Source organism: Malania oleifera, chromosome 6, assembly GCF_029873635.1.
Source record: "Malania oleifera isolate guangnan ecotype guangnan chromosome 6, ASM2987363v1, whole genome shotgun sequence".
NCBI classification, from domain to species: Eukaryota; Viridiplantae; Streptophyta; class Magnoliopsida; order Santalales; family Ximeniaceae; genus Malania; species Malania oleifera.
The window spans coordinates 103,423,136-103,495,224 of record NC_080422.1 but is presented as its reverse complement, the minus strand read 5'-3'; the positions used below and the strand labels follow the sequence as shown (position 1 = coordinate 103,495,224).

The window sequence follows — 72,089 nt, the reverse complement described above, 5'->3', positions numbered from 1 at the left end:
AAATCAAAGGGTTGTTGAGTGATTTCATATTATTCCCACTTAGCCAAAACTCTCATTGTTCATTATGTGTTTGATTTTGATTTGAGAGTCTACCAAAGTTTTCTCCCCATCTAACTCAATAAATCCATTGTGTGGGAAACTTTGTAGCTTGTGGGTCTTTGTAGTCACATTGCAAGACGCCTAAAGCTTAGATTTTTTGTGTGTGCAAAAATACTTTTTCTAAAACCCTAAATTGTGATTGAGATATTCTATACTTTGTTTCAAAGATAAGGTTGTTAATACATTCATTGCACTCGATTAGATATAGACATTGTATTGAGTGTAGATTGCACATATATATCACTGAGCTTATAGTTCTTATCATATTGATGTGCATTGATTATTGCTTGTGCTTAATGGTACAAAACTACTTGAGTTAGAAGCACTTTTATTTGTACGTAAAAGTTTGTATTTCAATATATGTTATATTCCATGCGTGGCCCGAGGGGCTGTTGATCTAGCCTGTAAGGATTGGTAGGGCCTTCTCTGCCCCGTAAGGAAAACGTGTAAAGGTTGAGGTTAGCCCTGGTAATTTGACCTAGTTGTAACCGGTGCTGCTCCACCCATTAAGTGATCATTAATGGAATCCTCGGACTTGCAAGTTAGAGGCAGGGACGTAGGCAGTATTGGCCGAACCCCGATAAGATATCATATGTGCACTGTTTACATTTCTGCAATTTATTTGTCGCATGTGTATGTTTTATTTATGATTACATAGAAAGACCCTAGGTTGTGTAATATTGCTACTAGATTGGTTGACCTAGGAAGAAAGTTTAAAATTCCAATTCACCCCCCTCTTAGGAATACACCAAAGCTAACAAGGTAGCATTCTCCCCTAAATCTCCACTGGGTAGTCTTTAATCACCTTACTGCACACCACAACTGACCCTACCAGTGTGACCACACCTAACTCGGCATCTAACAACTGAGTCTCTACCTCGTACAATTTAAAAAATCCCCGAGATACGAAAGAGTGCGTCGCACCTGAATCAAATAACACTACAACACTATTTGACAAAATGGAAATAGTACCTGTCACCACATCACCGGTGTTCTCCGCATCTCTTGGCGTAAGTGCGTACACCTGCGCCTGGGTGGTGCCCCTCTAGTGACCACCTCGGGGTGCCTGGTTACCTCCCTAATACTGATGCTGTGGAGGAGTGTGAGTCAACGTCGCGCGGCAGTCTCACACCATATGCCCCGCCCCACCACACCAGTAGCAGCCAACTGGTCCACCCCTGCACTTGCCTCAATGCCTCTGATGGCATCAGGGATAGGTAGGACATGGTGGATTCCCCTGATGGGCTCGATATCCCATCTCCTGTTGTTGGCTCGTGAAATTACCAGGCCTCCTCCATGAACTTTGGATGGTGCTGGTCTAAAATCCATAAGGCAAGGTCCTGTTTTTCTAGTTTACTGCTAGTCTCTTACCCTTCTGGATATTGGCCTAAACTACCACGGCCTTGTCAACCAACTTAGAAAAACTCTAAGTCAACAACACCACCACATGTGCACGTATCCCCTGCCTCAGACCCTTCTCAAACCTTCAAGCCTTCTTCGGCTCGTCCGAGATCCTGTATGGAGTGAAGCGGGATAGCTTCATAAATTTGGTCGCGTACTTCTATACGGTTAAGTGTCCCTGAGTCAGATTTAGGAACTCATCTGCTTTAGCCTCTTAGATAGCAATAGGGAAGTACCTGTCCAAGAAAACCTCCCTAAAACGGCTCTAGGTAATAGCTGCAAGTCTTGGCCACTGTTCCTCCACCAGTTTTTCTTATCTCCACCACCTTTTCACATCCCCCACTAATTTAAAAGTGGCATACCGCACCTTATGCTTCTCCATGCGCTCCAACACACCCAGCAGTTCCTCTATTTCCTGAACCCAATCTTCAGCAGCAACTGAGTTTGCTCCTCCTGCAAAAATCAGCAGATTCGTCTAGGTAAACTGCTAAAAAGTGCAGCCTCGACCAACCGGTGGTTGATCCTACTCTCTAGAGTCCTTTCGGGTTTCCTTCCTAGCCTGTCGCGCTATACTTTGTAGCATTGCCAAGGCATCAACATCATCCTCACTGGAAGTATCCACGTGATTATCCCCTCCAGCTATGATGTCCTTTCCCCTAGAATCCATCCTGAAGATAAGATAAAAACTGACTTAGAAATTCAACATTTATCATGGTTGATGCAAGTATGGAATGAAGAAATAATATAACATATGAATTTGTAGTTAAAAAGAATGATTTACACACTTCTGCTACAAAATCGTTGACGGTTTTTCTAGGGGCCCCAAAACCGTCAACGGAAAACCTGAATTACAGAGACCTCTTTTTGAAGAAAACCAGTGACGATTTTATATTCCTCCAGGAAACCGTTGACGGTTTACCCCCTGCAAACCATAATACTCTCTGTTGCTCATATAAACTTAGTCATATTAAAGTATCAGCCCCTAATCACAACACCGACACTACGCAGATACTCGACCGACCTAACGTTCTTGCTTAAATTTCCAAGTTCCAATCTCTCAACCCAAAAACAAAATCATTAATGGATTTACCATGGTTTTCCTCAAATCGTCATTCCAAGAAAAACACAGAAGACCATCAAAGGATCACCGTCTCTAAGCTTCCAGACCAAGACTCGCCTAATCTACCTATTCCTATCCTTAACTTATCTCGACCTACACTCTAGTAATTATCAACGGTCAAAGTCCATAGAACCTAGCAAACCTAGGTATCACGAGCTAAGCTTGTTTAGGGCTTTATGCTTGCCTGTGACCGCTTATCTCGTGTGCTTGGGATGGGTTTACATAATGTAAATACTAGTGTAGGGTTATTTTCTGCTAGTAGAGTCTTTGTAAACCAAATAAGGTAGTATGACTCCTCGGTCACTTTGATGTTTCTTAGTGCCAGGATGATAATTACATAAAAACCTCTTTAGGGGAGGGTGAGTATTCATCGGTCATTGTAAAACTCACTAGCAATTGTCAACGTGCTTAGCCTACTTGCCTCCCTTGCTAAGTACACCATGTCAACGGAGGATTTGTTAATGAATTACATTTGCTTCAATGTTTATTGCTTGGTTGCCACTGCTTTCATGAATTGATTATTGTTTCTACTGCTATCTAAATGAATGTTAATGAAAGTGCTTCATGGATGAATGTTGGTAAATGATAGGCTAGCTAGTTAAGCAAGAGTGCTTTAGCTAGCGCCGCACGGCCCTTCACAACGATGTGAAAATAGTCGACCCGTGACATTTGGTATCAGAGCCAAGTCGATGACACTTGGTGAGAGCCTAAGGTTGAGTTGAAACGTGTATTCGATTGCCTTCGTTGTTGGATTTGGAAAGCTTTGGTAAGTGACCATGGCACCAAGCAATGTTGAGAGGATCAACATGCTAGAAGCACAGGTTGAGGAAACAACCAACACTATGGCCGCGGAGGTGGCCCAAATGAGAGAACTTGTTGATGAAGTGATGGGATCACAAAAACGTCAAGCAGGTTTGATAGGCGACATGTTAGAGGACTTTCGCCACTCTATGGAAACTTTGCAAGCCCGGATGGTAGATTTGGATGCAAAGGTAAATGTGATGGTTCTTGCTATGGGGAACTCCAACACTTCGGGAGTTAGCAAGACCAAGGTTCCAAAACCCAGGACGTATGGGGGTGCTCGAGATGCCAAGGAGTTAGAGAACTTCTTGTTTGATGTGGAGTAGTACTTTCGCATTGTGAGGATGGCCTCAGAACAGGCAAAGGTGGATACTGCGACCATGTATTTGGTTGGTGATGCCAAACTTTGGTGGCGTACCAAGTACAGAGAAATTGAAAATGGAAGCTGTGTAATTGATAGTTGGGCAGACTTGAAGAGATAGCTCAAGGCCCAATTCTTTCCTGAGAACGTTGAGTATAATGCAAGGAGAAAATTGAGAGATCTCAAGCATACGGGGTCAATCAGCGAATATGTGAAACAATTTTCTGCTTTAATGTTGGATATTCGGGATATGTCGGAGAAGGACAAGTTGTTCTATTTTTATAGAGGGGATGAAACAGTGGGCACGAACTGAACTTCATAGGCAAAGGATTCAAGACTTGTCAACTACACAAGTAGCTGCAGAACACTTGACAGACTACGCTGGTGATGAGACCGCTTCGTCCAAATGGTTTGGCGAAGAGGGAAACAGTGGAAAGTCTTTCAAGAATGGCAAACCCAAGAGTGGGGGAGCCGACTCTAAATCATCAACCTCAAAGGAAGCTTCGTCGTCTCAAGGTTTCAACACACCCAATGGAAAGGGAAAAAGTAAACTTGAGTGTTTCTTGTGTCGAGGTCCTCATAGAGTTTTTAAGTGCCCTCACAAAGCATCACTTAATGCCTTACAGGCTTCCATTGTAGAACAGGCAGTGGAAGACGATGTGGAAAAGGATGATGCCTCGAGGGTGGGTTTAGTGCAGTTGGTGAACGCATTGGAAAAGCAGGCAAAAACACCGAAAGTTACACGAGCAAAAGGGTTAATGTTTGTAGACTTGAGGATAAATGGAAAGAATACTCGCGCTACGGTGGATACGGGAGCTACTCATAATTTTGTTTCGCAGTTGGAAGTAGGGAGACTCAACTTATCCTTAGAGAAGGATACAGGACGCATGAAAGCAGTTAACTTTGTAGCCCAAACTACTCTGGGAGTAGCCAAGCAAGTGGCTATAAAGCTTGGACAGTGGGAAGGTCATGCAAATTTCACAGCGGTGCCATTGGATGACTATGCAGTCATTCTAGGAATGGAGTTCCTAATAGGGACGAGGGAAGTGCTGATGCCTTCGGCTGGTTCCCTGTGTCTGATGGGAGATCACTCATGCATGGTGCAAGTCGTTGCAACGAAAGAAGACAATGGGAAGTCCCTTTTAGCCATACAACTCAATGAAGGATTGGGTCAGGGTGAGCAGACACGTCTAGCCACAGTGGTGGTAGACAAAGAAGTAGGCCAAGAGCTGGAGCCTACAACCATCCAAGCGGTGTTGGATGAGGATAAGGAGGTGTTTCCGGATAAGCTGCCTCACAATTTGCCTTCACGACCGACTGTGGAGCATGAGATCGAGTTGTTATCAGGAGTGAAACCACCTGCTAAAGGGCCATGTCGGATTGCACCTCGAGAGATAGTAGAGTTGGGGAAGCAACTTGATGAATTGGAAGCGGGATGTGTTCACCCTTCCAAGACACCATTGGGAGCATCGGTGTTGTTTCAGAGGAAACATGAAGAGCATCTACGGAAGGCGTTCGACAGGTTGAAGGGAAACAATCTGAATGTGAAGAAGGAGAATTTCTTTTTCGCTCGGCGGAGCAACAAATTCCTTGGTCAAGTGGTTGAATAAGGTTGTATCCGGAGGGGTATGGAGAAGGTAAGGATGATTCAAGAACAGAAGATCCCCACGACAGTGAAGGAGTTGCGTTCCTTTCTTGGCCTTACTAAATGCTGCAGGAAGTTCGTTGAAGGGTATTCGTGGAGAATGACTCTAATGACAGGACTACTGGGGAGGTATTATTGGCCGCACACGCGGGATGATGTGGTTGATTATACCAAAACTTGTCTCACTTGCCAACAAGACAAGGGGGAGCGGAAGAAGTATGGTACTTTCATGGCCACACCAAAGTACTGTTTGGCAGAGGAGACGACACAATTGTTCCTTGTGACTATTGTGGGATATTGGGGTTTTCCCCAAGTTATTATTTGTGACCAAGATTTAATGTTCACTGACAACTTTTTGACAGAGTTTTTCAGGATATTCAGGTCACATCTTGACATGTCTTCGTGTTATCACCAATAGATAGACGGACATAGGAAGAGATTCATAAAGTTTCTAGGTGAGTACTTGTGCCATTTTGTCAACGACAACCAGAAGAATGGCGTGTAACTACTTGATGTGGCTCCATTCTGTGGGAACGTCCAAAGGCACTCAACAACCAACAAGAGCCCTTTTGAGCTTGTTACAGGCCATCTGCCGCTGTTACCTCACACAATGGGCGAGCTGTACACACGAAAGAGTCCTAGGGCGTACATCTTCACCAGTGAAGGGAGACAGAATGCAGAGTTTGCCCAAGCCTATCTGGAGAAAGCTTTTGAGCAAAAGAAGAAGTGGGCAGATCAAGAGAGAAGATCGCATTTTCATGTCAACCGCCTCAGCCATTCAACGCCAACACCAACAACCTGAGCAGAAGTCAATCAAACAGTGCAGAGTTGAAGACAGTGCAACCTGACAGACATGATGTTGAAGAGATCCTTGCAGACAGAAAGTTCATATCCTCAAGGAAGAAGCAGCAGAAGTTCCTAGTGGAGTGGAAATGCCTTAATGACAAAGAAATCAGCTGGATTTCTGCGGAAGATTTGAAGCCATTCGTGGACAAAGTTGAAGTGTACCTATTGCCAAAAGTCTACGAGGACATCGACCGCATAAGTGGGGGAGAATGTCACGAGCTAAGCTTGTTCAGGGCATTATGCTTGCCTATGACCGCTTATCTCATGTGCTTGGGATGGGTATCCATCATGTAAATACTAGTGTAGGGTTATTTTCTGCTAGTAGAGTCTTTGTAAGCCAAATAAGGCAGTATGACTCCTCAGTCACTTTGATGTTTCCTAGTGCCAGGATGATAATTACATAAAAACCTATTTAGAAGAGGGTGAGTATTCATCATTCATTGTAAAACTCACTAGCAATTGTCAACGTGCTTAGCCTACTTGCCTCCCTTGCTAAGTACACCATGTCAACGAAGGATTTGTTAATGAATTACGTTTGCTTCAATGTTTACTGCTTGGTTGCCACGGCTTTCATGAATTGATTATTGTTTTCGTTGCTATCTGAATGAATGTTAATGAAAGTGCTTCGTGGATGAATGTTGGTAAACGATAGGCTGGCTAGTTAAGCAAGAGTGCTTTAGCTAGCGGCGCACGGCCCTTCACAACGATGTGCAAATAGTCGGCCCGTGACACCTAGGCTCTGATACCACCTATAACGCTCTGACCCACCACGTGGCCCGGGGTGCTATTTTAGTGATGTCCGAGTACCTAATACCATATTCATAATATAAATGCAGCGAAATAAATGATACATCCTCCAAATACATTACCAAAGTTCTAAACTACCTTATACACAAAAGTCTCCAAATATTCATATTACAATCCATAATATTATGCAAAACCAACTAAGTCCATACAACCATCATTCACATCCAGGGACTTCAAATATAACTTAATACATTAGAGTTCTTACAAACACTCACAAAAATTGAAAGTAGCTATCACCTCGCCCCGGAGCTTGCTAAGCCCGATCTCGAGATGGTCCTGAAAAATGATTTGTATATTGGGGTGAGACACTTATTAGTAAGGCATATTAAGTTAATACCAATGTGTGACCAACGTGAGTTTTAATGTATACAAAATATCATCAGATGTTAATTAACCACAGTTCTAAAATCATTCTCAAATCATACTCACACACGCACACAATTATTTATAAGTGAAAGTTCCTGAGAATAAGGGAGATTACACGCCTATACATGTAGCTCCCCTCTGCTCTAATACGTTATGCAACCTAGTATGGCTACAACTGATACTTATTAGGGTACTCGCCTTTCTTAGCTAGCCCTTAGGCAGAGAGTTTACTTCGCCATAAACATTCATGCATTTTAATTCATATACAAATACTCACACATTTTCAATTGAAAAATATGCATTTTCTTCCTCAGTATAAACCAGTTCAATAAATAATAACACTATCTACATAAATTAACATATATGCATAAAAGACACTCCCTAGGACTAAATATCATTTACTTCCCCCATGGTACGGGTTGTGCAGCCCGAAGACTGGACTTATGCCCTAGGGGATTAGCCCAAACACAGTCAAAGTAACCATCTGCAAGTACGTCTGCAAGCATCCACAACTAAGTTGTAGGTCTGCTAGCTTTACCACTTCCTGGTCCAGGTCCCTAGGAAAGGTACTTCATCCTTACGCAGGCTAAATGGCGGTGACCACCCTACACCTCTCAGTACAGTGTGGGCGCACCGATCCTAATATAAATACCTAGAAACGGTACCGTACTCATAATACAACTGGTCCTCAGGGTTCTCAAACCATATCATGCAATTTAAGTAATAAAAACTGTAGTATAAATCCCATTTCATTTACAACATGCCATTTAATAAAACCCAGGCCCTAGCCGTCAAACAAAACCTGGCTCACAGCCACTAAATAAAATTCGGCCCTTGGCCGTTAAATATAACATGGCCCCTAGTCATCAAGTAAAACCCAACCTGCAGCCGTTAAATAAAACCCAATATTTTGCAAAGGCAGTTCCAATATATTTCACAAACAATTTAGTATTTTCCACAACCATACCCAAATTCAGTTATACCATAACTTATATCGATTATTCACGTGCCACACAATTATTTGAATATAGCTATTTAAACAAGCAAGAAAACACAGTTTGAAGTTTATAAGATAAAACTCAGTTTTCCACCATTCGTTTTATCCAAAATACCATATCATATATCCTAAATTTATAAAGTCCATTTTGATTGATCGGTTTTCGAAATAACCTTTGAAATCAAGTGTATATATATATAAAGCAGTTTAATCGGTTCAAACTTAATAAAAATCTGACTTAATTTAATCTCCTTACCTGTTTCAATAAAATTATGCATGCAAGGATCCCAAAATTGTGCATGTAGCGCTCACACGAATCCTAAATTCATAAATCTTAATTTAATAAACTCAACCCCATGTAAAATACTATTTTAATATTTCCTAAACCCACAAATTCCAAATAAATGATTAAACTCCCAAAACATCAAATTTTCTTAATTCCGTAAATCTTACCCCAACCTTAGAGTGGTGTCTGGAATGTCCAGTTCAAAAATTTACTCCGCTAGACTTGTAAAAAAACGCTCTTAGATCATTGTGGTGGTTTCTGATCGTTAGTTTGACTAAAGAGTTGAGGAAAAACTAAGGAGAGTGAGAGTTTACCTTACACCAGGAGTGGTGCCTACGACGTCCTAATCACGAATCCACTCTGGTTAAAGTGTTGGTGGCCGAAATAGGAATCCAGTAGTATTTTCTGATTTTCGATTAGCTAAGTATCGGGGAAGAAATTGAGGAGTGAGAGTGATTGAGGAGATAGAAAGTAGAGAGAGAGAGAGAGAGAGAGAGAGAGAGAGAGAGAGAGAGAGAGAGAGAGAGAGAGAGAGAATTTCTTGAGAATTACGTTGAGGGGGCATACGCAGAGTGAAATTGGAAAGGTGATTTTGGGATTTCCAATTGGATTGAATCCTCAGGAACTTCCTTTGGATTCTTATATGTTTATAATATTAAATTATTTTATGTATATATATATATATATATATATATGATACTTTTATTTATTTAATTATTATTACTTTAATAATTAATCAATTAACTAATTAGCTAATTAATTAATTAATTTCTTTTTAATTAATTAATTTATTTATTTTTTACACTTCCATGCATATTGTTTTTGGGGACATTACAATCCAAGTTCACGAACCAATTTCTTTATGCACAATAACTCTTTACATGCCTCAATAGCTGCAATGAACTCAGCTTTTGTAGTGGACAAAGCAATACATTTCTACAACTTGGATTGCCTAGACACAACTCTCCCTGCAAAAGTAATCAAATAACCTGAAGTAGATTTCCTCGAATCCAAATCTCCAGCCATGTCTGAATCTGTATAGCTAACTAGAACAGGTTTTTCAAACCTAAAATAGAGTTTCAAATTAGCTGGACTATGAAGATACCTTATAATCAATTTCACAACATTCCAATGCTCTCTACCTGGATTAGAGAGAAATCTACTAACTACACCAACTGCATGAGCTAAAAATCTGGCCTTGTGCAAACATGACATACATTAAGCTACCAACTACAGATGCATATAGAACACTTTCCATGTCTCTCTTTTCTTCATCATTAGAAGGAGACTATTTACTACTTAACTTGAAATGTGTAGCAAGAGGAGTACTTACCACTTTGGCTTTCTCCATGTGAAACCGTTGAAGTACCTTCTCAATATACTTTTCCTGAGATAACCATAACTTCTTAACACTTCTTTCACGTGAGATTCTCATGCCAAGCATCCATTTTGCTGGTCCCAAGTCTTTCATGGCAAAAGACTTGCTCAACATGTACTTTAACCTGTCAATTCTAGAAGTATTGTGACCAATAATGAGCATGTCAATAACATAAAACAACAAAATAATGAAATCATCATTAAAGAATTTTTGAACAAATACACAATGTGTCACGCCCCGAACCTGCCAGGTGGGGCTCAGGGTGTGATGAGACCAATCACCGTCTCTGATACCATATTTAACATACACATGGCGAAAAATAAAGAATAACCTCAAATAAAATACCGGAGTACTATATACAACCCAAAAGAAAAATCCATCCACATATGTTACATAACCAGAGATTCTAAAACATAATTATACATATTTCAGTTTTTACAACCACTCACAAGTCACCAAAATTCTAACCCTGTCCTAGAGCTTTCTAAGCTCGATCACCTAAAAGACCTGTAAAGATCAATAATTCCTTAGGGTAAGACACATCTTAGTAAGGAAAAAATATATTATAGCAATGTGTGGCAGAAGAGTTTTAATACATATACAAAATAATCTCATCAATTAATCAACAACCACTGGCTAGGCACTTACACACTGCAATCACACAAACAAAACCAATATTTATAGTGAAAGTTCTCGAGGATAGGGAAGATTACACGCTCATACATGTACCTTCCCTCTGCTCTAATACCATTACAACTACCAGGGCACTCACCTTACTCAGTAAGCCCTTGGGGTTATACTTATAAGCAAAGTCTCCGAGAATAGGGAAATTTACACGCCCATACATGTAACTTCCCTTTGCTTTGGTATCAGACTATAACTACCAGGGCACTCACCTTTCTCAGCAAGCCCTCGGGCGAAGAGATTTACTTTGCCATAAATATTTATACATTTAAAATTACATACCAGTACACACCCACATTCACCTCAATCATTCCACATAGTCTGCAAACATATACACCACAGTTCATTCACACAAAATACAACACAATCCATTATACTCAATACGTGGCCCACCTAGAGCAACTACATACTTCACAATATGTGGCCCACGTAGGGCAACTGCGTACCTCACTGTATGTGGCCCACGTAGGGCAGCTTAGTGTCACACAATACGTGGCCCACGTAGGGCAACTTCGTATCGCACAATACGTGAGGCACCTAGGGCAGCTACATATTTCACTGTACGTGGCCCACGTAGGGCAACTGCGTACTCCATTGTACGTGGCCCACATAGGGCAACTATGTACTCACACTGTAAGTGGACCACATAGGGCAAATACATATTTCACTACACATGTACACTCACAAAAAACAGTATTCACAATCAACCCATATTCACCATCAAGCAATGTTCACAACCAAGTAGTACTCACAACCAGACAACATTCACAATTGATCAGATTTACAGATAGACAATATTCTCAACCAACAGTATTCTCAACCAAACAGTATTCTCAATCAGCTAATTATAAAGGATTATTCTTATGTCACACAGTTTTTCTCCAAATTATAAATTATAACCAAATCATTATTTTAACTTGGCTGAACCATCCGAAAAATCATACTATAATTATACGATTACTAACTTGAAAATAACCAATTCAAATTTAATAAAAAAAGCCTAGTATAATTTTATTTCCCCTTACCTATTCCTCAAAATTCTGCCCAAATCGAACAAAAAACAGAACCCTGTATTCCAAAAATCCTAACTTAATCAGTTCAACCCCAGAATATTTATCATTTAACATCTCTTAGGCCCACACACTCCCAATAATTAATTTAATATTAAAACTACCCTACTTACCCTAGTTTTGGAATGGTGCCCAAGTACCCTAAATCAAGTTTCTACTCCGGCTAACTTGAAAAGAAACTCCCCAGGAACCTCGTGGTGGTTTTCGATCGTCGAATAGGGCAAAATCCGGGCCGAATTCGAAGAAGATAGGTGGTAGGGCCAAACCCTAGAGAGAGAAAATAATAGAGGAGAGAGAATTAGCGGAAGAAAATATCCAAGGCCTATTTATAACCTTCGTCGATGAATTTAAAAGGTTTGTCGATGAGCCGAAGAAGGACATTCGTCGACAAGGCCATCATGTTCGTTGATGAATCCATTAAAAATATGAATTTTCCCTATTCTCAGTAATTCCTCATCAATGAGATACGTGTACTCATTGACGAAACCCAGAAGGACGTTCGTCGGCGAAGAGGACAAATTCGTCGACGAGTCCCTGCTAATACCCCTTTTTAAATTTCTTTGCTCTCTCTTTATTTATTTCCTTTATTTTATTTATTTTTATTTTATTTTATGGGTTCGGGATATTAAACAATGGTCTAAAGTCATCTTCATGTAACCTTGTTGAACCATGACAAACTCGAACTTCTTATACCACTATCTAGGAGCTTGTTTCAAGTCATACAAGCTCTTCTTCAATCAGCAAACATAATTCTCCTTACCTTTCACCACAAAACCCTCAGTCTAGTTCATATAAATTTCTTCCTCGAGATCTCCATAGAGGAAAGCAGTTTTCACATACATTTGCTTGACCTCCAAATCAAGACTAGCAGCCAAGCCCAAAACAACACGAATTGACGACATTTTCACTACCAGTGAGAAAATCTCCCCAAAATCAATCCCCTTTTTCTGACTAAAGCCTTTGACAACTAATCTAACTTTGTATTGTGGGAGTGAAGAATTATTTTCTTGTTTTAATCTATAGATCCACTGATTTTTCAAAACTCTCTTACCTTTATGTAATTTTACCAGCTCAAAAGTGTGGTTGTCATGCAGAGATTTCATTTCATCTTCCATTACACTAAACCATTGTTGCTTCTACTCATTTTCAATGGCTTCTTCATAACACTCTGGTTCTCCCTCATCAGTTAGAGGAACATACACATCTATAGGATATCTCGCGGAAGGTTGTCGGTCTTTGGTAGACCACTTGAGTGAAGTTGTCGGTGGTTCAATAGTCGAAGTAACTTCCTCATCAACTATTTCGTGATCTTTCACCACATGATCATTCTAAACATCTACCTATATGTCATACTGATTATCAATATCAACTGTATCAGGAAAATTTTCAAAAGGAATTAGATCCAAGTCAACTGAGTCATCACTAACCTAAAACTGAGAATTTTTTTTCTTTCCAATGTCTTCAATGGTTTGATCCTCCATGAGGACTATGTCACGACTTCTCACAAGTTTCTTTTTCACTGGATCATAAAACCTGTAGCCAAACTCATCCTGACCATACCCAATAAAAATGCACTGCCTTGCCTTGACATCTAACTTGGACCTTTCATCTTTAGGCACATGAACAAAGGCTTTGCAGCCAAACACACATAGATGGTCCTAGGAAACATCCTTCCCATTCTAGATTTTATCAAGGACATCAGTCTACAGCGCAACAGTAGGAGACAAGTTAATTACATGAACAACAGTATATAATGCCTCACCCCAAAATGATCTAGGTACTTTTGCTTCTGAAGCAAACATCTGACTCTCTTTACCCGTGTTCTGTTCATCCTTTCTTTCAAACTATTCAACTAAGGAGTCTTAGGAGATGTCGATTGCCCTGTTGTCTACAGTACACATCAAATGGACCACAATACTCACCACCATTATTAGTGTGAATACATTTTATATTCTTTCCTGTAACTCTCTCAACTAAAGCCTAAAAATCTTTAAACATATCAAGCACTTGATCTTTGGATTTCAAAACATAAACCCTGAGTTTTCTTGAATGACCATCAATAAAAGTAACAAAATAAAGTGCACCACGAAGTGTCCTTACCTTCATTGGGCCACAAATATCTAAATGAATCAACTCAAGTAACTCTGTTTTTCTGGAAGGATGATGACTCTTAAATGAAACCCTTTTCTGCTTCCCGGCCAAACAGTGAACATATCTTTTAAGTTTTGCACCATTTAAGCCTAACAACAAATTCTTCTTGGCCAAGCAATCGTGTCCTTTCTCACTTATGTGACTAAGTCACTTGTGTCATAACTCTGATGTGATATCGTTATCGACTGCATTCACAGAATTCAAGCAAATAGAAGCATTCATAAAATATAAATTAGAAATTTTTTGTAACCTCAGGCCACAATTAAATTTTCTCTGGTAAGTCTCCATTGTCCATTACCAAAGAAGTTACAATATCCATCATCATCAAGTCTTTTAACAGAGATCAAATGTAGACGAACACTAGAAGCATGCCTGACATTATTGAGTACCAATTCTATTCCATTGTCGGTCTTTAAGCAAACAATTTCAGTGCCTACTATCGATACCACAACATCGTTTCCCATCTTCAAAACTCCAACGTCATCGGAAGTATATGAATTGAAGAAATCATTCCTTGATGTCACGTGAAAAGAGGCACCACTGTCAACCACCCAACTAATTTCATTACAAGCAACACTTATTACATTATCATGATAAGTAAGAACCAAATCATCTCCAACAGTAGTGGCAACACAATCATTATTATCCTGATCATTCTTTTTCTTACTTGTCACTATTACTTTTATTTTCTTTCTTCCACTTGTAATAGTACTTTTTGATATGACCATTTTTACCACAATAATGACACTCAAGATTTTTAAATCTTGACCTTGACTTGCTTCTACTTGTAATTCTACCCCTTTCATTTTTATATCGGCTTCTCCCCCTATCCTCGGTAACAAGTACCTAGGTATTATCTGTACCCATTTCTTTTCTTCTAATCTCTTCATTAAACAAGTTATCTTTAACAGACGACAGGGTCAACATACCATTTGGGGCTGAGTTGCTAAGAGATACTACAAGAGTTTCCCAATTATTTGGCAAAGAACTTAATAGCAACAAAATTTGTAGTTCATCATCTAAAATGTTCTTCATATTTGTTAACTAATTTACCAAATTCTGGAAATTGCTCAAATGCTCAGTAACAAATTTTCCTTCTCTAAGCTTCAAATTTACAAGCTTTCTAATTGCAAAAGCTTCTTTGTGAGCAGTCTTTCTCTCATAAAGACTCTCCAACTTCTTCCAAAGTATTTGGGCAACAGTCTCTTGAGCCACATGATGAAAAACACTATTATCCACCCACTGTCTGATTTTGTCAACTGTTTTCCTATGCATTTTCTTCCAATCAGTTTTAGTTTGTTTTTCTGGCTTATCGCTACCCAACTCAATCGGATCAAATAAATCCTTACAATAAAGAATATCTTTTATCTTTGGTTTCCAAATTGAATAATTTGAAACTGTGAGCTTGCACATAGTACCGACATTATCTTCTATATTTTATATGAACCAAACTCTGATACCACTTGTTGGGAAAGTAACAAGACAACTAGCACAACGGATAAATCTTTCCCAAAAAAAAAAATCATATAATAAAATCTATGACGAGCAAAAATAATCAGAAAAAAATAATAATAAATCACACAACACAATAGGAACAACACAATTTTAAACATGAAAAACCCCTCCAATATGAAGGGTAAAAACCACGAGGCCTATGAGACCCAATAAAATTTTCACTATAATAGAAGTAAAAATTACAGCAATACAATAACCAAAAATGCTCACAAACTTCAAGCAAAAAGGATTCCCAAAAGAATCGCAATAAAATAAGAATGAGTAGAAAGAAGTCATTCGAACGCAATTACTGTCAGTACTACAAAATTAGGTCCTCCAAAGCTCTGAAACAGATCTTCATTATCCAAATCGAAGGTTGACAAATCCCGAACGTGCTCTCCAAATTTTAGCAAAATCGAATCACAAAAGACCTTCCGGTCGTCGAGTTGATGAAAATGGTCATGAGTGTTCTTTCCCACACACACAGCAACAACAACTGCTACCCCCCCCCCCCCCCCTCTTTTTTTTTGTTGTGGCGCAACTCACCAAAGGAGAACAGACGGCTGCCTCCTTTAATTTGCCCTAATGGGCTTTTAGATACATGGGTTTCCCCTTTTTTTTTTCTTATGTGGGCTGACCCAACAATTATCTCTTTTGTACATTGGTTTATATTGTAATTTTCCTTATTATGAACCTTTAACTCTGATACTATTTGTCAAGATCATTAGCGAGTCCCCCTAATATCAATTTAACTTAAAAGTTTGTGTAAATAGGTCTATAAACCATTTTTTCTTTACAACTCACAAGTAAATATTTCCAACATCTTCTCTCTCCCTCTCTTCTTCATATATAAGTCCTCTTTTTTCTCTCAAATCGAATGTAAAGGAGGCTAGTTAACATGCAACAATGGCTCATAGCTATGTGATATGGTGACGGTTAGGGACAATTGCAAGTATAGTTTATTTTCAATTTTGGTTCTTTTAGCATCGGTTTAAATCAAAGATTTTCTCTAAAAAAAAAAAAAAGAGGAAAAAACTCATTTTTCATTGTACTTCTGTTTTATATTAAATACAATAGAAAATAAAATGTATTTTATTATATTTAAAAATATAAAAAAACCAAATATTAATGATGAATGAAATCAAAATTTTGTTAATAGATTTGATATATTTTTTATTTTTTATTTTTACTTTTACTTTCCTTGATAGTCAAACATGAAAATATAAATTTCTTGATATTTTCCTTTCTTTCCTCAGTGTTTTTTGAGTTTTAAATGGAGCCTATTCTTAGATTTATTTTTGGATTTCATCCTTTCAAATTAGTTTTTCTAAAAATCTAAGCGGCAGTGGTTGTGTTGTAGCTTAAAAAGTTGCGGTTGAAAGTCCTGGATCAATTCTAGTTTCATTGACAAAATAATAAGCGGTGAGATTTAAGCTTCTAATTTTATAGCAGTGTTGATTTAGCTAATTCAACCTTATATGCTTATCTCTAATACTATAAAATAAATTTTTCTTTATTATTTACTTTTAAAAATATCAAACTTATTTTTATAACTATCCATAATTATCCCAAAATATCTCTTTAACTACCCACAATTATTGTAAAATATCTTTATAGTTATGTCAAATTTATTCGCATAACTACTTATAATTATACAAAAATACTCTTTATTGTATTTCGAAGCATGAATTTCAAACCTTGTATTTAGATTTGGGTAGATTTTGATAAATTTTGATATAATTTATATTACATTTTTTATCAAATCCAGTACAAATCCAATTTCAAGGTCTTTCCAAATACAAGACTATATAATTATGTCAAATTTATCTCTACAATCACTCATGACCTCCTAAAATATCCTTGCAACTGTACAAAACTATTCCAAAATGCTCTTACAATCTTTAATTCTTTGTTATTTTTTACAAATTTATAATTTTTTTTTTAAAAGAGAACCCTAGAATAGCACATAGTGTGTGTGTGTGTCCATAACTAGTATTAGTTAATTATTATTACAACTGAGTTAATTACTTATTGTTTCAATCTTATTTTGCAAAGGTGTTGTATGTGCACTGTTTGAAAAAAAAAAAAAATCAATTGTCCAACAATAATTAAAGTTTGAGCTAGAATGAATTTGGGATCTTATAAGTTGCCACAATAACCAACAAAATTATAAAAAGCAAATAAATTTAGAGCGAATGAGAACAACCAAAGTATTAAATTGCAAACACTTTGTTTTGTCTTGTTTGTGTAAATTAAAAAAATGAATTATAGTGAAAAAAAAATTATATTTTAATTCCAAGTTTATTTTATATATTTTTTTATATCTCTCATTCTAGGGGTGACAAAACGAGTTGGAACCCGACGAGTGACTCATGACCCGCCCGTTTAAATTGGATTCAGGCTTAGTAAAAGATAGCCCGTTTATAAACGGGTCAACTTGGGCCCGACCTATTTAATAAATAGGTTAGGCTGGCTTGAGTTGAGTATCTGCCGAGTGACCATTTTAATTTGATATATATATATATATATATATATATATATATAAACTAAAGAGATGTATTATTTTCTACATTTTATGTTTTTTGCTAAAATATTAATAAATAAAACAAGTGTTGTTTTTTTTATAAATAAATATATATATATATATATATATATATATATATGTCACTTTATATGAAATATTTTTTAAAATTAAAAATAAATAAATTATATTTTAAAATAGATTCTTAACGGGCACCCATTTATGACCTGTTTATTAAATGAACGGATTTGAGTTTATATATTAATCATTCATTAATAAATGGATCAACCCAAATCCAAATCCACTTAAACCCAACCCACTTACGATCCACTCAAACCTAACCCGTAACCCATTTTGCCACCCCCATCTCTCTCTCTTTTGGTTCTATTGCAATGATATGTCCTCTAATTTCTTAGAGTGGGGCTGGGCATTCGGCAAAGAAATTAACCTCATGATTAGGCCAGGCCAAATCTGGGCCAACGTAATTTCTTACTATCATGCATGGGCCTAGTCCGCGCCCGGCCCATACTCTGATGTAGCATGCCTTCTACGGCCCAATTTTGGGGAGTATTGGAACACAACCATGCATTCGCTATCCCCCTTCTTTTTAAAATATATATATATATATATATATATATATATATATATATATTTATATATATTATGTTTTGGACTTCTACACTAAGTTTGGACTATGCTCATCTTTTATTTCTAACCCTTTCACATTTGTTTTAAGGTCGATTTGATTCAATAATTTATCTGAAAAAAAAAAAAGGAAAGAAAAAGAGAGGAAAATTCATTTAATATTAACTCTTTTTCTTTTTTTTATTTGACGAAAAATACTTACATTTCCTGAAATTTAGTAAAGAGACAAACATTTTCTAAGATTTTAAAAATCTCACAAATCTTCCCTGAGATTTGCCAAATAGATAGAGTTTTTCCCTTAAAAAGAAGTCATTGTCTTTTTGTCAAACCTTAGGAAAAGTAAGTGTTTTTTGTCCTTTCCTTTGTATTTAATATTATTAAAAATAAAATTTTATTTTAATATGATTAAAAATATAAAAAATCAAATATTAATGATAACTAGAACTAAACTTTTATTTGTAGATTAACTATATTTTTATTTTATTTTTTCACTTTTCTTGATAACCAAACATAAATAATGTGAATCCCTTGATATTTTATTTTTCTTTCCTTTATGTTTTCTGAGTTCTAAATAGAGCATTAGAAATTTAAACAAAAAAAACTTCACATACAATTCTCAAATTTTAACCATGGAATGTGTCATTGAGGATCACACAACTCATTCCACCAAGACTTCCCACATATAGTTGCATTGACACCTATGATTATAGATATCACATTCATTATAGGAAATTAGTTTCCATTATATATGCGGTATCATTTAATTGTAATTATTTTTTATAATTATAAATATAGTATTTACTAGGGGTGAGCAAACTGTCGGTTCGGTAAAATACGGTTAATTAACCAAATTAACTAAAAATTTTTGTTAATCATTTCCATTAACCGAACCGACTAAATAAGGAGTATTAACCGAACCTCGCCCGATCGAATTACATGTACGGGTAATTCGGTTAGCTAAATTTAATCAAAATTATTTAAAACTAATTATTAAAAATAGAATTTTGGCGAAACTTAATTATTTGACATATATTAATTTTTATTTTAAATTTAATTAATTATTAAATCGATTAATTGGATAACCAAATTTATATTTCCTGTCCACCGAATCGAAAACCGATTCACCGAATTTTGGTGAACCTTAACCAAATCAAACGAACCCATTTTTTTACCCAAATCAAATTGACCGGACCAATTTCTATAGGTTAAATCAATTAATTCGAGTTTCCTTGAATTATACCCAACCCTAGCATTCACACTCACGTGAATGTGCGGTGGTTTCTCAAAATATTCTCGTTCCTTTCTTTTTCCTTCTAGCGCAGGAATTTTTTTTTTCTTTCCAGCTTCCGCCCGCTGTCGTTTTCCAGTTTGCGGATGGTGCAAACACGATCCTTCCTCTACCACTCTGCCTCACGCGCCTCTAGCCGTCACCACTCTCGTTCTCTGTCACCGTTCTTCCTCAGCGCGACCTGTTTCTGAATCTACGCCTCCTTCCCTGCTGTTCTATTTCGCCAATACAGTTGCAGCAGATCCTCTCTGCAACTATATTAATTCCCGGCAGCAGATCCGCTTCGTCCCCGACGAACACCACCTCCCTCGCATCCCCGTAATCAATCTCCCACCATCGTCGATCCCTTTGCTCGCTGTTGTTGCTTCTGTTCCACGCTTCATTGCCAATCTCTCCAGCATCGACTTATTACGGGTCGCGGCTCTGGCTGCCTCCTGCTGGTGCGCTGCTGCTGCGATCCACTCTCCACTCCACAGTTCTAGGCTTCCAGCTGCTCCATAGGTGGATCAATCTCCCTCACGGATCAAGCTCCCTCACAAACCCACGATCAACCGCATATACAGTTTAGTCCTTCAAGAAGATTGTCCACAAAACATCCAAACTACTTCCTCTGATGAGTTGCCTTAGTTACAAAAGGTATTCTCTCCACACCAAAGTGTACTCACTGCCACAAAGAAGGTCATACTGTAGATCATTGCTATTTCATCCATGGGTTCCTTGATATTTTGTTTTTCTTTCCTGAGTTCTAAATAGAGCATTAGAAATTTAAACAAAAAAACTTCACATACAAGTCTCAAACTTTAACCTTGGAATGTGTATCGAGACTATTCAGTCTGTTGAGTAATCATTAGGAAATTTTTGAATAATTTTGAGATCGAGTAATGATTGTAATAGTCTTGTACCACTTGTTAAAACAAGTATGTGGACATTTGAGATTCATTTTTTATATGAAAATTCAAAGATTAATTAGAAAAATAAATAAACTTTACCTATTATTGTGTTGGAGGAATATGGATTGATATCAACAATGAAGTTATTGACAAAATGGTTTAAGACAATCAGATAAGCTCGAGAGGATGTGATAACTCAAGTCAACATATGTTGTACAAATCCTTAATTTCCTATTTAAGTAATCTACAAAAGGGAGACTTCCATTTAAGGGAGAGAGTTGGAATTGGGCTTGAGTATTCATACATGTGTTCCTATACATGTGGACAAGAAAAGGAAAGGTTATGAATGGATTCCATGGCTTCGTGTCCTTTTCCAGGATTGAGTAATGACTCCTAGGTTGGCACTAGGGTTGCTAATGAGCTGAAACAAGCTTAACTTTGTCTTACTTAAACTTGTTTATTAAATTTTTAATAAATTTCTAATTTGGGCTGAGCTTAGATTTAGTTTTAATATACTAGCTCAAACTTATTTATTATACTGATGAAAGAGCTCACGAGCCCCTGCCGGACTGAGCTACCGAGATGCTCATTAATAGTTTGATTCTTTTAAAATCTTTCATTTTGAGAGACGAGAGGTTTTTTTCTGGAAAAAAGGTTATAAAAAAAAAATCTCTTACTAATATTGCCTTGGAGTTTTTTTGCTCCACCAAGTTAGCCTATTGGCCTTAAGCATTAATCTTATCATTAAATTAAGGTTATGGAGTTTGATCAAAATAATTCTATGCACAAATAATCTCTACATTTAAGTCCACTACAATTTATTGAATCTAATTTAACCTTCTTAAAATTATCCATAAATAATCTAATTCAAGTCTATTAAATGAGTCCAAACCAAACCTATAATCGAGTCGTTCACGAGTCGAAATGGAAATCAAGCCCATTCATGTTCAGGTTTAGTTCATTATTAAATAAATCGTAAAGTGGGTATGGGGATTGCTTGCTTACATAATGAATGAATTTGAATGAACTCTTATCGAGCCAAACTACTTCATGTTCAAGCTTGGTTCGTTTATTAAATAAACCGTAAAGTAGATTTGGGAATCGCTTGCTTACATAATGAATGAGTTTGAACGAACTTTTATGAGTCAACCTAATTCATGTTTAGACTCACCTTGTTTATTAAACAAAAACAAGCCGCAAAATTAGGTTTGAGAATCATTCATTTACATAATGAACGAATCTAAACGAACTCTTATCGAGTCGAGTTTCGTTGCAACCTTATAATGGTTAAGTGAGAATAATGACTTTCGTTTAAAGGAGAATGGTTGGAACTGACAAGTAAGATAAAGATTTTGAGAATTCTACTTATGAATTTTTCTTGCATTAAAAAAATATAGTAGAGGATGAATTTTTATATATGTAGTGGTTAGACATAAAGAGACTTAAGCTTTGAGTCAAATTGGTGCTCACTTATTTATATCAAGTTCACTCATAATCCCCTTGACCTAACAAGCGACATTCAATTAATTAAACTAAAATATTAATGTATGCTTGTTTCCTTGGTTGCGACATTGACTATAATCTTAAGGTTTTGAATTAACTAGATTAGCCAATTTTTTAAATGGATTCTCATGCCTTCACATCACACAAGCATTACCCAATACCTTTTCTTTCCTTATTTTTTCATATCTGTTTGTTGGCTTTTTGAATCCGATCCCTATTTTAATGTTAACAAACCACTAGTATATTATGTGTGCATTTAATGTGTAAACAGGTTTTCATTTCAGTACGAACATAAAATATCAGAAAATGGAAGCCAAGACGAGACTTAAAGCATACACACAACTTGGCGTATCTCGTGAATAAAGAGCAAAAGACAAAAACATTTATTGTATTTGTATATGCATTTAATTTTTTATCTTTGGTCTGCAATAATGCATGCATTTACATGATATGTTTGAATGCTCAGTAATGACCGTAGACAAACTTTAGGGTTGGCTTCAGTCGATCGACGTCAGGTTTTTTAGGCTAAATTAAAGAGCATTGACCGTATATAGACTCTAGGTCATTGTACATAACTTTAAACTCAAATCAGGACTTAAATGTTGTTTGATCGATCAAACTCGAACCTACATAGAAGCTTCGGTCGACCGAACCTAACAGGGTCAACAGGTTGACTATTCGGTTGACCATTTTAAAATGAACTTGAACTGTATGGTCGACCGAACTAGCACATGAGTGATTCTCAACACCCTGGTCGACCGAACCTCTAGTTGTTTTTTGACCTAGTCGACCGAACCTCAGAATTTAATCAACCGAACTTGCCCTGATCGACCGAACCTCGAAGTTTATTGCCTTAATATGGTTGACCAAAACTTCAGTTCAAAAATGCCACAATCGATCGAACTTAGTGATATGGTCAACCGAACCTTTAATATGGTCGACTAAAACTCTCGGGTTGAAATTTTTTAAAAGCGCTAAAACGTCATTAATTAATTAAACTTTTCCAAAATATTGAGCACGTCCCCAACGGTCATAAATTTTAGAAAATCTATAAATACCTCCTCATTACTCCAAATTAGTAACTTTGATTGACTATAAATTCTCTCTAAACCTTTGTTAATCAAAATTTCCCCAAAACCAATTTTTATTGATAAAATCATTCTTTTGGGGCAAAATCTTTTATACAAATCTCTCAAACTTTCTTTCATGCTTTTATTTCAAAATCATTTTTTTGAGAAGAGTATTTTATTTAAGGTATTTTATTTGCATATACTCTCATTTAACACTTAATCTTTGAAAAACCTTTTTGAGAGTATTGCTTAAGTTTTCTCTCGGTTATTTCTTTGATAAATATTTTTGAAAAAAAAATTATTTACAGCACAAATATTTTCTTGGGCTTAAATTTCTGGATTCTCCAAATATTCTTTATTTTTAAAAATATTTATAGGAGAACAATAATACTCACTTTTCATATACATTTTATTTGTGCAAAATTATTTGATAGCAAATTTACTCTATTGAGTATTATTTCATATCTTTAGAAAGTACATGTTTTATGAGTTTAATGTGTACATTTCTGCTTGTATGTTTCAGAAGTATTTTCATGTACAAAAATTATTTTTAAATGTACCGGTTAGGTTCAACCCAAAATTGAACTGGGGAATCTTAGCCCCGTAAGTGACACAAGTTGGGCTCAACCTTATAATTGAATTGTGGTTTTCCTTGCCCCGTAAGGACAGGATGTAAACGGCTTCTGTTCCACTCGTTTAAGTGAGCAGGTTTAGTGAAATCCTTGGGAGGTATGCCCAAGGCAGGGACGTAAGTTGGTTTGGCCTAACATCGATAACAAATCTATGTGTCACTCTCTCTCTATCTTATTTAAATTCTTACACTTTAATTTCACCATGTGTATGAATGTTCATTTGATGTCATAATTATTTACATACACACATTTGATTTAAATAAGATATATGTTTTCATTTATTGTTTTATTATTTTACATACAAGCGTGTATATTGGATGAGATATGATTTGTGGTGAATTGACGAAATGCTTAATTTAGTCAAAATATTTTAAAACCCAATTCACCCCCCTCTTGGGATCACACCAATTCCAACAGTGTTTTTGTTTTTAATCCTAGATTTATTTAAAGAAAAATTAAGGGATTCATTATGTACTGAAAATTAATCTTTTTTAAAAAAAAATTACAAAAAATATTGGTTAGTTTTCTAATGTGCAACATTTTTTATAAGGAATGAATAGTAATAAAAAATTTGACACTATTTATTTGTAGAAATAATTTTATTTTTATTCCTGATTTTTTCAATAATTACAAAAGATGGCACTTATTTCATAATTTTTTTAAAAAAAATTATATAAAAAATTAGAAAATATTTTTATTATTTTTAAAATTTCTAGCTTAACCTTACATATAGAAGTATGAAACTTGAATCTTGCACTTTGATATTTATACATTATGCATTGAGTTTTTTCCAAATCCATGCAAATTCAAAAATCTACAATTTCAAATATTATCTTTGAAAAATTAAAAGAAGTTATTTTTAAGTAAGTTATTTGAAATCTAAAAATAAAAACTCATTTTTGCTCAATTAATGAACTCTTTAATTTCTACCTTTTTAATACAAATTTAAAAAATTAAAAATAAGTTGAAATTTGTATAGCTCTTTGGAAAACTAAAAGTAGGAAATGAAAAACATTTTTCACAATTAAATGGGCCCTATATAATCTTTTACTACACCGTAGCAATATAAGTAGTATCCAACTACTCTTATTTCAAGAATTTCAGGAATCTCTCTTGAGGTTCATTAAAAAGATACAAACATTTATCTCACAATCTTAAACTTTAGAAGAGGTCTGTAACATTTTTGAAACATCAGAGGATGTCGATAGAATATTTTCAAAATTTTAGAAGGAGTTCTTGTTTTTTTGTCAAATTTTTATCTTAATATTTAAACCCTTTATACTAATACAAGACCCACATCAAAATTTAGTCAAAAGTGAGAATAATTTCAATGTTTTAATATTTTAATTGTACTGATTATTCAGACAGCTGCACCCTTTTTGTGTGGGTTGCCATCATTCTAAGAAATCTTCTGTCTCTCCCTCTATAAAACAAAGGGATGGGAATGGGACAATGACTCAAAGAGGAAAAAATAAGTGCAGTGGGGGTAGGTTTGAAGATTGGTATAAAGGCTGTGGGCCATGCTATTGTTAGGAAATCCCAAAGTGGGAGAGCATAAAGAGAACCAAATTGGAATATGCTTGATGCTTAACTTCTTTCCTACTTACTTGTCATGAGTTCCCATCTTACCCACTACCAAGAAATTTATTATAAATTTTTTTTTCAAAAATAAACATTGTATAAAGCATAGATTAATGTGCATATATAATTGATTATGTGTAATCTTTATTCGCTAAACTGGCTTAACTATTAATGAAGGTCAAAATTTTACAAGCTCTTGTTTCGAGTAAGAATTACAATTTGAGCAAAAGAGATGGCTAGTTCGTTGTGACTTAGTTTAGAGAAGTTTGAGTATTAATTTTTTTTTTTTAAGTATGAATATGTTTTTAATTAATGTGCTAAAAGACAAAGCACTTGTATTATGATTGGTGAACTCCAGTTACAAAGTCAAATTAATTCAGAATCTACCAAAGTACATATAATTAAATAAAATTTTAAAACAACACAAATTATTGGAATCTCTATTCTTTTATAAACAATTAATTGAAATTAAGTGTTCAAATTCGATTTAAATTCTATCAAAGTACATGTAATCAAATAAAATGCTACGACACCATAAACTACATGAATTCTTATTCTTGTATAAGCAAATAACTAAATGTCCTTTGGGATCCGTTCCTTGCATCAAAATTGAGTTTGCCACATTGGCTCTTTTTTCATGGTTGCATTAATATCAAAATCTTTAACCTTTACCTTATGTTTGGATAGATTTTGGATTTGAATTTGAATTTGAATTTGTATTGAATTTGGATAAGATGTAATATAAAATTGTATTAAAATTTGTCCAAATCCATCCAAGTCCAAATCCATCCAAATTCAAATATAAGGTCCGAAATTCATACTTTCAAACACAAAGTTAGTTCTTTTTATGGTAGATATTTTTTACTTTAATCCTTTTACAACACATCGTTAATTCCTAATTCTCAAGGTGAATGCTCTTCTATTAATCTATTTTTTTTTTTTTTTTACACCAACTTCCAAAAAGACTAAAGTACCTTAGCAATTGTTGGAAGGGGTTACCATGCTCTCTCTCAAAATTAGAGCAAAAGGATAGTTCAAGAGGATGTCAAAGCCAAAGGGCTTTTACTTGCATCTTTATTTCAAAAACAAATTGTTGTAATAATGGATTGGATAAGTAGGATGCACAGCGGAATAAATACACAACAAGCAAATCAAACTCAACTAGAAAACATGAAATAACAAGTACAACAACAAAATATAGGTGGTTCGGCAAAGCCTACATCCACTGAAGGAATCGATAAAAATTTCACTAAGAAATTTGAGAATACACAATACACTTCATAAAGATCTCTCTTATATCTCACAATACTCTCAGATAGGGATAAATAGACATTCCTTCAGAGGTTTCCCTCCAATTACCCAACCACTCCAACATTCAAATTCAAATTTTAAATTTCTTTTTACAGCCCAGGCGCACTCATCGATGAGAACAACTGTAACGACCTGCTTATTTTACCATATTTTTTTCCATAATAATATCCAATATATAATTCTGACAAATCATAATCAACCTAGACCCATGAGTACCAAGGAAATACCTGAAACACAACACAGATTCCTAAGCAGCAGGAACGTAAAATCTTATACATATCAAATTGTCCAACTAACACAATACTGGAGTTTTACTACAACTATCATATACATACACTTACCCCGAAACATCCAAAAGTGGCCTAGGGTCACCTCCTAAAATCTGTCAGACTCTAGCAAAAAGACTTACCTTTTAGATAGGGTAAAACAACTGAACTCTAACACTGCGGAGCTTTATTCGCTTTTTTACTGGGGGCTCTTGAAATGTTTATATATCTGGGGTGAGACACTTCTCAGTAAGGGAAATAAACTAATATCAGTGTATGACAACATGAGTATTTCTGTGATATACATATAACAGTATAAAAAATCATACTAGGTAAATCTACTCGTATCATATCCATAAAAAACATATTTTATCATATCATGGTATAACATAATGAAATTCTATACATATAAATTATCTCATATAACTGTACATAAAAAACACCCTGGATGGATAGTTGGTTGGTGTCATGTCTTACCCCCACATGATTGGATTGTGCGGCCCGAAGGCGAGACCTAGCAATGGCAGGCCGACCACGCTAAATCAAACATAAGTCTATAAGTACGATGGTTCTGCCCCTCCTAGTCCGGACACTAGAGGGACCCCTACGCTATAATAAATCACATCGATTGCCGATCTTCCACTGCCCCGTACAGCAAGCGGTAGCACTAACATAATCATGATCGTGATCATATACCTACGGTATCATATTCCGTGAAAGCCTAAACCAAACCAACCAGGTTTTGATAACATATAATATATTTCCAAATAATGATACATGGTTATTTCATAATAATAACTGTCAAATTAATATCTTCATATAATTTTGCATAACATATCATAAAAATCTTCGGCCCTTATGTCGGTATTTTATATAAAATCCTCGGCCCGTACACTGACATATCATATAAAAACTTCGGCACTGAGAAGTTAATGGATGCATCAGTCTTAGCAGTGGGTGTTCAGCATTAGATTGGTATGGACCTGGAAAGGTTAGACGTGGAGTTAGTGGAAAGAAATCATCGGACTTTCATTACTAGCTTGGTGGTACAACCGACCTTACAGGAAAGGATCATAACAGCTCGGGCGAAAGATTCAGAGCCGGTAGAGGTTATGGAGGGAGTGCAAAATGGATTGAAACCGGATTTCAACATCTTAGAATATGGGATGTTGAGATTCCATACCAGGATCTGCGTACCGAATGACGCTAAGATCAACCGGGTCATTCTAGAGGAGGCACATCATTCGCTCTATACAGTACATCCAGGGAGTACGAAGATGTACAAGGATCTTCAAGAATCTTTCTGGTGGTCTAACATGAAAAGGGAGATCACCCATTTCGTAAAGCAGTGTCTGACATGTCGGCAGGTTAAAGCTGAGCACCAAAGGCCAGCAGGATCATTGCAACCACTTCTTATCCCTAAATGGAAGTGGGAGCACATTTCCATGGACTTTGTCATGGGATTGCCATCAGCACTTCACGAACAGAATGTGATTTGGGTGGTGGTGGACAAATTAACGAAGACAACCCATTTCATCCCGATTAAAGTTTGTTATTCCATAGATAGGCTGGCAGAGTTATATGTTCAGGAGATTGATAGATTGCATGGGGTACCAGTGTCTATTACTTCAGATAGGGATCCACAGTTTACTTCCCAGTTCTAGAAGAGTCTTCAGGAAGCGTTGGGATCTTAACCCACATTCAATACAACGTTTCACCCACAAACAAATGGTCAGTCAGAGAGGACCATCCATATTTTAGAGGATATGTTATCAGCGTGTGTACTGGATTTCGACGACAGTTGGATCAGATATCTGTCATTAGTTGAGTTCGCCTACAACAACAATTATCATACCAGCATCGGGATAGCACCATATGAAGCACTGTATGGTCGAAGATTCCGAACTCTGTTGTATTGGGATGAGGTAAGTAAGCAGCAGATTTTAGGGCCGAAGTTTGTCCAGAAGGCCACTGAGAAGGTTCAGGTTATCAGGGAGAAAATAAAGGCAGCTCAAAGTTGGCTGAAGAGTTATGCGGATACTCGTTGATGGGAGCTGGGGTTTGACATAGGTGATGCCGTATTTTTTAGGATTGCGTAATGAGATTCGGGAAAAAAGGGCAAGCTGAGCCCTAAGTACATCGGATCGTTCGAGATTCTGGAGAGAGTCTATTCAATGGCGTACAAGATAGGTTTACCTCCCGCATTGTCTAGGATTCACGACGTGTTCCACGTATCCATGCTTAGGAGGTATGTTCCGGATCCTTCGCATGTGATTAGTTACGAGTCTTTGGAGTTCGGGGACACGTTAGCATATGAGGAAATACCAGTACAAATCCTAGATCGTAAGAAGCAGGAACTGCATACAAAGAGAATTCCATTAGTGAAGGTACTATGGCGTAATCACGCAGTGGAGGAAGTTTCATAGAAATTAGAGTCAAAGATGCATCAGAAGTAACCACAGTTATTCAGATATGCTCAGAGCTAGACAGGTAGGTAGAGCGGTAAGTAAGTGTTAGTTTGTATGTATAGTGTTTAGAGTAGATTTGCTTATAGCTTGGTGTATGTTTGGTCTTCAGTAGAGTTTTATATGGATATTGTGATCTCCTGACACGGTGTATGTAACCACGGTATTCCTCCGCCATAAGTGAGGGTAGGTAATAAACTTGGGATGGGGCTGCAATGTGGGTGGCCGTCGGCTCTTCCTAGAGTCAGTGTAGTGATGGTCAGATGATGTAATCGAAAGCAGTTAGAAAATTTTGAGGACGAAATTTTATAAGGAAGGGAGATTGTAGAGACCTGAACTAGGAAAATAAGGAAATTAAATCAGAAAGGAAAAAAAGGGATTTTCAGCAAGTTTGGTTAACGAACTCCATGTTCTCGTTGATGAAGACCCTTTTGAGATTCGTTGCCAAAATTCAGAGTTTCCTTGACGAAGAGATCCAGAACACCCGAAAAATATCAAGCTTAGGGTTTGTTGACGAGGCCCTTTATTCGTCGACGAATGACCTTGTGTGGCTCCTCGATGAAGGCGCCATTCGTTGACGAATTTGATCGGGTCAAGGGGTCTATAAATAGAATTTTTTTTTGCTTCATCATTAAGAACATAATTTCTCTCTCTCTCTCTCTCTCTCTCTCTCTCTCTCTCTCTCTCTAACCCACACACACACACACACACTCTCTCTCTCTCTCTCTCTCTATGATTTCTCGCTTCTTGTTGACAGATTTGATGAACGGAAGTTACTACAAGGATCTAGGGGAGATTCTCTACAAGTTTAGTAGAATAGATCTTTGATTTGAGCTTTTCGGTGTTACTCCAAAATCAGGGTAAGTAGGTTTTTTAAGGCTTTATGGTTGTTGTTAGCTATAGGAAGGCCTAGAAAATGATTAATGGTTGTTGACCTAGAGTTTGTGCTGATTTATTTGGGGAAAATGTGGTTTCAGAATTTTGAACTGCAAACGTCGTAGGGCGTGGAGTTTGGGGTTTCGAGTGGGCTTTCTTGTAAGCTAGGTAAGGGGATTCATCTTATATCAGTTACTTTTGAAATCTGAATCAGTTACACTGTATTTTATGGTTTTGAGAAAATTAGGGTTTTGTGGTATGGTCTTCATTTTTCTTAAAACTTATATATTCTTATTATATTAAAAGTTGGAGATTCTTGAAACCTTGTTTTATGTAAATGGTAGTTTTACAAACCATTTATTATATTATAGCATATTTAATCAAATGAGTGTGACATGAGATGGTAAATGTGAATGAACTAAACTGGTGAAATATCTATGTGGGATATGGGAACAGGAGTTCCAAATTATTTTCAGGAATTGTGAAAAATGAGATGCCCGTTTAAAACCGAGGGCTGTGAATGCCTGGTAATGCCAATGATTGAATGAGTTTATGAAAAATACTAGAATTGATTAAATGCTTTATGGAATGAAAACAGGTTACTGTGCTTTCATTATAAATTGTATATATGATGTATGAACCACCTACGGAACTGGTTACTATGAGAGCACGATACCATTGCTAGTGGGGTAATACAATACAACCACGCCTTATTGGTAAGGGTGGGTATCTGAAAAGTCGATTGGTCACTAGCTTTGGTGTTTGATCCAGGGTGGGATTAACCAAGGCGGACTTGTAACATGGAAGTGATTAGACTAGTGGGCCACCAGAGGTAGATCAGGTCTATGAAATGTACAACTCGTACCATGGGGGAAGTAAATGGTGTTTATGTGGTGTTCCTAGGCAGGGATGAGTTGATATGCATATACATGATTTAAAAATAAAGTGGGCGGAGTTATAGCTTTGAGTACCAAGCTGAGGGATTTTACAGTGTATGGGCTTGTATCCTACCCTAACCTCAGGAACTCTCGCTTGTAATGAGCTACACTATCTTTTGCAGGAATTATATATATACATATATATATAAACTCTCGCTTATAATGAGCTACACTATCTTTTGTAGGAATTTTATATATATATATATATATATATATATATATATATATATTATATGTAATAACCCGAAAAAAAATAATAATTAAAATTATTAATTAATTAATTGGTTACACAATATTAAATTAATGTATTAAATAAACAAATAAAAATAAATTGTATGAAAAAAAAATTATTAATTAATTAATGAATTAATTAAATGTTATTAAATTAAATAAATAAATAGTAAAAAAAAATGGAATAAAGATATATATGTAATATTTATGTAAACTTAATATATATATATATATATATATATAAGTTAAAGTATAAGTTATATATATATATAAGTAATGTTAAGTTAAAGTAAAGTTAAAAAAAAAAAAAGGAAAAAGAAACAAAACAAAAGCAGGAAGCCAGAGAGGCTTCCTGCGTGCTTCTTCTTCTCCTAGTTCCCTTCTCTCACCCTCTCTCACTCCTCCGTCTCCGCCTCTCTTTCTTCTTTTATTTCTCGACGAGTTTATGGCGGATCGGAAAACGGAAGGTGTCATTGGATTCGTAACTCCGCCACCGACATTTCTACTGGAGCAGATTTGTCGTGGGAACGGCTTAGGCACTACTCCTGGGGAAAGGTAATTTTTTCCCAATTTCTCAATTTCTGGTTAAATATGCTATTGAATCGACGATGAGGCACCACTATGGGGTCCTAATCGTCGTTGTCGTCATTTTGACGTAGGTAATTTTTTAATTGGGGTTTTCTAGGCCCTACTCCAAAGCTAGAGTGGGATTTGAAAATTTTGGCAATTTGGCTAAATTTAAGGGTATATTTATTTATTTATGAATTATGACCCTAAGAAATATTTAAATAATATTTTATTCAAGAATAATTTATTGGAACTAGGAATTTAATTTTAGGGTCCGGGTGAGCGCCGCAGGTATTTTTCAGAGTCCCTGTTGGTGTAGTTCAAGAAATTAGGTAAGGGGAAAAATATATATTAAATCAGAATTTTTATGAATTTAATGGAAAAATAAATTGTGTTATATGTATGTGTATATGTTTCAGTATGCGTAAAATGCCAACTGTTTAAATTATATTTTTTTTCAAGTTTAGGGCTGTTTATTAGATATGTATGTGTGAAAATGAACTGATGAAAGTGGAAAAATATTTTCAGGATAATTAAATAAGAAATGAAAGGTATTTTCAGTATATAAACATTAAATGTTGGTTGGCCTATTTTACAGGCAGTGTATGAATTTTATTGCTAAATTGTGTGGCATGAGAATCTGTGTAAATATATATTAAATCTATGAGATGCAGGCTAAGTAAGTAAAGTAATGAGAATAAAATATGATATGGACAATGTTGCCTGTGTGTGTTAAATGCAACCATGTAAATGTCAGACAGCTGAAAGAGAGCCATGTTAGCAGATCTAGCACACTTCTGTGTAGACTAACTGATGACAGCTAAAAGGAGCTGTGTTAGCAGATTTAGCACGTTTCTACGTAGATTAACTGATGATGGCTAAAGACCAGCTGTAGTACGAAGTAATGAAATGAAATGTTATGCAATGAAATGACAATGAAATGATAATGAAATGAAATGAAAAATGTAAATGATGTAAATGGGAAAGAACCACTTAAAGTGAAACGAAATGCAAAGTTAAGTTATGAATAGGAATGAATATGCATGAATGTATAATGACAAAAAAGAATGATGTATTATGATAATAGAAGTATCTATGTACGTAGAACATGGTACGATTGGGCGAGGCGTACCTTTCGCCTGAGGGCTTGCTGAGTAAGGCGAGTGCACTAGTAGCTTCAGATGTGGCAGTAGCTACATAACGCACTAGGGCAGAGGGAACCTACTTGTATGGGCGGGTAGAATTCCCAATCCTTAGGGCCTTTGCCAAGTAAACTATTGTTGAATGCGTGAGTACGAGATCAATCTAACACTTGAGGGCTTACTGAGTAAGGTGAGTGTTCTGGTATGCTTAAATTGTGACCTTCGGGTTGCTAAATGTATCAGAGCAGAAGGGTGCTACTTGTATGGGCGGGTAATCACCCCTATCCTCGGGTAATCTCGTGGGTTAAACATTTGCATGTATTTGTTTAGGATCAGAAAATGACTTTTAGTATTATGTTAATGATTTGCAAATATTATAAAATGATATGTATAATCTCATGATGGCCACATGCTGAGTTTAATATATTATTTCTTCCCTTACTGAGATGTGTCTCACCCGAATATGAATTCATTTTTTTCAGGATTTCTCAGGATCGAGCTTGAGAGCTCGAGATTTTATAATATTTTTGGAAGATATAAGAAAAATGGTATATCTTTATGTTAATTTTAATATGTATATTTTATGTTTTATAATTTATGTTTTAAGTCAGTTATGAAAGGATAGTTGTGAAACATACTGGTATTAGTGAATAATGGTTTGGAGACATGCATATATTTGAATAATGGTGGATGATTAATTTATTATGGTTGGTAATTAGAATTAGTAAACTCTGGTATTATGTTATATGGAGATTATGATCATGTTTTCCGCTGCGTATGTTATGGAATATGATTTATGAGGATATGATCAGGTATAACGCACCAGACCCGGGTTTAAGGGTTCGGGGCGTTACATATAGGGTTGAGAATGTTTTAACTGCGTAATTCATTTTAGTTAAACTCACTATTATTCTTCTGTTGGAATAAACTCATGTAGTCACACACTGATATAATATAATCCACTTTACTGAGAAGTGTCTCACCCCAATATACAAATCTTGTTTCAGGTCTTACAGGAAACCGGACCTAGCATTGTAGAGGGTTCTGGAGTGTAGTGTTTTGGGAGTCCTTTTTGTAAGTACTTGTGTAAGTACTAGACCATGGTCAGGTTATCTTTTTGGGATTGTAATAGAAACATTTGAAGTATTTATGCAATAGTAATGACTTAGAACTCTAGTATGGTATTTTGGAGATTGAAACTTTTCCACTACTTTATTGTATGTTGTTTATGGATAGGGCAACTGTGAACTTTTCAGAGTTGGACCCTCTAGTAAATGGTATCAGAGAGTATTTTACTTTATGTTATGTTTTCTAACACTCCGGGCCCATATGGCGGGTCGACACGTTATAGAGAGGTAGTGGGAGACATGGATGGGAAGGGGTTTTGTCTCCTTCCCTTTTATTTATTTATTGTTATTATTTATTATTATTATTTTTAAGTTATGTTTTAGTATTTATTATGAAAGAAGAATTAAGTTCGAATTTCAAAAACTTATGTGGGCCCCACACAACTTCGAGACCCAGGTGGATCTCACGTAACTCCAATAGTTCTCGCACGATTTTATGAACCCGTATGCACTGGATGTGGAAATACTCACGAGGCGACTTAGTGTACTATATAATAATTATATATATTTTATCATATGTTTCTGCAATGTATGTCGGTCAAAGATATTATTTTACTGTGCATATTATTTGTGAAGAAGTATGAACGGTAGAATGAGAACAGTAAGAGTCACTATCGAATAGATTATTTATTATGAAGGAAGAAGTAAGTTAAAGTCCAAGACTCGTGTGGGCCCCTCATAGGATACCTATATTATTATTATTATTATTATTATTATTATTATTATTATTATTACAAATTATGTCACTCAAAACATTATTTTATGTATATGTACTTATTTACGTGTACAACCAGTGTCTACCCTATTTATCCTATGAAATTCCATTTTGACCAGGCTGACCTTCAAGGAGCGATTGAGCCGCAATGGTCTCTAAGCACTCGCTAAAATAAGATCTTTTTTAAGCATCAAACATGAAATTAAGGATCCTAACAAAGAAACACTTTCGTATTGATACTAATTAACTAAATGATCATTTTTATTATTTTATTTTTATTATCATGTTCTACTCGTATATACATTTCTAGGGTTATCACATTTACATTGTGTAATCCTTGTCTTAAATAAGAAAAAAGGTACGAAGGTGTTGCTCTTGTAAACTTTGTTGTCTCATGTATTTCATACTCTTTTTTACATGAGCACCTGTGTAACGCATCGACCCTTCAATCCGGGTTCGGCACGTTATACCTGATCATATCCTAATAAATCATGATCTATAACATACGCAACGGAAAACATAAACAAAATCTCCATATAACATAATACCAGAGTTTACTAATTTTAACTATAATCCATATAAATCATCCGTCACCTGCATTTCCATAAATCAACATAACTCTTAAAACATTTCAGTATGTTTACAAACTTTCTTTTCTCCACAGACTTAAAATATAAGGACGTAAAACATAAATATTTGCATCCCAAAATTAACATAGAAATATACCATTTTCTTTTTCTATTTCCCAATAATGCTATAAAAACTTCGAACTCTCAAAGCTCGATCTCGAGGAAATTCTGAAAAAAAGATAAATTCATATTCGGGTGAGACACATCTCAATAAGGGAAGAAATAATATGTTAAAACAGTGTGTGGTCAACGTGAGTTTATAATCAATATAATATTTAACATTTGCAAATTCTTAACATAATTTTCGAAATCATTTTTTGATCTTATTCAAATACATGCAAGATATTTTACCCACGAGATTACCCAAGGATAGGGGTGATTACCCGCTCATACAAGTAGCACCCCTCTACTCTGATATTTAGGCAACCCAAAGGTCGCAGTTAAAGCATACCAGGGCACTCACCTTACTCAGTAAGCCCTCAAGTGTTAAATTGATCTCGTACTCACGCATTCAACAATAGTTTACCGGCAAAGGCCCTGAGGATAGGGAATTCTACCCTCCCATACAAGTAGGTTCCCTCTGCCCAAGTGCGTTATGCGGCTACTGCCACATCTGTAGCTACTAGTGCACTCGCCTTACTCAGCAAGCCCTCAGGCGAAGAGTATGTCTCGCCCAATCGTAACATGTTCTACGTACATAGATACTTCTAATATTATAATACATCATTATTTCCTTCGTTATTCAATCATTCACATTCTTTCATGTTCATAACTTAACATTTCTTTGAGTTTCACTTTAAGTGACTCTTTTCTATTTGTATCATTCACCTTTCACAGTTCATTTCATTGCATTGTTATTCCTTGTCATTTCATTGCATAACATTTTCTTTTCATTCATTTGTACTACAGCCGCTCTTTAGCCGTCATTTGTTAGTCCACATAGAAATGCGTTAGAATCTAACACAACTCCTTTTAACTGTCATCAGTTAGTCCACATAGAAATAAGTTAGATCTGCTAACCCGGCGTTTAGTTGTCGTACCTTTACATGGTTGCATTTAACATACATAGACAACACTGTCCATATCATATTTTATTCTCATTACTTTACTTACTTAGTCTGCATCTCATACATTTAACATATATTTGCACATAGCATTCTATTTACTCATGCCACATAATTTAGTAATAAAATTCATACACTGCCTGTAAAATAAGTCAACCAACATTTAATGTTTATATACTAAAAATACCTTTCATGTCTTACATAAATATTCAGAAAATATTTTTCCACTTTCATCAGTTCATTTTCATACATACATATCTAATAAACAGCTCTAAACTCGAAAAAAATATAATTTAAACAGTTGGCATTTTACCTATACTGAAAAATTACACGTATATATAACACAATTTATTTTTCATTTAATGCATAAAAAATTTGATTTAATATATATTTTTTCCCTTACCTTATTTCTTAAACTACGCCAACAGGGACTCCGAAAAATACCTGCAGCGCTCACTTGGATCCTAAAATTAAATTCCTAGTTTCAATAAATTATTCTTGAATAAAATATTATTTAAATATTTCCTAGGGTCATAATTCCTAAATAAATAATAATATCCTTAAATTTAGCCAAATTCTCAAATCTCACTCTTGCTTTGGAGTAGGGTCTAGAAAATCCCAATTGAAAATTTATCCACATCAAAATGACGATGACGATGACTAGGACCCCGTGATGGTGTCCGTTCGTCGATTTAACCACATATTAACAGCGAAATTGAGAAAATAGGAAAAAATTACCTTTCCTTAGGAGCAGTGTCTAAGCCGTTCCCATGAAAAATTTGCCTTTGTAGAAATGTCGGCGGCGGAGTTAGGAATCCAACGGCACCTTCCGTTTCCCGATCCATCGTAAACTCGTCGAGAAATTAAGAGAATGAGAGAGACGGACGGAGGTGGCTGGCGCGCGCAGGAAATATTCAGAGAGGGGGGGTTGCCGCCTGCTGTGACATTTTCTTCTGCTTCTTCTTTCTTCTTTCTTCTTCTTCCTTCTTATATATTCTCTTATTTCAATTAGGTTTTTTTTTTTTTCAATCCAATGTAAAAAAATTTAATTTAATAACTAATTATTTAATTATTTAATTCATCTTAATTTAATTTAATTTTTAAATTTTTTTAAATTTTTTTTCTTTTTCCACACCATTCTTTATATTTATTTATCTGTTATTTTATTTATTATTTTTTTTTCAAATTATTTTAATCCTTTTAAATTTCCGGGTCTTTACAACTTGCATGATTAACCAAAGAATTTGATTATGTGTGTCATTGGATTAACCAAGTAATACTTGTTGTCATCACAATGTTTATGAGAGATGTGAGAATTTAGACCCTACAATAGTTACCCACTTAACAATTAGTTACACTAAATATACACATAAGGAGACCTGTGAAACTTAGGCGAACTATCTCACCCTTCGAAGACTAGTCACTATGACTAATTAGCTATGAAGGGTTAAACCTTCACACATTATCCTCATTTGCTAGACATTTTAAATTGACGTTCAAATTGACCTAGCTCAGTCTAATCTTTCCATTTTTTTTCTATGAATGAGCTTAGGTTGAAAATTCATCGTGCAAAAGGTTTTAGATTTCAAGACTTTTACAAATGTCAAGCTAGCTAGGGATATTGAAAAAATTAAGTCAATTGTTTTTTCGAGCGACCTTATATTACGCAAATTTTATGCTATCAGTAGAAAACTTTTGACTATGATGAGTAATGAAGATGCCCTTGTCCAACCTCTTTATGCTTGGTTGAAAACTTTTCAAAAACATATACACTTACATGAACCACTATCGCATTTGTTCAAAACACCGGTCAACTAGATTGGTGCATAGTGTCGTGTTTTTGTTAAAAGCATCACAATTCTACCCACCATTTAAGGCAAGTAATATGCATGACATTATCATTTCACTTTAAAAATTACCAAAATAAGTACTATTTTGTTGCAAATTATCAAAGAACTTAAAAAATGCAAAATACATCCTCCCATGGCTCAAGTCACACATAGTGCTTTTAAAGACCAAAGAAAATTCAAATACTGTAATTTCTATTATGCAACCACCCGAACATCAATTTTTAAAAGTTATTATAGAGACTTATAAGTTGGCATCAACATCTATAAAAAAATTTTACGTACACGGTAGAACTAAACATTTTTCTTAATGGCAATATATATATATATATATATATATAAGTAATATATATATTTTTTCATATTTTTTAAAATAAAAAAAGTAAAAAACACATTATTCAAATTTAACATTAATAATAGTTGTTTCAAATAATCATTCTAAAAAAATAGTTATTTTAAATAACACTATTTGAAAATGGGCACGAATGAATATTTTTAATGACGACATCTCCTTAATTTACCTAAAACATCCCTTTAATTTCAAAATTTTAGTGGGAGGCTTATCCTAATCGTATCTATATATATCCGTAATTATGTATAACGGAAAGGTTCACATACAACTAATTCTATCATCATCATCTTCAAAACATTTATAATAATAATAATTATTATTATTATTTTATTTTTCTATCCAAGTAAGATGAGTTAAAGAAAATTAAATATTTGACTAGAATACATCTTCATAAAAGGATAGGAATGGAAGGGTAGACAGTTGATAGATTCCCTCTCAGTCGGAGAATATCCCACTTGCATATCCCAATCTTTCGAAGAATCGTCAAACAGACAGTAGACCAACTGCCCAGCCCAAGGTATGCAACATGCAATTCTGAATTTCCAAATTTACCCCCGGTTGCACCGACGAAAGTTATTTTCACTAGTGGCATTTTAGTAAACCCCCCACATCGTTTATTTGATTTTTATTGGCCAAGGGACCGACGTGGATATTCCGAAATGCCTTGGAATTATGCCATGCTTCCTTCCCGGTTCAGACTAATACCTATGTCCAAGTCAAAAATAATTATATATCCCACGTGGCAAAGCCATCGCTCCCCCGGCTGCTCGGCTCGGCTCGGCACCAAGTCCACGATTCTCTCGGCTTTGAACCATAGAGGCTAGTTGACTTTCTATCCTTTTTACTCTTTTTTTTTTTATTCTGGAATAAATAGCGGATAAATAAGGAAATTATATTTTTGGGTGATAATGAAATTATATTATATTTTTTTAAAAAAATTAAGAATATACAAACAAATAAAAAATTACTAATAAATTATAGAATATCTAATAATTATAATTATACAGAATGCTTATTTTATATAATTTTCATGAGAAAATTGGACATACAAAATTTACAAGTCGAATTAATGAGAGGAGATCATATGATAATATGATTATATCATTATTTTTTTAAAAAATAAATATAAAATTTAAAAGTTAATATATAGTATATCTAAAAAAAGGTACCCATATAATTATAACAATACAAAATGTGTATTATGTTCAAATTAAATGATTAAATACGGCATTAAAAATAAAATATAATTTGATATTTTTAAATTTAAGTAATTTATGTGCTAAAAGAGAAATCAAAATATAAAAGCTTATACTTCATAAATTAAATTTAAAAAGTTGAATATTATTCCCATTTTGTATGTAAAATGGAAAAAAAAAAAATTTTGACTCAAGAGAACAATTCAAATTTATAGTAATGACTTAGTCCAAATCAATCACTGAATTTCTTGATTTTATTTAAACTATTAATTATAAAAATAAGACACTCGCCCAAATCTCAAAAGTGTAATGATTCCCAATCTACTATTAAAGTGGATGATTATGTTAATTTTCAAACACTATTGCCTTTAAATTACAACATTAAATTACCATATATGAATCCTAATATGAACTCAACAAAAAAAAAGAGTGAAATTCACAAAAATAAAATAATATTTATCTAAATTACTATTTGGCGAATTATAATTTTTTTTTTTGTAACATTACCTATACAATGACCCCCATAAGGGTAGGTCCAAAGCTCAATCAACCAACTCAAAGGTCTTCTAAGTTAATCAAATGTCATCATGAGGATTTGAACCTCCGTATCCACAAAGGAGGAAGGGGAGATGGAGATCGAACTCAAAAGGCTTAATTCAATATAAATATATTCTTATGATAGCTGATAATATGTTTTTTCTAATTATTAAATGGATAAACACTTTTTTAGTTAACTTAATAAATAAAAATTCATACTCTAATTAATCAATTTTAGAGTTTGGATAAGTATGAAATCATTGCAAAAAGCATATAATATTAAATAGTTTCCAAATTTCTAAAATGAAAATGGATCCTCTCATTTACTCATTATCATTTTTGATAATGTTCCTATCTACTTTGTAAATTATATATTTTTGTAAAAATATAAAAAATGAAAAAAAAATGTTTTCCCCCTTATCCGGCTCACACCCAAATTGCCAAGTGGCTCGCCACTTTCCCATTAAATTTGAGGGAAAAAAAAAATAAAACTCTCTCTCTCTCTCTCTCTCTCTCTCTCTCTCTCTCTCTATATATATATATATATATATATATATATATAGAAAGGAATAAGACGAGAGATATGCCCACAGGAGCGTACAGGTGGAAGGATATTCGCGCTCCCGCCTCCGAATATTCTCCCCTGACCGTTATATCTCCACCCACCCCTCGCTCAACTCTATCCTCCCTCGCTCTGAGATACCCGTCCGTTTCGCTTTGTTTTCCTTCACTTTCCCTTCCATTTTTCTCTCCCTCTCCTGATTTCTCTTTTTCTTTATTTTTTTCCGAGAAAGTTTTGTTAAGACATGAAGTTCGGGAAGAGTCTCAGCAACCAGATCGAGGAGACACTGCCCGAGTGGCGGGACAAGTTTCTGTCCTACAAGGAGCTGAAGAAGCGGGTGAAGATGATAGATCCTAAGGTAGGGGACGCCGGCGGCGAGAGGTCTAGCAAGCGCCCGAGATTGGCTGCCGGAGAGAAAGAGGCGGCCGGTATGACGAGAGAGGAGGTGGATTTCATCAGTTTGTTGGAGGATGAGCTGGAGAAATTCAACACCTTCTTTGTCGAGAAGGAGGAGGAATATATCATCAGATTGAAGGTATGCGGTTTCCGTCTCTCTTTTTCTGAAATTTTTCTAGGAATGTTGGGCATTGTATTGGTTGTTTTTCGGCTGAGAAAATGTAGGGAAATATTATAAAAAATAAAAAATAAAATACAATGAAGCTTGGACCTCGCGCAATCAAGCTTTTCATCTTCACATTCGCCCTCTTCCCAATTGATTGCCAAGGTAAATGTGCCAATTACAAGGCTACCGAGGACAAAATGACGTCGTCTGTATTGTAGATGCTGCGGACGATCTCGTTTTGCCTTGGAGCGAAGGTACCTTGGCAAGATCATTTCTCTCCATTATTGTTATTCTTTTAAACAAAAGGATCCAGAATTTGCGCAGAAGCTGTCTCCCCATCTGAGACCTAAGACTTAATTAACCCTGGACCTAATCAGCTATTGTGCGCCGATCTCTTTTCCTACATTATTTGCATAGTTTAAAGTTCATTCAGAATCTGAAATCATTTGAGGATAAAAGTTTATGGGTAAAACTTCTTTCATTGAAGAATTTGAATAAACATATTCTCTAAATTATTCAAGCTTAGCAGAGAAGTAATTTTGCATTTTGAAAGTTTTCATCCCTTTCGCATCAAAACTGATACCTTTGATGAATGGTTAAGCAATTATTACCTCATGGTGCCCAATTGAGCATTTTCGCAGTGAAATGCATCAATGTCTCTTTTTGTGACAGTAGATTGGCATAGCTCGCACCTTAGAAAACGGGATTAGGGCATATTATGAGGGATTCTGTGTTCAAGTTTCCGGATAGAGTTTTTGGGAGAAGATTGGGAAATAATAAGAACTTAGCTCGGTCCATTTACATTTAATTCAAGCATTCGACCAATATGCAGTAGAAGTAAGGTTAATGATTTATGTCTAGTGGTAAAATTTTGAATAGTGTTTCATCGTCACATTCTGTTGTCACCTTGTTCATGAATGAACCACAACTCGCATTTGTTTGAAATTTATGCAGATTGAAATATGTGTCAAATCATTGCTCAAATTTTTTATGCGAGAGAGAGAGAGAGGATGCATAGGCGTGAATTGAACTGGGCTTGACGATCCTGTCTGATGTGTTTGGAGTGCAGGAATTGCAAGATAGGGTGGCAAAGGCAAAGGATTGCAATGAACAGATTATAAAAATCCGAAAGGAGATCGTGGATTTCCATGGAGAGATGGTTTTGTTGGAGAATTATAGTGCCCTCAACTACACAGGTGTGTTCTCAATCTTTCTTCTTCCTCACTTTCTTTTACCAAATTATTAGAAGTATTCATTTGCTTGTATCTATTTGCATAAGCTACTGTTTAGGGCAGAAGCATCTTTCTTATTCACACGAACAGCTGCTTCACTACATAAAATATTTATGGGATTAATTTGCAGTCATGAAAAAAGAAGATAGTTTTTTGGGTTTTGTTTGGTGTTGGGGGGAGGTGGGGTGTTGGCTGTATCAGTTGTCTTTTCTAAATCTTTATGTTCCTTATAATGAATGAGAGTTTTCTCCTTGAAAATACTTTGTGTCGTATATTTGTTTGCTTTAATGATATTCTTTGTCTCTTTCAATTCTGAATATGCTGAAAAACTGACTGTCAACATCATTGGCCAAGTTTTTGGCAAATTGAAGTGCTGTCCCATGATCAAAGGACTTTGGATATTCTTAAAATTCATGTGTTTTAATTTCGATCCAACACCAATATATGAGAGATCCCTAGTCCTTACAATAATAGAAGGAATCTTGAATTTTGGATCTTCTAATAGACTGGTGGATTACATGAATAGTAGGCTTTCTAGTGATGAGGCATTGTTCTTCCATTTTGGGAATATTTTCCTCGCATTTAGAAGGACCAACTGTATTAGCTTCAGCACTTACGAGCAAAAGAAATAGTTGTGACGTGCTAATCAAACACCACTAAATATAATTGTGGATTCAAATTTTAATATAATTACTATGATTTTTATTTTTAATTGTTATTTTTAGTATCGTAAATGATATCCTTCACCCTTCACCGGTATTATTCATAGGCATCTATATGGGATCTTCTTATTCCAAAGATTCTGTCCCATGAATACTCCCAAATAATGCTGGCTAGGATCGTTTTGTTTTTGTTTTGTTTCCAAGATTTGGAGAATTTTTGAAAATTATCAAGCTGTGTTAAGGTTGAACTTTGGTACTCGATTGTCCATGAATCAAGTATAAAAAATTAAAAAAAAACTATGCACTTGTTAAAATTGTTTAGCGTTTTAGCCTTGCTATTGTTTATTATTGTTGCCTCTTATTCCGTGCACATGGCTTCTGCCTTCTGCATAAATTGATGATTAATCAAGGCATTTTGCTTGTTCCCTTAAGTGGGAAACCATAGATTTCAACTTAAACCTACGTATCTTCTTCATTTTAGAATCGCTCTCCAAGCATATGCAGATACAGTCATTATTGTTTAGGGATATGAACTGATTTATTTTCACCTAAATATGCTCCACAGGATTAGTAAAAATACTAAAGAAGTACGACAAGAGGACTGGTGCTCTCATTCGCTTGCCCTTCATCCAAAAAGTCTTGCAACAGCCATTCTTCACCACTGACATGCTTTACAAGCTTGTGAAAGAGTGTGAGACAATGCTCGACCACCTCTTCTCCACAAATGAACCACCCTCTTCAACAGAGGCAGGTGGTGGGGTTGAAAGAAGTGATCCGGAAACTACCTCCACTGCTAATAACGATGGTATTCTCAGAGGGCCCAAGGAACTTGCAGAGATCGAGTATATGGAGAGCTTATACATGAAGAGCACCATATCAGCTTTGCGAGTCCTCAAGGAAATTCGAAGTGGAAGCTCAACTGTTAGTGTTTTTTCGTTGCCGCCACTGCAAATTAGTGGGCTGGAGGAAGCTTGGAAGAAGATTCCCATTTTGGAACAAGTAGCCAAGTAGTTTTTTTGTGATGCAAATGGGATGAGATGATGTTCATGTTGTCCCCTTTTTTTCCCTTTTTTTTTTGGCAGAAAAAACTTATCATGCATCTTTTATGCATGTCTTAGATACTAACACACATGTAAAATTCCTTAGCTGCTTAAGCGGGAGTGAGCTTCCTAATATAGGAGCACAGTTCTGTAATAAGTTTTAATCTTTGGCCTTTTTTAGAATTTAATAGTTGTTTAGCGATATTGGGTTGGTTACTATATCTCGAAATAGTGAAATACAGATGCCGTTTCTCCATATGTTGAGTTTAATATTTTAACTTTGCAACATTTTCTGATTTAAATGATGAATGCAGAATTGCAATGGGGAGTAGTGTAGTTAGTGGTTATGCCTCAAAAAAAGTTTTTAAGGTAAGCCAAAATTCACAGTACCAGGAAAACTGCAAAGCTTTCTTGGTTTCCTCACTTTCCTGCTTGACAACTACCTGATTAACACAATGAAAGCTTAAAAGTGTGCATGTTTGGTAGTTGGGAAAAGAGGGAATAAAAGATTGTGCAGAAGGGAAAATCTAATGATATACGAGAGAGAGATTAGAGGTATGTAAATTGTAAAACATCCTGAAAATCTTCCTGGGTTCTGTTATGGGCAAATATGAACAAAAGAAGGATTCCCATGAGTTTATATATAGATAAAACCTTTTTCAAATATATAATTAAAAATATAAAAAAATTACATTTTCATCTTTGTGAGAAAGAAAATAAAATATATAGTAAATTATTTTTTTTCATGTACTCTTGATTATATTTAATTTTTCTTAATTTTTAGATCTATGTTTTTAATATTATTTAATATGTAGAAAACATAAAATAAAAAATACATTTTCTCCTCATTTTTATTTCCTTTCTTTTCTTCAAACAAAATAGCTTATCCAGAATAGAAATTTAGAAATTGAATTTGTGGATTGATCTGGCAAGTTTACAAAAATAATATTATCCCCAAAAAAGTAAACAAGTCTGACTCTTGTATACATCTTAAAATTACAAGAGAAGATCCCAAATAAACTCTTCACTCTGCACTTTGCATCCAATGAATTGAATTCTTTATTTCCAAGGAGTGTAATCTAGATTGGATTTTGTTTGAAAATTAGAATAAAAAAGATTTTCACTTTGCGTTGTATTTTTCCTCTGTACCAAATAGAATGAAAATATATTCTAACATAAGTTGAAATTACGCAAACTGTTGTTTGTGGCTCTTACACTTGGGTTTTCTTAAGCAGAGAAAGAAGAGAAAAAAACATGAAGGAGTAGTACAATAGGCAATCGTAGACGAATACCCTGTGTTCGTCGACAAGAAGACAGAAATGACTCGTCGACGAAGGTTTTGTGATCATCAACGAGAAAATACCGAGAGCAGGAAAATCTCAGAGTTCTGAGATCGTCGACGAAAGTCTGTTCTTGTCAACGAATGATCTTCTTGGTCTCATCGACGAATTCTCTGTTCTCGTCGACAAGATGTTTTGGGCTACGAGCAGTTTTTTGAATTTTTGAACTTGAACGTTGGGTGGTTGGGTGAATGGGGGGAAACCTCCGAGAGACTCTTTTATATGTCATTCTGGGCATGTATTGAGGATGTGAGTGATCATTTGAGAAGTGTATTGTATACATTGTGATTTCCATAGTAAAATTTGTGTATCATTACTTCTGTGGATGTAGGTTTTTCTGAACCATATAAATCATGCTGTTGTTCTTGTTCTAGTTGTGTTATTTACTTCTTGTGTTTATTTCCGTTGTGCATCTTCATTTTTCTATCCATATTACAACAAATTGGTATCAGAGCGATTGTTGTTATGACAGCAGGATCGTCTTCTACAAGATTTGACATCATCAAATTTGATGGAATTAGGAATTTTGGTTTATGGCAGAGGAGAGTGAAGGACATTCTTGTGCAACAAAGGATGACTAAGGTTTTACTTGATACTCAACCAGAAGGAATGGATGAGGCAATATGGGTAGATTTGAAAGCAAAGGCTGCATCTACAATACGCTTGTGTTTGGCCGACGAAATTCTTTATCGAGTGATGGAGGAGGATTCTCCAATGGCTATCTGATGAAAGTTAAAAAGTCGGTACATGTCTAAATCTCTCAATAACAAATTTTTTCTTAAGCACCATTTATATTGGCTTAAGATGGTTGAAGGATCAAATCTGGATCAGCATATCAATGTTTTTAATCAAATTATAAGTGATTTGATGAGAGTTGATGTGAAGTTTGATGAGGATGATAAGGCTTTGATGCTGTTAAATTCTCTGCCCTCGACTCATACCTACGAAAATATTGTGACCACTCTTATGTGGGGAAAAGAAACTCTTGATCTGAAAGAGGTAACAAGTGTCTTGGTAAATTTTCATCAAAGATTGAAATTATGTGATGAAGGAGAAAGACTTGTGGTAAAGGGTAGTAATAAGTGAGGCAAAGGAAAGTTTAAGAATGGATCTAGTCAAAAATCCCGAAATCAATCCAAGAAGAAGAAAGAAATTTAGTATTATAAATGTGGTAAAAAGGGGCATGTGAAATCGAAGTGTCTGGATTGGAAGAAGGGAAATGCTGAAAAGCATGAGGGGATTTCAAAATCTATGAATGTTGTTCAAAAAGAAGATTCGGCGGATGGTGATGTTCTATCAGTTTCAGTGGGGTCGGACAATCTAGCGGACTCTTGGATACTTGACTCGACATGTTCTTATCACATGACTCTGAACAAGGGGTGGTTCAATACTTACAGGTTAGTGAATTATAAATTAGTTCTTATGGGTAATGATGCTTCTTGCAAGATCATTGACATAAGAAATGTAAAGATCAAGATATTGATGGTGCTGTAAGAACATTATGTAATGTAAGACATATACCTGAGTTGAGAAAGAGTTTGATATCTCTTGGCACTTTGGATTGTAATGGCTTCAATTACAAGTCCAAAGGTGGAGTCTTGACGGTTTGGAAAGGTAATCTGATTGTAATGAAAGGGCAGAAACTAGATGGGAATATTTACACGTTGTAGGTGGAGTTGTAGCCGTGGATGTTGAATCAAATAAGACCATCTTGTGACATATGCGCCTTAGGCATATGGGAGAACACGACATGAAGGAACTGCACAAGAGGAAACTCTTGAAGGGCTTGAAATCATGTCAGATGTATTTTTGTAGGATATGTGTTCTTGGAAAACATAACAGGGCAAAGTTTAGACATGTTATTCACAAGACAAAGGGTATTCTTGACTATGTACATTCAGATATTTGGGGCTCAGTTAGAGTTGCATCAAAGGGTGGACATGTGTATTATGTGAGTTTTATTAATGATTACTCACGAAAGGTTCAGGTTTACTTCATGCGTAACAAATCAGATACGTTTGCCAAGTTTAAGATTTGGAAGGATGAAGTGGAAAACCTGATAGGGAGGAGAATCAAATACTTAAGGTCGGATAATGGGACCGAGTACGCCGATTCTCGGTTTATGGAGTTTTATGTGAAGCAGGGCATTAAGAGACATTTTACAGTTCGTCGAACACCTCAGCAAAATGGTATGACAGAACAGATGAACCAAACTCTCTCTGAAAGGGCTCGGTGTCTCAGATTAAATGTAGGGCTACCGAAGAACTTCTGGGCAGAGACAGTGAATATGACTTGTTTTCTGGTAAACCGATCACCAAGGGCATCACTAGAGGGTAGAATGGCGGAAGAGGTATGGACGGAAAATGCAGTAGATTACTCCAGATCGAAGGTATTCGAGTGTCCAGCCTATATCCACGTGTCTAGTGAGAAGAGGTCTAAACTTGACCTAGAGTCTCGTTGTTACATCTTTTTGGGATATTTAGAAAGTGTAAAGGGGTATAAGTTGTGGGATCCAGTGGCAAACAAGGTGGTGATCAGTAGGGATGTAGTCTTTGATGAAAAGGTTATGGTGAAGCGTACTCAAGAGTTTGATAAACGGAAATAGGAGCCAGAAAGCTGGGGTAGTGATGAACATGTTGTGGAGGTGGAGTTGAAAGCTCAGGGCAATAGAAATGATCATGGTCCTATGGTTGCAGGGAGCTCTAGCTTGGGAAACCAGCAAGTCAACTATATTCCTATATGGAGATCCAGACACATTATCAGGCCTCCATCAAGGTATGGATTTGAAGAATTAGTATCTTATGCTTTCCTTACTTGTTGCAACAATCCAACTACATTTCAAGAGGCAGTGCATGACTAGGAGAAAGATAGGTGGATGGGAGCAATGATTGAGGATATGAAATCGCTACAAAAGAACCAAACTTGGAATTTGGTGGAACTTCCAGATAGGAAGAGACCGATAGGTTGCAAATGGGTATATAGGAAAAAGGAGGCAATTTCAGAAAAGGAAAAAGAGAAATTCAAGGCACGGTTGGTGGCAAAAAAAATACTCATAGTAGAAGGGGATAAATTATGATAAGATCTTTTCTCTAGTGGTATGACATATTTTTATCAGAGTTGTGTTGGGGTTGGTAGCCTATTACGATCTTTATTTGGAACAAATGGATGTGAAGATGGCGTTTCTTCACGGTGACTTGGAGGAACAAATCTACATGGTACAGTCGGAGGGATTCATTGAACCGGAAAAAGAAAATTTTGTTTGCAGGTTGAAGAAATCTCTTTATGGGCTAAAATAGTCTCCAAGGAAATGGTATAAACGGTTTGATTCTTACATGATCAAGATTGGATACAAAAGGTGTGAGTATGACTACTGCGTATATGTGAACAAGCTTGAGGATGGTTCTCTTATTTTCTTGTTATTGTATGTCGATGACAGGTTGATAAATGCAAAGGATTTAACTGAGGTGAATCAGTTAAAGGACCTTTTGTATAAGGAATTTGTCATGAAGGATCTGGGCTCGACCAAGAAATTACTTGGGGTGGAGATTCGCCGTGACAGAACTGCAGGGAGGTTATGGTTATCTTAGGGCGGTTGAGTACATAAGGTGTTGGAGAGGTTTAGCATGACTGATGCAAGACTAGTGTGTACATCTCTAACAAATCATTTCAAGTTGTCTATTGCAGATTGCCCAAGTACGGATGAGAAAACATGGGACATGTCAAAGGTCCCCTATGCTAGTGTTGTGGGGAGTTTGATATATGCTATGGTGTGTACGAGGCCAGATTTGGCTCATGCAGTGAGCGTGGTAAGTAAGTTTCTTTCTAATCCAGGAAGGTAGCATTGGGAAGTCGTCAAATGGATACTTAGATACTTGCGGGGTACATCAGGATATGGCATCATGTTCAATAAGTAACAGGGTTGTCCTATAGTTATGAGATTTGTTGATGCTGATTATGCTGAAGATATAGATGACAAAAGGTCTACAATGGGATATGTGTTTATCCTTGCAAGAAGATCGGTGTGTTGGAGATCCATGGTACAGTCTCCGGTAGCATTGTCCACGACTAAGGCGAAATATATGGCAGTTGCTGAAGTTGTAAAGGAAGCCTTATGGCTTACTGGTTTAGTCAGAGAGTTAGGGTTCCAGTAAGATGGTGTGGTGTTACATTGTGATAGTAAGAGTGTCATTCACTTGGCGAAGAATCAAATATAACATGCTAGAACCAAGCACATTGATGTGAGGTTTCACGGGGTTCGGGAATTGGTTGTTTCAGGTGAACTTGTGTTAAAGAAAGTTCACACGTCTGAAAATGCAATAGATATTCTGACGAAATCAATTACTTCAGAGAAGTTCAAGCATTGCTTGGACTTATTTCATGTCTCCAAGTGATAGAAGGGAGACATACCCAACGAGGTGTTTTCAAGTTCAAGGTCAAGCAGTTCATGTTTTTCGGGATTCTCCAAAGGGGCATATAATTGCCAAGGTGGAGATTTTTGTTTGTGGCTCATATACTTTGATTTTATTAAGTAAAAAAAGAAGAGAAAAAAACATGAAGGGGCAGTACAACAAACAATTGTCGACGAAAATACAGGATATTTGTCAACGAGAAGGCAGAAAGGACTCATCGACAAAGGTTCTATGATCGTCGACGAAAGTCTGTTCTCATCAACGAATGATCTTCTTGGTCTCGTCGACGAATTCCCTCTTCTCGTCGACGAGATGTTCTGGGCTGCCAGCAGTTTTTTGAATTTTTGAATTTGAACGTTGGGTGGTTGGGTAAACAGGGGGAAACCTCCGAGAGACTCTTTTATATGTCATTCTGGGCATGTATTGAGAGTGTGAGTGATCATTTAAGAAGTGTATTGTGTACATTGTGATTTTCATAGTGAAATTTGTGTGTCATTGCTTCTATGGATGTAGGCTTTGTCGAACCACGTAAATTGTGTTGTTGTTCTTGTTCTAGTTGTGCTATTTACTAGTGTTTATTTCCGCCGTGCATCTTCATTTTTCGATCCATATTACAACAAAAACTAAATGACTACTACACATAAAATTAAATTAGGGTAATTGGTTAATTATATATTTTACTTTTTCTCATTTTTTGATTACAAAACATAACAAGTGGACCTCTGTCATTTTTTTTTTCCCATTTTCTTGACGGACCCATTTTCCTAATGGTCCGTTTGGAACTAGAAAAATATTAGTAAAAAGAAAGGAAAATAAGTAGGATTATATTTTCTCATGTTTGATTATAAAGAAAAGTGAGAAAGAAAATAAAAAAATATAGTAAATCAATTAACCAAATTTTAATTTTATACATCCTTATAGTTTTTCTTACTTTTTAATCATATTTAAATAATTTTTAATTTTAAATAATATTTTACCTAGAGAGAAAATATAGTCTTATTTTTCTTTCTTTTCTTTTTCTAAATAAAATTCTTGATCCGACCTGAAATATTTTTATTTTATTTTTTCATATCATCCAGCCTAGCTTAATTTCCGACTACCCATAAGCATAATATTAAGCTACACGACACTTCAACTGATGTGGCTAAGCATGTGTAGATGTCATAGGTTATTTCACTTATTTATGATAATTAAAATTTAGACATGTGCAATTAGAGTATTTAATAATTTTCATTAGCCTGTCTAAGCTCATATCTCCCACCAAGCTAACCTTATGATTTGTAATAATGTCATCATATTTAATTAGAGAATGATTAAAGCCATATATCCCTTTGGCTTTGGGGGCAATCCTGGAGAAAGATGAACAGACTCATCTACCAGTGACAGAAATGATAAAAAAGCTCTTTTAATTATTGCATATGGAGGATGAATGCTTTCCAATTAATAATCAAGAACAAAAAAAATGTTATATGGAAATGGGTGCAAAATTAATTTGATATCCTCAAAATCAATTCTATGGTACAAAATTTTATAACTCCTTTGAGAGACCCAATTCACACCATTATTGGTTCGAGAGGATCTTGTCTAAAATATCTTGTTGCTTTCTAAACATATAGTCGTGTTATTTATTATGCACACGTGTTCATTATAAGCTCACGTGATGAGAGGAGATGACAACACATTGACTCATAGGCACCCCCTTTCCTCCTCCCTTTACCGGTCACTTGAGCCTGTAATTTCAAGGGCTATAGCCTTTTCCTACTAGCATGGTTGATAATGGAGAAGTTGCGATTGATTGTCTTTGGTGATTTCAAGGGACTCGCAACTCATATTTAGGGGTATTAGATATGAGGCATTAGTGAGGCTTGTTTGCAAGCTTCCCATATTCGATTTGTTCTCTTACTATTAGATTAGATTGTGCTCGACTCCAAACTACTTGAGTATCTTTATAAATTATATTTGAATTTTATAATACTATTCGAGAGCCTAGTCTAGTTTTTTATTTTATTATTTGTATATTATATAAGTCTTATATATAATGTATACTTCATACGTTAATTTAATATTATATAAAAAATTATACATATTTTATGCATGCATTTAATATTCATCTATAATCAAATCAAATTTAATTGAGTCGATCTCAGGTTATAATAGCTTATGATCAAGTAAAGTTCTAGTTTAATAATTTTGAGATAGATTAAATTCAAGTCGAGTTTCAAACTTAACATATTTGAGTTAAGTCAAGTTTAAATGTCTCATTGTATCAATTCAACTCGACTCGAATTTACCCTAACTTATATCTAAAAATAAAAAAGAATAGGGTCATGGGAAATTAGTTGCCCTAAATTAAGAGACCGTAACAATCTCTAGCCATACTGAAACGCCCCGAACCCTTTTTCCCGGGTCTAGTGCGTTATACCTGATCATATCCTCATAAATCATAATACATCATTCTTTTTATCATCATTCAATCATACACATTTGTTCATATTCATGACTTAACATTGCATTGCATTTCACTTTAAGTGACTCTTTCCCATTTTACATTGTTTACATTTGTCATTTCATTTCATTGTCATTTCATCATCATTTCATTGCATAACATTTCATTTCATTACTTCGTACTACAGCTGGTCTTTAGCCATCATCAGTTAGTCTACGTAGAAACGTGCTAAATCTGCTAACACAGTTCATTTTAATTGTCATCAGTTAGTCTACACAGAAGTGTGCTAGATCTGCTAACATGACTCTCTTTCAGTTGTCTTACATTTACATGGTTGCATTTAACATACACAAGCAACATTGTCCATATCATATTTTATTCTCATTGTTTTACTTACTTAGCCTGCATCTCATACATTTAACATATAATTTGCACAGATTCTCATGCCACACAATTTAGCAATAAAATTCATACACTGCCTGTAAAATAAGCCAACCAACATTTAATGTCTATATACTGAAAATACCTTTCATTTCTTACTTAATTATCCTGAAAATATTTTTCCACTTTCATCAGTTCATTTTTGCATATACATATCTAATAAACAACCCTAAATTCGAAAGAAATATAATTTAAATAGTTGGCATTTTACCCATACCGAAACATATACACGTACATATAACACAATTTATTTTTTTCATTAAATTCATAAAAATTCTGATTTAATATATATTTTTCCCCTTACTTGGTTTCTTGAACTACGCCAATAGGGACTCCGAAAAATACCTGCGGCGCTCACCCGGACCCTGAAATTAAATTCCTAGTTCCAATAAATTATTCATGAATAAAATATTATTTAAATATTTCCTAGGGTCATAATTCTTAAATAAATAAATATACCCTTAAATTTAGCCAAATTGTCAAATTTCCCAATCTCACTCTCGCTTTGGAGTAGGGTTTAGAAAATCCCAATTGGAAAATTACATACGTCAAAATGACGAGGACGACAACTAGGACCCCGTGGTGGTGTCCGTTCGTCAATTTAACCACATATTAACGACAAAATTGAGAAAATGGGAAAAAACTACCTTTCTCCAGGAGCAGTACCTAAACCGTTCCCATGAAAAATCTGCTCTAGTAGAAATGTCGGCAGCGGAACCAGGATTCCAACGGCACCTTCCGTTTCCCGATCCATCGCAAACTCACCGAGTAATTGAGAGAAGGAGAGAAGCGGAGACGGAGGAGTGGCACGCAGGAAAAATATTCAGGAGGGGGGGGGGCGTGTCTGCTTCTCTCCAGGTTCTTCTTCTTTCTTCTTCTTTTACTCATTTTGTCAGTAACTTCATATATATATATTAATATATTAAACTTATACTTATCATATATATATATATATATATATATATATATATATATCTTATTTTAATTATTTTTTTTATAAATCCAATACAATAATATTTAATTTAACAACTAGTTATTTAATTATTTAATTTATCTTAATTTAATTTAATTTCTTTATTTTTATTTTTTTTTCTTTTTCCCACGTCATTCCTTTTATTTATTTATCTATTATTTTTTTTTCTAAATTATTTTAATCCTTTTTAAATTTCCGGGTCTTTACACATACATTAATCATATCTTTGGGACATGACTAGTTATAATTTGATTTGGTGTACTCAATTGTAGTATAAGGTACTTTTAATTTAAATGATTTTATCTTATGTTTGGAGAGACCTTGGAATTGAAATTATATTAGATTTGGATATGATGATATATACAATTACATTGAAATTTGTCCAAACCCACTCAAATCCAAATTTAAGATCCGAAATCTATACTCTCAAACACTACCTTAGGAATTGTTGTTTGTGGTGTGACTCTTATACTTCGTGGGGCTTATAATTTAGCTGTGCATAAGATTAGCTCGAAGCTAAATTTTTATGGTGAAAATATTATTGATGAAGACATGTTAGAAATTTTTTTTACTACTTTCCATCTCACTTATGTGTTCCTGTAGCAGCAATATAGGGAAAGGAAATTTACTAAATTTTCTGAACTTATATTATGTCTTCTTGTAGCTAAGCAAAATAACAAGCTTTTGATGAAAAATCATCAAACTCGTCTAACTGGTTTGACCTCATTCCTTGAAGTGAATATGAATACTTCTCGTGATCGAGAACGAGGCCGCATGCATGGTCATGGGCTAGTCATGGCTATGGTCGAAATAATCACTGGCATCAACGTGAGGCTACAATCCCCCAGAAGAGGGATAACCCCCAGAAGATGGATGAGCCTAAAAAATGGGTAAATTATCAAAATCAATGACTAGGCAGCATGAAACTGAATGTTATAGATGCGAAAGAAATGGTCATTGGTTGCGTACTTGTCGTACACCCAGGCACTTGATAGATCTATACCAAGCATCTATAAAAGAAAAGGAAAAAGACTAAAAATGTTGAAACAAATTTTACTAATAATATTGTTCCAATAGATGCTAGACCATCCAATTCTTCTTTATCTTGATGTTGCTAATTTTCTTATAAATTCAGATGAAAATAATGATGTAATATTTTAGGATATATAGTACGTAATATTGTATTTTGATAAATTGCTGCTATGATCAATTATAGTAATGAGTTTTTAAAATATTTTTTGTAGTGTGGATTGTCGTAAAGCTGTGATCGATTTTAAGATGTTATTGGAAGAAGTTTGTTTAGTTGACAGTGCTACAACACACACAATTCTTCAAGATAGGAAATATTTCTATTACTTGAATATATTTTCAACAAATGTTGATACAATATCTGGTTCTTCAAATTTGATTGAAGGCTCCAGAAGAGTTAATATAAAGTTACCCAATGACACTTTATTACAAATTGATGAAGTTTTATATTTTAGCAGATGCAAAAGAAATCTTTTAACCTTTAAAGATTTAAGACTTAATGGATATCACATTGAAAATACAAATGAATGCACTAAAGAATTCCTTTATATTACTTCTATTGTTTCTCGGATCAAACAAATTTTAGAAAAGTTGCCAACTTTATCTTCTGGATTGTATTATACAAAGATTAAAGTAGTTGAATCATATAATGTCATACATTAGAAGTGCAATGACCCAAATTTATTTACACTTTGGCATGATCGTCTTGGACATCCTAGAGATGTAATGATGCGAAGAATTATTAAGAATTCACATGGTCATCCACTAAAGAACTAGAAGATTCTTTTATCAAATGATTTCATGTGTACTGCTTGTTCTCAAGAGAAATTAATTGTCAAACCATCTATTTCAAAAATAAGTCTTGAATCACCCAATTTCTTACAGAGAATTCATGGTGATATATGTGGACTAATACATCCATCATTTGGACCATTTAGATATTTTATGATCTTAATTAATGCATCTATTCGAAATATTACATTTGCTAGACTTATTTCTCATTAGATTAGATTATGAAATCATTTTCCCAATTATCCAATTAAATCAATTCGTTTGGATAATGCTAGTGAATTTACATCCTAAACTTTTGATAATTATTGCATGTTACTTGGAATAAATCTTGAACATCCCATTGCTCATACCCATACACAAAATAGTTTAGCTAAATCTTTTTATTAAGAGACTTCAATTCATTGCTATTATGAGAACTAAATTGCCTTTATTTGTTTGGGGACATGCTATTCTTCATGCTGCATGTTTAGTTTGTATAAGGCCTCTTTCACCTATGCAATTAGTTTTTGAGCAACAACCTGATAATTATTTAAGAACTTTTGGTTGTGTAGTATATGTTCCTATTGTCCCTCCTTAAATATCTTTGTTGGTTTTGATTCTCCTTATATTATTAGATATCTTGAACCTTTAACATATGATTTGTTTAAAGCACGATTTCAAAATTGTCATTTTGATGAAACAGTATTCCCAACATCAGGGGGAGCTAAATTAGTGTCTGAAGCACAACATGAAATCACATGGAATGCTATGAGTTTATCTCATTTAGGTTCTCGCACAAATTAAAGTGAACTTGAAGTTCAGAAGATTATCCATTTGTAAGAGATTGCAAATCAATTACCAGATTTTTTTGCAGATACCAAGGTCATACTAAAATCTCATAAACCTGTGACAAATATTCCAGCATGTATTGATGTCCCTGAAGGACAACAATTGGCTAATGAACCTAAACTACAAGTTAAGCGTGGAAAACCAGTTGGTGCAAAAGATAAAACTCTCAGAAGGAGAAGATTGAAATTTGTGAACACTCCAATAGAGGTTACAGAGGTGGATAATTCATTCGACATTTACAAACTCATTTCTCTTGAAAATGAAATCCCTATTATAAAACCTCCTGAAGAGGAATCTCCTAAAGAGAAAACTCCTGAAGAGACATCCCTTGAAAAGGGACAGGTATGTGGAAATAATAATGAGATCTCAATTCATTACACAGGAGAAATGTGGGATACAAATAAAGTTGTTGTCAACAACACATTTGCATATGCAGTGACTACTAACATTACTAGAAGTAATAAGGATCCTGAATCTAAATCTGTTAATGAATGCCAATATAGAAGTGATTAGCCAAAATGGAAAGAAGCTATCATATCAAAATTAAACTCTCTATGAAGAAGATAAGTTTTTGGACCTGTAGTCTAGACACCAGAAGATGTCCAATCCATTGGATACAAATGAGTATTTGTGTGCAAGCAAAATGAAAATAATGAAATTACTTGGTATAAAGTAAGGCTTGTGGCATAATGTTTCTTGCAGAACCCCGGAATTGATTATGAGGAGACATATTCCCCCGTAATGGATGGAATCACATTCAGATTCTTAATTGGATTAGCAGTCGTAGAACGACTGAGCATGCGTTTTATGAACATGGTAACAACATACCTATATGGATCATTGGATAATGAAATTTATATGAAAATCCCTGAAATATTTAAATTGCCTGAAGCAAAACTCAAAAATTTATATTCAATTAAACTCCAACATTTTTTATATGGATTAAAGCAATCTAGACACATGAGGTACAATCGATTAAGTGAGTACCTTGTGAAAGAAGGTTTCATAAATGATCCAATTTGTCCATGCATTTTTATTAAAAGATCAGAATTCAGATTTGTTATAATTGTTGTTTATGTTGATGATTTGAATTTAGTTGGGACTCTTGAAAAGCTCACTAAAGCTGCTAATTATTTAATAGTAGAATTTGAAATGAATTATTTTGGCCTATAGATTGAACATGTAAACGACGAAATTTTTGTTCATCAATCTAAATATACAGAGAAGGTATTAAGGCAATTCTATATGGACAAAGTTCATCCTTTGAGATCTCCAATGATGGTGTGATCACTTGATGTTAACAAGAATTCATTTCGACCTCATGATGAGGGGGAGGAATTACTTGGTCTTGAAATACCATATTTAAGCGCTATTGGCTCTCTAATGTATCTGACCAATTGTACAAGACCCGACATTGCATTTTCTGTAAATCTACTAGTAAGATACAACTTTACTCCTACTCAGTGACATTAGAATGGAATTAAGCATATTCTACGCTATTTGAGAGGTACATCTGATTTGGGTCTATTCTACTCATTTGATTCCAAATCTCAAATTAATAGGATATGTAGATGCTAGATATTTATCTGATCCTCACAATGTCATATCTCAAACTGGATATGTATTTTTTTTTACGGAAAAACTATTATATCTTGAAAATCAATAAAACAGATGATTACAACAATATTCTTCAATCATTTTGAAATACTAGCTATCCATGGAGCTAGTAGAGAATGCATGTGACTTAAATCAATGATTTCTCATATCCAAGCAAATTGTGGTCTTTAATCAATCAAAAATATTCCAACAGTTTTATATGAAGACAACGCTACATGTATAGCTCAAATAGGAGGAGGATATATAAAGGGTGACAAAATAAAACATATCTCTCCAAAATTCTTCTATACAAATGAACTCCAAAAGAATTGTGATATAAATGTTCAGTAGATTCGATCAAGTGATAATCTAGTAAATTTGTTCACTAAAGCTTTGTCTACTGCAATATTCATGAAATTGGTTCATCTCATTAGAATGAAACATCTTAAAGATCTTAGTAAAAGTAGTTAATATATGAGTGACATCTAAGGGGGGTGTTATGAAAAATAGGATTATGGGAAAAGTGGATGTCATCTCATCTTCCACCACTTTGGTTTCCATCCCAATAAATGTAATGTTATCCATATTGGCCTATAAAAGGGCACCCTACCTCTCACATTTGTAACATATATCATTGCATGTTTGAATACTCACTTGCATACTTGAAGTAAGTAGGGTATATAGAAAGAAGATGAGAGATAAAAAGAAGATAGAGATATCTTGTACAAGGCCGATTCCATATTATATTGTAATTCCTCCCGTGATAGTCAAGTTTTAATCCCATCCGCCTGTGGAGCAAGCATAGCTGAACCAAAGTAAATTTATATCTCGTCTCTATTTATTTATTTTCCTATTCATTTTTTACATCTTTTATAACAATGAGTTCCAAAATTTAAGTGCAGAATTGTTGCTTATGAGAAATTATTAAGCACGTCATATTTTAAATCATCAATAATATATTTAAATTTTAAATAATTCTAAACAAAAAATTTAATTTTTAGTTTAAATTTTTGAAAAATCACTTAAGATCATTCCAAATCTATATAGATAATTGATTGATAAAATATGATGTAATTAATTAAATTGTCTAACTTTATAGTTTTTTTTTTTTGAAATTATTGTTATGCCTTGTCTCTTTCAATTTTTTTATTAAATTGATTTTAAGGTGAAAATAGTATGGACTAGTGCATGGAGCAATATGTAAATAGGACTCGGGCTATGAAATTTTTCTCCAGCTACGTAATGCGAAGTCGGAGGAGCGACGATCCTACTAATGTTCATCTCTTGAACACGCGAAGAGTGAGGTTAAAGAGTCAAGACATTATACCAAATAGGATAAATAAATTGCCAACCTCATATATCTTATTTTGCGCATTAATTGTTTACACACACACAATCATAGTAGTACTTGACTTGCACGTACTTATTTAAAATTAAAAAAAAAAATTCAAACTACTTTTTTCAAAGAAAATAATTATATTGAGAAAAAATAATTTTTTAAAAAACAATACTTATTTAAAAAATAAATATTTTATATAGTTTAATTTTTTTAAAAAAATATTTTTTTACAAGTGATTCCAAAGTATACTTAAATGCAATTCTCATAAATATATATACATATAAATATATATATATATATATTATTTTTTAAAAAGGACAACACTTCTATTTATTTATTAATAAATTCTCATTTGGTGGAGGAATACTCTATTACAAGACAAGCAATGAAAATATATATATATTCGTCGGTTGAGGAAAGCAGAGCCTTGGGGACGCTCCGCTTCCCCACGCCTCCCCACTACAACGCAAAAGCCCAAAAGAGATTTGCTAACTTCGAAATATTTTATTAATTTATTTTCGGTGGAACAATGTTATCCAATAAAATCAAAATCCAATAAAATCAAAATCCTGAAACACCGCAACACAATCCCGACATCCATCGTCCCAAGCAAAAGCAGGACTGAAGCGCCACGCCTCTGCCTGTCTCCAATTATTATTATATACATGGAAGATTGCAGAAACCCCCATCACCCCCCCCCATCTCCCTCCAAACCCCCTCGCGCTCCTCGTTCCATTCCTTTAATTCCTTAAATTCTGCAATTCTTTAATCCATTCTCTTGTCCTTCACGAGTACGATACTCCTCGCTTCAACCCAATCCTCTCCCTCTCTCTATCAGTGCTGGTTTACTTGAAAGCTTCTGTTTTCTTGCTTGCTATGGCTTCTTTAACCTCAATTTCCCAATCCCACAGTTTTCCCAACAAACCCAGATGGAAAAGTCCGCACCCACCATCACCCAGCACAGTCTTCATCCCTTTTTCCATTGCGAAGCCCTGCTTCGCCTTTAGGGTTTCGACGACGAGCAACCCCTCTGCGCGCGGGGTCGCGGATATGCCCCCGAAGCTAGTGGTGGTGGCGGCCACCACCGTCGAGAAGCCGAAGAAGCGTTACCCCGGTGAAGCGAAGGGGTTCGTGGAGGAGATGAGGTTTGTGGCCATGAAATTGCACACCAGAGACCAGGCCAAAGAGGGCGAGAAGGAGCCGCAGGGGCAGCCCGTCGCCAAATGGGAGCCCTCAACCGAAGGGTACTTGAGGTTTCTTGTGGACAGCAAATTGGTGTACGATACCCTTGAAGGAATCATCGATAGGGCAGCTTTTCCTTCCTGTGAGTTCTTGGGTATTTTTTTTTAGATTGAATTTATTTTGCTTGTTGGCACGCACTGAGAACATTCCAGCGTTTATCAATTGAATTCTATGAAGCTCTTCGCTTGTTTTTTCTGATTCTTATTGCTTTGCATTTCATCTTTGCCACCCATGAGGATAAAAACCCTTTACGATTTTAATTTAGTTTGAAGTCAGGAATTACTCAAAGTAGGGGCCAACAATTTTTTTAGTATGTTGACTCTTGTCTCCTGCAATTTTTTAGTATGCTTACAGTTGTCTAATGCTTTGCCCAGATAACTGCCTTAATTTAATTGTTTTCGGGTTTACCTTTAACTCATGTCCAATAAAAAAGAAACCATCGAGTTGTTTAGTTTTTTCTTTTGCCTGTTTTTGGGGCAGGGTTTAGCTAGACAGTAGCTAGCTTATTATTTGTTAGTCCATGGATAATCAAGCAACAATAAAAAGAGCAGCGCTGTAAATTTTTCTTTTGGAAATCTCTGGTTGCCATGATTGGATTAATTGTCAAGTTCTATGCGATATCTAATAAAGGGATTCATTTTACTTTGAATGGCTGAATGCAATCGGAGAGTACTCATTTTAATGTTTTGCGAATACATGGATTTTTTCCCCCAGCCCTTCAAGGCTTCAGCGCTTAAATCATAGTAGACCAAGAATATCCGAGCATTTCTAGACTAGCAGTTTGCTTGTGCTTTTAATTCTTTATTACCAATGAATTTACTCTCCTCAACTGCCACTAGTTTTTTGATATGTGTTTTGGTACGTGGACCTGTACAATTTTGACATTGTGACGCAAAATAACCAAATTCTATGTATTTCAAATTCACAGTGGGTTTCACTACATTTTTATTTTATTTTATTTTATTTTATTTTATTTTATTTATTGTTCCTCATCCTTGTAGCTTGGGGGACAGAATAACTTTTTTTACCTTCTGCGATCTGTTCCATATAATTCTTTCACTAATTTTTTTTATTTTATTGTTCCTCATCCATTGTAGCTTGGGGGACAGAATACCTTTTTCCACCTTCTGCGATCTGTTCCATATGAATAAATTATATCCAGATAGATGCTTTAAGTAAAAGGCTTTTTTAGTTAATATAAGTCAGATGTAACGAGTTTCATCTATCATCTGACTGTCCAGATGCAACAGCTGCACATTGGTTAGGTTTTTAGAAATGATCAGCTGGAGACAGTTTTTCCAAATGTGTTCTAGTGGGCTACTTTTCTTCTTTATTATTTTTTTCTTTTTTTGAATTATTAGTCTTTTGTATTTACTTGTGTTGCCTTCTAATTTACTCTTAGTTGGGATTGAGTTTTGTCATTTCAACTGTAAATCAGTTGCATCCTAGCCCACAGTGGTGGGTGGTTTTGATTAGATACATTGGCGATTTGGCAATAGGTAGAATTGGTTCATGAATATTCATTCAATCCATAATTTCCACTCTGTACACCTTATGATTAAATGCAGATATGTGATTGTTGTATTTAGCACCATCATAACACTGCAACTGCAAAGATTGCTCAAGCTCAAATTGAGCCTCTTGGGCATGCCACAGCTTGCAAGAAACATTTTAGTTGGGATGTGTGCTCCAGATTCAAAATTTTCAGCATACTTCTAATCTTCTTTACTATCGGATTTGCCCATTGAATTCTTTCATCAAGCCTCACGTGGCCAAGTCACTTGTTTAAAATTCTATTCATGCAGAAGAAGCGTTTATTCAAATAGGATACACTCGGATCATGTGAAAATGTGTCACTTAAAAGGCATGTTAAAGCCAAAGAGACCTGGACAGAGTATCTAATTGCTGAACATTACTAGATTGTTGCTATTGTGTTTTTCAGCTGCTCAGGTTTCTAATTTACGTGATTGTCATTGTCTTAATATCCTCTGTGTCATGACTTGGATGAAAGAAAGGTAAAATCAAGAACAAGTTTCCCAGAGAATTAATGTATGGATTGTGCCAATATTTCGAAAGTGAGAGTGTGGCCAGCATAGAAAAGTGACTTTAGCTTAGATTTGTGCGGCTGTATCAATGACCCATAGGACACTTATTTTGAATATCTTAGTCATGACAGGATTAATAGGCTTTACTTTATTTTTATTTTATTTTTTGTTCCGACAGACTCTGAGTTCCGAAACACAGGATTAGAAAGGTCAGAAAAATTGGCTAAAGATTTGGAGTGGTTCAAAGAGCAAGGCCATGAAATTCCAGAACCTTCTTCTCCTGGTATTTCTTACTCTCTTTACCTCAAAGAATTATCGGAGAAGGATCCTCAGGCATTCCTTTGCCACTTTTACAATATATACTTTGCCCATACAGCGGGTGGTCGAATGATTGGGAAAAAGGTAAAATAATACTCTTTGAAATGTGGTAGAAAATTTTTTTTTATGTTGTCGACCTTATTGTACTTCAAAATTTACAGTGGTTAATGCAAACAATTTGTAGTACAGTTGCTGTCAAATGTTCCCACCTCCTGGATATCAAACGGAAATAGCACGATTGATTTCCATTTTATAACATGTTTGGTACACTGATTCAAGGACTGTTTTTCAAGAATGCTCCACAGCATTCCATTTTCAGAGAATGATAAAAAATATTTTTTGAATTTTCAAAATGGGATCTGCTCCCAGTAAAATGGCTGGTGGTGCTTCATGCATTTTTTTCCCCATGCGGTTTTTGAATCAAGTTTTGTGTTGTAAAACACAAACCCCTTAATCCCATATTCGGTAGCATAGAACTAGGGCACGGAATTTGAATTTGACATGTTATTTGAACTAGCATTCTCACAGGCCCCAATTATGTGCCAATTCTGCTTTTAGCCCAATTCCTTGATGCCAACATAATGTTAAGTTTCTTACATGTGTTGACGTTAACTGTAAGTTTGAGAACATGCTAGAACAAACAAATGGTGATTTTGTTTACGACCTGTAGTCCACAATGCTAGCATATTTGTTCTTAGCACTAGTGTGCAGATACTGGCCACTAAACCTTATGTTCTCCCCTTGTTTTAAGAAGTTGGCATGCCCCTCTGGGCAATTTGATTCCCTTCTAGATGCAGATATATATATATAGGTATGGTATGGTATGGTATGTATTATTTTCCTTTTTTCCCTTTATTTCAGGTTGCTGAAAAATTACTTGACAAGAAGGAACTGGAATTCTATAAATGGGATGGTGACCTTTCTGAACTGTTGCGGAATGTGAGGGAGAAGCTAAATAGAGTTGCTGAAGTAATCTTCTTTCTTGCTACACATTTCATAGTTTGCAATTTCTACCCCTCGCTTCATTCTTCACTCGGCAACTTCTGAGATTGAACAATACTCTCAAGACATTTATGCTCACTATGTTCTAAACATGTTTTTTTGATGGATTATAACTTCTTAAAAACTCTTAAGCTTGTCGAATTGTGATCTAACACGATTATGTGCATGTTAACCCAGAGCTGGAATCGAGAGGAGAAGAACCATTGTTTGGAAGAGACCGAGAAGTCATTCAAGTACTCGGGGGACATTCTCCGATTAATATTGTCATGATTTATGAATGGTGATGTACAGAATTACTGCTGCCTTCTTTTAAATGTTGTATAAGAACTGGCACAATCCAAAACATTCCTGCTTACATTCTTACTAATCTGTTGCTATTAAATAAGATATATATGTATATATAATCGAGTTAAAACTATCATCATGAATAGGATATGCATTTGAAAAAAGAATTGCATCATCATATAGAAGATGGTAAGCGTTTTTGAATATTAGGTAGATTTTATGTTTGATTATCAAAGAAAGGGAGAGAGAAAATGAAAAGTATACTAAATCTATGAATAAAAAAAATTGATTTAACATATCATTAATATTAAGTTTTTTCTTAATTTTGGGTCATTAAATTTTTTTTTTAATAGTACTTAAAAGAGAAGGAGAATATTTTGAACAATGAGTTCTCTTTATTTTTATTTGTTTTAACAATTAAAAATATTTTGTTTTTTAGTTTTCTAAATTTCTAAGTATACTAGAAAACAATGGGTATTTTTTTTTATAATTATTTGAAAATCTAAAAATTTAAAATTAAAATTATTTTCACAATTAAATTTTTTTCTTAGATTTCCTTTTTCAGTTGTGTTCAGTTTCAAATGGCTCATGATATTTTTGGTGAAACAAAAAAGTACTCAATGTTTTTGGTGAAAAATAAGACTTTTACAAGAGTGGCATATGCACCACTATTTTTTAAAAATGAGAAAAATAAATAAATAAATAAATGGACTATGTGTTACTACAACAAGATATTAAATTCAATTTGAATAAAAATATTTATTTAAAATTTGACTCAAACTTAATTGATCTTATGTTATTGAATTTGTACCTATTTTAATTAGACCGTTTATAATGAATTTAATATAAACAAAAAATCAATGCATCAATTTTACTTTTGACCTTATTGTGAATAAAACAGTCACATGCAAATTTTGCACCATTTTCATGACAAAATAGAAAGTCATAAGATGACAAATTTTTTTTTTTTTTTGGGAGGGGGTTGTTTAAAATATTTTTCAAATTTTCATGGTTTTAATATCTTTATTACTGTCGTTATCAATACAGGACTTGATCTTGAATTTTTTAACTTAAAAATTGATAATTTTCCAATCAAATATTTTTGACTCAGATTTTTCTCCATATCCTCTATATCATATTCGCCTAGGGAATTTTTACAGGGTATTCCCTAGTATATCAAGTAATTTGTGCTTATATGTGTTGTAATTAAATAAATCTTTTCAATAATGATTCATAAATATGTGATCCTTTCTCAACTTCATAACTAATAGATTTATATTCTAAAAGATTATATTAAAAGTAGTGTTAATAAGTAAGATTACTACAAAATTTATAATCCAAAATAATACTAATTATGTTATTAAAATCATAAGGGATTAATGATTGTCATCCCTTGGTTTTTCCACCACCATAATTTCTTTCCCATCCTTGTTGCCCTATAAAAAGGCACCCTCTTTTTCTCATTTGAACACATACATTGCATGCTTGAAGATACATTGCATGCTTGAAGGAAGTAGATATATAATAAGGATAAGAGTAGAGGAGAGATAAAGAGAAGAGAGGTATTTTATACAAGGGATAAAGAGAAGAGAAATGTTTTGTATAAAGTCGGATCCAAATCATCTTATAATTCCTCCCGAGATAGTAAAGTTTTTAATCTCATCCACCTGTGAAGTAGGCATAGCCGAACCACGTAAAATTTCTGTCTCATCTCTATTTTATTTTTTGCATATTTTATAACACGTTATCAGTACGAGACTCTAAGTATATGAGATGTTTCTTTAAATCGTATTTAATTTATTTTTTCTGAGTTTTACTGTACAAGAACATAATATTCTCCGGAAGAGAATATGTCTTTTAAGGTTTAAAGAGTACCAATCTTTAGAAGAGATGGTAAGATAGTCCTCCTGAAGAAGCTATATATTTAAATATTTCATCAATATATTTAATTTTCCGAAAAGATAGACCTCCTAGAGAGGTTATGTATGTAATCTCCATAAGAGATAGTTAATATTTACCTCCTAAAGAGGGTATATTCTTAACTGACTCACTCTAAAAATGAGTAACACAAACACTATCTCAAGTATAAGAGTTCTGTCGTATAATATTTAGCCCAAATCTCCTTAGGGAATGTAGATTAATTTTAAACTTGTGTAAAACAAAAAAATAATAATAAGAAAAGAAATTTACTGAACACATTTCAAATTCAGTTCCTGAGATTCTTGAGATTTTGCAATAAAATTTAAAATAACGTAAATCCTAACTAAAGATTTAACACACATAAAAATAACTAGACATTTATTAATTAAACAAAGATAAATTAAACTAAACCCAACAATAACGTAGGAATAATAGCTAACTCAACACAAGGATAATGAAATAAATAAAACTGCAACCGTCCCAACTAAATAAAAATAAGCTATACTAAATATAAATAAAGTTCAATTAAATAAAAATACTAAATTTAGCCATAAGCTCAAACAAGATTAAACTCTAACAAAATAAAAACAATGACTTTAAAAATAAAAATATTCAAAAAAAATATTTAAATCTCTACAAAGACTTTTAAATAAGAAAATGACAAACTAAATTGAATAACCCAAACAAAATTTTAAGTTCAATAATTAATTCAAGGCAAGAAAGAAAAATAATTTGGAAATTAACAATACTCCAAAAAAAAATAAACTTTAAAATATCTTCAAGAAAGAAAAGAGAGATGAGAGATGAGATGCAAGAGTGAGAGTAGCCGTGAGGAATTTGGAAAATTGTAGCCAAAACTGTGGTGCATGGCGTGAGTGCTTGGGGCTTGGTTCATACTTCATACCGTGATTCTTCTACATTTTCTTGTGCTTGTTGCTGGATTTGTAGTTGAATAATCCAATCGAAGGTTCCCGGACATCATATTTTTTGATTTCTTGCTTTGCTCCGTGGATTGAAGCTTGTGGATTTGAATTTTTCACTTTCCCGCTCATGTGGGTTTTCTGGAAAATTTGAATTTCTGGGTTTCCATGGGGCGGCAGGGTGCTTCAAGGGTTGCAGGTAACCCTAATAAGAATCAAGGGATGGAAGAGGAGGCTGAATATGCGTTGATGTATATTGAAGCTAGAGGAGGTAACCATAATTTATGGAGTAAGAAGAGCCATGTTGAAATAATGGCTGAGTTTGAAACACCGTCTCGAATGGCGATTCAGAAATCTCATGTGGATTTGGGTCAGTTGAAATCATCTTCGGAGCTCTTGGAGTCGATTAGGGCTCAGAGGGGTGTGCAAGAGGGGCAGTGCTCTGATTCTGTCAAGGAAGGGAATGTGCTGAAATCTCTGAAGGGGTTGCATGAGGAATCTACCCCTACGGTGGATGGTATCCAGGGTAATCTCACTCCCTTGACACTACTGGATATGATGCAAAAACAAATGGACCTTGGGCCTGATTCATTCCCTGAGTTAGGAGGCAGGGAAGGCAACAAGATCCAGCACTTGGTATCAGGTAATGTCCCGATGGTGCTGAATAAGAAAATCCTGGAGGAATCTTGGAGGGTACGGGGTTAGTGGGAAGCAACCTTTCCTCGAAGGAGGAGGATAAGTATGGCAGTGCTGCTGAGAAAAAGAAGTTATGGGGGGATGATGATCCTTCTGTTTCTATTACTCTTGGCTCAGACACGGCTGAGAATGAAGAAACTAGAATGGATGCTATTCCGGAGAAAGACAGCCATCAGTTACAAAACAGAAGAGATAACCAGCGACCAGCTAATGAAGGGAGGACAATTATTCGTAACAATAAAAAGGTAGCTTGGTCTGAACTTTTTGCAAACAACCGGAACCCTAAATGTTGTGAATCAAACCCTGGTTTTGAATCTGATGGAACTGGGGCTTGTTTACAAAGCTCTGACCTAAAATCTCCTGATAGCTCATACCTCAGATGTCTTGTGGGGTATTTTGTTGGAAAGTTTCCAGGTAAGTGAGCTTTGAAGGCTGTGGTTAACTCTTGGAGGGCAAAGGTAAACTATGTAAGCCATAACGAAGGTTGGATTGTTTTCAAATTTCAGAATGAGGATGAACTTGATGTTGTCTTGCAAAAGGGTCCTTACATAATTTATGGAAGAACTTTGTTCTTAAAAAGGATGCCCAAACGATTCCAGTTCAATCCTGATCAGAGGACCTCTCTCCCTATCTAGGTTCAATTGAAGAACCTTCCAATGGAGAAGTGGACTCCATCTGCCATAGGAAAAATTTGTTCTGAATTGGGGAGACCAATGTATGCTGATAAACTCACCTGCATGGAAGCTAGGGTATCTTTTGCAAGGGTTCTTGTTGAGGAACCAATGATTCAAGAGGTGGCTTATGAAAATCTTCCCAGATTCTGTTCTTATTGCAGATCGATCGGTCATTCTGTAGGGTTCTGCAGCTTGAAAAAGGAGAAGGAAGGAAATTTAGGCCATAAGGTGTTTGTTGAAAAGGGAAAAAGCTCTGGTACGGAGTCTGATAACTCCTTGGCTGTGGAGAAAAGGGAAGGAAATCTTTATAGCAAGGAAGTTGAGAAAGCTCAAGAAGGGGTGATTATGGAGGTTGATCCTCAAAATCATCTCTACCCTACTGTGAATACAACTAATGTGGCTTGCAGCAGTGGGTTTCCAGTGCCGCGTGGTGTTGAGACCTCTCCAGACTCTTCATACCACTCAGATGCAGACCACATCTCAAGGAAGTGAGGATTGTGGAAAAAATTCTGATTTGGCTCTAAATAATAGTTTCCAGCTTCTACCGGAATCTAGTATGGAGCTTGATGGTAGTCTGGAGCAGAATACAGGGCAGGAAACCAAGGATAGTGTAGAATGCCATGATGTGGAGCTTGATAATAGGTTTAAATCACAGCCTGAATAAGGGATGTCTGGGAAGTATATAGTGAGGCTAGGAGATGACAGCAACACTATTAAACATGTCCTGGTGTCTGAAATGGGAATAGAAAGTCCAAGTAAGGATGTTTAGGTACCTGCAGTAAAACTGGTTGCTGGGAGTACTCAGGTGGTGAATGATCTGGATAGTGTGGCTTCTGAAGGTGTATCTATCTTGGGGAAGGAGGTGGTATGTGTTTATGTAGTAAATCTGGCTGCTGGGAGTACTCAGGTGGTGAATGATCTGGACAGTGTGCCTTCTGAAGGTGTATCTGTCTTGGGGAAGGAGGTGGTCTGTGGCCTTCTTGCTACTGGAGGTCTTCCTAATGCTAAGTTGAAGAACAAGCAATTGACACAGCCAGCTAAGAACCAGAAAGATGACTTTATTTAAGTCCAGAATAAAAAGACTACTAAGAAAGGTGGGGTTCCTAATCAAGTTAACGGGAAGAAGGGGTCTGGCCCCTTGCCTGCATCATGAAGATAGCCTCATGGAATATCAGGGGTCTCATTAGGCCCCTGAAGCAAAATGGGGTTTATGACCTCATTAATAAAAATAGAATTGATATATGTTGTATCCTAGAAACAAAACTCTTATCCTCTAATCTCGAGAGTATGATGAATTCAAAATTTAGAAGATGGAATCAGGTGAACAACTTTGAACACCACAGGGCTGGGAGAATTATTGTGCTTTGGAATTCTCAGAAGGTGAAGTTGCAGGTGTTGGCAATCAATGCTCAGGTAATCCATTGTTATGTAGTATGCCCTATTACTTCTAACAAGTTTGCTTTGAGCTTTGTATATGGTTTCAACTCAATTGTTGCTAGGAGAACTCTTTGGCAGGATCTGACTCAGTTCAGTCTCTCTTCTGAACCTTGGTTGCTCATGGGAGATTTCAACTATGTCTACTCTACTGAGGGAAAAAAAAATGGTAATCCTGTTACAGATTATGAAAGCAAAGACATCAATGAATATTTTAGTGATGTTGGGCTCTCAGATTTGAATTCCTCTAGTTGCTTTCTCATGTGGAATAATAGGAAGGTGTGGTGCAAATTAGACGGGGTTGTGGTTAATGTGAATTGGCTCCTCTCTAATCGCAATGCTCATGCTATTTTCCTTTTGCTAGGTCTTCTGTTAGATCATTCTGATTGTATTGTGTCTCTTTTTGATGAAAATGATGCTGGGAAAAAACCTTTCAAATTTTTCAACATGTGGGCGAATCATTTGGATTTTCAAAAGGTGGTCAGTTCAGGTTGGGACCTTAGAATTTAGGGCTTCTTTCAATTTGTAATAGCAAAAAAATTACATGCTCTTAAGGGTCCTTTGAGGTCTCTCAACTCGATGCACTTTTCTCATATTTCCTCAATAGTTGATAGGGTAGTGTTTGATCTTACTGAGTTGCAACAGAAGTTGCACGATAGTCCAGAAGATGAAATCTGACAAAGGAGTTTGGCAGTGAAGAAGGGTAAGGCTATGAAGCTTAATGATGCTAACAGATTATTTCTAGCGCAGCTAGCGAAATCAAAATATTTGAAGGATAGTGATAATAGTTCCTCCTTCTTTCACTATTTGATGAGAAGACATACTAGTAGGAATCACATTTCCTCTGTTAAAAGAAGCAATGGAGTCCTGACTACCTCTTACCAGCGAGTTGTGGATGAATTCCTCAGCTTCTATAAGGGCCTTCTGGGTACAGAGTCTTCTTCCTGCTCTGTTGATCCTTCAGTTATTGCAAAGGGTAAGGTGGTTAGCTGCTCTCAAGGAGTTGTTATGTCTTCCCCTATACTAGATGAGGAAATTAAGTCTATCTTATTCAGTATTGGAGACTTGAAATCCCCTGGCCTTGATGGATATGCAACTTGTTTTTTAAAAAAGTCATGGAAGTTGGGAATGACTTCATCTTTGCTGTCAAGGAGTTCTTCTCCTTTGGGAAATTGCTGAAACAGTTCACGATTATTGCCTTAATCCCTAAATCTAATCATGCTGACTCAATGTAGGATTACAGGCCAATAGCTTACTGTAATGTGATGTACAAGGTGATCACAAAGATTATAGCTGGTAGAGTGAAGCCTTGTCTGGAGGATATTATGAACTTTGTTTAGTCTACTTTTGTCAAGCAGAGAAGCATGGCTGAAAATATTTACTTTGTTCAAGAATTGGTGAGA

General features: G+C 35.1%; 3 protein-coding genes and 1 long non-coding RNA gene across 4 annotated transcripts in view; all 4 read left to right on the top strand.

The window, feature by feature from the left end:
- Positions 1–32,079: 32,079 nt before the first annotated feature.
- On the top strand, positions 32,080–34,608 carry LOC131157999 (uncharacterized). Its single transcript, XR_009137372.1, has 3 exons — positions 32,080–32,278; positions 33,915–33,980; positions 34,440–34,608. It is a non-coding gene; the product is annotated as an uncharacterized LOC131157999 (long non-coding RNA).
- A 6,900-nt stretch (positions 34,609–41,508) lies between these two features.
- On the top strand, positions 41,509–45,213 carry LOC131157464 (SPX domain-containing protein 2). The gene is made up of 3 exons (XM_058111645.1): positions 41,509–41,996; positions 43,093–43,219; positions 44,483–45,213. The coding sequence occupies exons 1-3, from the start codon at positions 41,706–41,708 to the stop codon at positions 44,926–44,928; spliced, it is 864 nt and encodes a 287-aa protein (XP_057967628.1). The 5' UTR covers positions 41,509–41,705; the 3' UTR covers positions 44,929–45,213.
- Positions 45,214–60,549: 15,336 nt separating this feature from the next.
- LOC131157333 (heme oxygenase 1, chloroplastic-like) lies at positions 60,550–65,124 on the top strand. The gene is made up of 4 exons (XM_058111396.1): positions 60,550–61,474; positions 63,616–63,839; positions 64,617–64,724; positions 64,935–65,124. The coding sequence occupies exons 1-4, from the start codon at positions 61,027–61,029 to the stop codon at positions 65,025–65,027; spliced, it is 873 nt and encodes a 290-aa protein (XP_057967379.1). The 5' UTR covers positions 60,550–61,026; the 3' UTR covers positions 65,028–65,124.
- A 5,415-nt stretch (positions 65,125–70,539) lies between these two features.
- The window catches only part of LOC131158739 (uncharacterized), a 2,532-nt gene continuing 982 nt past the window's right edge, over positions 70,540–72,089 (top strand). The window contains exons 1-3 of the mRNA XM_058113596.1: positions 70,540–71,166; positions 71,437–71,667; positions 71,922–71,997. Coding sequence (XP_057969579.1) covers positions 70,540–71,166; positions 71,437–71,667; positions 71,922–71,997 — 934 coding nt within the window. The remainder of the gene's footprint in view (positions 71,167–71,436; positions 71,668–71,921; positions 71,998–72,089) is intronic.

What these genes read in the sequence shown, in the direction of transcription:
- LOC131157464 (XM_058111645.1), top strand. Translation starts at nt 41,706, where the DNA reads ATGAAGTTCGGGAAGAGTCTCAGCAACCAGATCGAGGAGACACTGCCC. An exon ending in AATATATCATCAGATTGAAG is followed by an intron (nt 41,997 to 43,092) that starts GTATGCGGTTTC and finishes TTTGGAGTGCAG; the next exon opens with GAATTGCAAGATAGGGTGGC. An exon ending in TAGTGCCCTCAACTACACAG is followed by an intron (nt 43,220 to 44,482) that starts GTGTGTTCTCAA and finishes TATGCTCCACAG; the next exon opens with GATTAGTAAAAATACTAAAG.
- LOC131157333 (XM_058111396.1), top strand. Translation starts at nt 61,027, where the DNA reads ATGGCTTCTTTAACCTCAATTTCCCAATCCCACAGTTTTCCCAACAAA. An exon ending in GTCGAATGATTGGGAAAAAG is followed by an intron (nt 63,840 to 64,616) that starts GTAAAATAATAC and finishes CCTTTATTTCAG; the next exon opens with GTTGCTGAAAAATTACTTGA. An exon ending in AGCTAAATAGAGTTGCTGAA is followed by an intron (nt 64,725 to 64,934) that starts GTAATCTTCTTT and finishes ATGTTAACCCAG; the next exon opens with AGCTGGAATCGAGAGGAGAA.